At 40.2% G+C, this 60,948-nt stretch overlaps 1 protein-coding gene across 1 annotated transcript; it reads right to left on the bottom strand.

The window, feature by feature from the left end:
• Window positions 1-12,399: 12,399 nt before the first annotated feature.
• On the bottom strand, window positions 12,400-59,378 carry LOC148350104 (splicing regulator ARVCF-like). Its single transcript, XM_088355993.1, has 15 exons — window positions 59,196-59,378; window positions 55,770-55,940; window positions 45,272-45,801; window positions 42,089-42,567; window positions 37,596-37,779; window positions 35,715-35,832; window positions 30,790-30,961; window positions 27,870-27,887; window positions 20,908-21,035; window positions 20,690-20,840; window positions 18,678-18,870; window positions 17,202-17,313; window positions 15,768-15,855; window positions 15,608-15,687; window positions 12,400-12,963 (listed from the first exon to the last, which is right to left on the bottom strand). Exons 1-15 carry the CDS (start codon window positions 59,214-59,216, stop codon window positions 12,871-12,873), a joined length of 2,538 nt encoding a protein of 845 aa, XP_088212119.1. The 5' UTR covers window positions 59,217-59,378; the 3' UTR covers window positions 12,400-12,870.
• Window positions 59,379-60,948: the final 1,570 nt, after the last annotated feature.

Genomic DNA, 60,948 nt, shown 5'->3' with positions numbered 1-60,948 from the left:
GTAAATTATTCCCCTTTTACGTGGCATCACTATAAAAAAAGACAGTAAAACGCAGTCCATATCATCTCCGAATCTACGCCGTTTTTCAAAAGAGCCATGAAAATTTCGACTTAATCTTCCGCTGAGTCATTGCTGATTCACTTCTGTGTATGCCTTTAGTCGCAAAGTCATTAAACTCCCCCAAGGAACATATTGCCTCTCACAATAGTCTCTCCTTTGTCTCATCACAAAGAAATCATCTTCATATTCTGAGATAAATGACTCCAAGGGTTTGTTTGTCCTATAAATCCCCCTCGCCCACTCCTACTTTAGGAAAACCCCCAAAAACCCTCACATCCCATTCATAAGCAAACAAGAAAATGGCACCGCCGGGAGTTTTAACTCACTTAGCTCCGATATCTTTTATTCTACGATAAAGATTGCCGCCGTGCTATTTTAATGCCTTGAGAGGATTCGGGGAGGCTGGCGCTCAGTTCATCAGCTTAATTCCAGACAAATTAATTCAATGAGCTCAATTATGTGTTTGGCAAACAAGGGAGAGGAGGTTGGGGAATAGAGGAGGGGAGATACACCGTTTTAATCATGTTAATCCCTCACTTTCCAAAGGCATTCATCATCGCTGATTTTCAAATTAAAACGCATGGCTAATTAAAACAGCGTTGGGAGAAACACAATGATTTAGAAAAAATCGGAGAGAGGTTTAAATAATGTAGAAAAGGATAATGGATTATTTTCAAAGCTATTTCATTTATCACAAAATGTTTGTTTTACGTTTTGAGGAGAAGGGGTCCGCCAAAAGCTTTTATTTTTTAGGAAATATTAAAATAAATTTGATTAATATTCACACATGCTGTCAGGAACCAGGACAGGAAACGGGAATGAGAACCCAATCGCGTAACCAGGGTTGGGTAGGGTTACTTGAACTGGATTACTTTCAATGACTTTTGGATTACTCCAATACCAAATATGCTAATAAAAGACAAAAGAAAGTAAATATGAATAAAATGATGACTCACAACACGTGGTAAGCTTTCTCTCCTGGCTTTGATCTCCGGCAAAACTAACATAAAATGCGACAGAAACAAAATGAAAGCAGCTTGCCAACATCATTTTTGCCGTTCCATGTGTTCAGTTACTCCCTGAGCCTGCACAAAATTTAGTAATCTTATTCATATTTAGTTTATTTTGTCTTTTATTAGCATATTTGGTATTGGAGTAATCCAAAAGTAATTGAAAGTAATCCAGTTAAAGTAACCCTCCCCAACCCTGCGCGTAACGCTACTCACAGTTTATTGGGGAGAGGAAGAATGAGCGCACACTCGATCCGGGGATCGATGGTCGTGGAAGTAGATAGAAATCAGAACTTGATTAATATTCACACATGCTGTCAAGAACCAGGACAGGAAACAGGAATGAGAACCCAATCGCGTATCGTTACTCACAGTTTATTGGGGAGAGGAAGAATGAGCGCACACTTGATGGTCGTGAAAGTAGATAGAAATCAGAACTAAGGAGTGGTCAAAATCAAACAGATCGGCCAAAATAAAACAGGATCAAAACACGGGCAAAAACTGAGATTCACAGGACTTGGCATATCACACAGTCTAGCAGGAGTTTCGCAGACGCTTTGACACCAGGCAACTCGCAAGACCGCGTTTAAGTAGTCCGGCAGCAATCTGTCAACGCGTTTCAGCTGGTGTCCATGGGCGGGGCCAATTGGGCGCCCTGGCAACCGTGACAGAACCTGGCGCCACAAAGCTGGGACATATTGGGCGCCATGGCAACCATGACACATGCTTTAATGAGTTACACTACAAAACAAATTGGAAATTTAAACAAATTTGTTGTACATGGTGGTGGACCCAAACGCAGGAAAGCAAGAATTATTTCAAGGTGCTCCAAACAGTTAAATAAACGGATCATATATAAAGTAACAAACAAATATCGTCCCCCTTTGAATCCATACTCAGTCATATGTCTTTTTGGGTATGTCTATATCAGCTTAGCACATCATTTCTTACAAAACAGATGAGGTTCTTTAAGGTTTGATAGCAATCATTCAACAGGGTTGAGGTCTGGACTTTGGTTTAGCTATTCTAACACCTTTACATTGTAAGTTTTCAACAATTCTATTGTAGATTTGCGTAAGGTTTAAGGTTGTTGTCCTGTTGGAAGGTGAATCTGCGCCCCTTTCTCAGGTCTCTTGCCAGAATGTCCCTTTATTTGGCTTCGTCCCTCTTCCCATCAACTCTAACGATCTTGCCAGTTCCTGCTCAAGAAAATCAACAGCATAGCGTGATGCTGCCACCACCAAGTTTGACAGTGGGGATGGTGTTTTCAGGGTGATGTGCAGTGTTGCTCTTAAGCCAAACGTCATGTTTATGTAATGTTGGTCTCATCCAATGTGCGGGCAATCGCGCACTGCCCGCACATTCTCAGCGCACAAGAAAATCTAGCCAGCGCACAAAAATGAGGGCTCAAAATTGCTAATTAAGAAGCGAATGAAGTCAAAGTTACAGTGCATGAAGGTAAGAATACACGGGTTCCCCTGACGCTGTGTTCTAAATGCGGTATGTTGAAGTCGAGTCAGAGTAGAACGAAGTTGGGTAAAGTTAGTTGAGTTGGTCGAGAACCGGCTTCTTCGGCTCGGCTCACTCAAAGGAACCGGCTCTTTCGGGTCCTAAGCGGTTCTTCAGGTTGTTTTTCCTTCTTGCATCCCAACATGACCAAATATTATGTAAAATGATGTACAACATCACTTAAAGGAAGGTGGAATAGAACAAAATACCAAAATGAAAAAGTAGTGAAAAGCTGAGAAAAAAAGAAGGAAAAAATTAGAAAAAAGCCAGAAAAAAAGAAAAGAAAGTCGCATTTTATGTTAGTTTTGCCGGAGATCAAAGAAATCAAAGCCAGGAGAGAAAGCTTACCACGTGTTGTGAGTCATCATTTTATTCATATTTAGTTTCTTTTGTCTTTTATTAGGGCGGCAGTAGGAGGTAGAGCGCTCGTCTTGGGCTCAAGAGATCCCAGTTCGAATCCCGGCTCGTCCGAGTTACATGTCGAAGTGTCCTTGGGTAAGACACTGAACCCCTAATAACCCCAATAAGCAGGTTAGCGCCTTACATGGTCCTCATAATAGATAGATAGATACTTTATTCATCCCCGTAGGGAAATTCACACTTCCAGCAGTATCCTTTTGTTGTTTAATATGATGGCCTCGGGGTGCTGTGTTGTAGTTTAGCAACAGCGGAGTGGATGACGTCACACGTTAGGCCAAAGGTTCGACGTCCCTGCAGCGGATGGAAATCTTTGTGCCCAGGGTTACACCACCTCGTGTTCGCGTAGACAGTGAGTCCACATCCTCTCCGCTTCCCGCAGGCTTTTGTGTCTCTGTCTAACAGCGCTGAAGCCGGGTAGCTCCACGTTAGCGTCCGGGATGCTAGACGCGAGCCACGTTTCCGTAAAAACACAGCACACTGCACTCCGTTTACGCTTTGATATTTTTCACCAGCACAGCCAGTTCGTCGGTCTTATTTGGTAGAGAGTTCACATTTACCATGATTACGGACGGTACCGAAGACTTATAACGCCGCTAGCCGCTTAGCCTTAGCTCTGGCTCTGCATCCACGATAGGGCCCCCTCATCACGCCGGCATGAGAATTCTTCAGGGCAAGGAGTTGATTCCTCGAATAAACGCATTTTTGTGCGTTAAAACCCATAACCATAGGATAGAAAGTAATCCAAAGTGTAGTTGTCGAACGGGACGAAAAACACCGAAGATAGAAGCAGACACTTAAAACAATAAATCACAAAAAGTGCCAAATAACACGGAGCTGCTGGAAAGGCTGCCCCTCTCGCCTATACCTATAATGCTGTCTGTTCTCCGGTGTCTCCTTTCACAGACTTCTGAGCCTATCAGAGAGCAGGTGCAATCAAACTGAGACTAAAAACAACACAGATGCACTCTGTTTGTCATTATTAGTCATTTAAGTCGACATGGGATCATTCAGAAGTCAATACTTTCGCTAGGAACCATAAAAATAAAGACAGTGTCAGATTTGAGCAAAGCTTTCCTTTTTTTTCTCTTTTTATTGATTTATTTTTTTACAAATTCCTTATTTAGAGTGGCGCCAGAAATTGATTTACCCTTTTTGACATGTTGCCAGGCAGTAACTGCCAAAACACGTTAGCAGCTTTAACAAACAAAACATGCTGCTGTTCTGACCAGGGTTGGGTAGGGTTACTTTAACTGGATTACTTTTAATTACTTTTGGATTACTCCAATACCAAATATGCTAATAAAAGACAAAAGAAACTAAACGTGAATAAAATTACTAAATTTTGTGCAGGCTTGGGGAGTAACGGAATACATGGAACGGCGCCAGGTTCTGTCACGATTGCCATGGCGCCCAATTGGCCCCGCCCACTGACACCAGCTGAAACGCGTTGACAGATTGCTGCCGGACTACTTAAACGCGGTCTTGCGAGTTGCCTGATGTCAGAGCGTCTGAGAAACTCCTGCTAGACTGTGTGATATGCCAAGTCCTGTGAATCTCAGTTTTTGCCCGTGTTTTGATCCTGTTTTATTTTGGCCGATCTGTTTGATTTTGACCACTCCTTAGTTCTGATTTCTATCTACTTCCGTGACCATCGATCCCCGGATCGAGTGTGCGCTCATTCTTTCTTTCCCCAATAAACTGTGAGTAACGTTACGCGATTGGGTTCTCATTCCTGTTTCCTGTCCTGGTTCGTGACAGCATGTGTGAATATTAATCAAATTTATTTTAATATTTCCTTACAAATAAAAGCTTTTTGCGGACCCATTCTCCTCAAAACGTAAAGAAACCCATTTTGTGATAAATGAAATAGCTTTAAAAATAATCCATTATCTTTTTCTTCATGATTTAAACCTCTCTCCGATTTTTTAAAACTGTAGCGAAAATCATTGTTTCTGTGGCATTTTATGTTCGTTTTGCCGGAGATCAAAGAGATCAAAGCTAGGAGAGAAGGCTTACCACATGTTGTGAGTCATCATTGTATTCATGTTTAGTTTCTTTTGTCTTTTATTAGCATATTTGGTATTGGAGTCATCCAAAAGTAATTGAAAGTAATCCAGTTAAAGTAACCCTACCTAACCCTGAATGTGGTGTACCCCAGGGTTCTATATTAAGCCCAGTTATTTTGATCATGGAGAGTTGCTGCACTAAAGTGATATCATCAAGATATTAAAAACAAATGAATAATAATGAGACCTGTACTTAGGAAACAACAATTTCCACAGTTGGGTCGGGTTACTTTAACTGGATTACTTTCAATTACTTTTGGATTACTCCAATACCAAATATGCTAATAAAAGACAAAAGAAACTCAATATGAATAAAATGACTCAATTTTGTGCAGGCTTGGGGAGTAACTGTTTGGATTTATTTTCATTTGGTTTCTGTCGGATTTTATGTTAGTTTTGCCGGAGATCAAAGAGATCAAAGCCAGGAGAGAAGGCTTACCACGTGTGGTGAGTCATCATTTTATTCATATTGAGTTTCTTTTGTCTTTTATTAGCATATTTGGTATTGGAGTCATCCAAAAGTCATTGAAAGTAACCCTGGTATGTCCTGGTTCTGACCCAATTCCTTTCCATTGTCTTTAAATGATAATCGAAAGACTCTTAAGAAAAAGGAGACGGCTAAAAATGAGAAACTCTGCATGAATTTTATTTTCACTCAACATCGCGATGCAAAAAAAAAAGGGACGGGCGACTACAAAGAAGACATTTAGGACCACGGACCGACTCCTTGGACGTCCGAGGCCGTCGATGGCACCGGATACGTCAACATGGCTCTCCGATAGAATAAATATCACAATATAAATGTGTTCATTTAAGCGTATTAACAGTCCTTTACACATTTACACATCTTGTTTTGCTAATGGTCAGGGTTGGGTAGGGTTACTTTTACTGGATTACTTTCAATTACTTTTGGATTACTCCAATACCAAATATGCTAATAAAAAACAAAATAAACTAAATATAAAGCTGTTTGGATTTTCATTTTGTTTCTGTGGCATTTTATGTTCGTTTTTCCGGAGATCAAAGAGATCAAAGCCAGGAGAGAAAGCTTACCACGTGTTGTGAGTCATCATTTTATTCATATTTGGTTTCTTTTGTCTTTTATTCGCATATTTGCTATTGGAGTAATTGAAAGTAATCCAGTTAAAGTAACCCTACCCAACCCTGGTTCTGGAGTATTATTTTTGTGGTATTTCAACAGAAGAATTTCTGTAATATATCTGTAGTATTTTTCTCGTGATATTTCTGTAGTAATACATTTGTATTTTAGTATGACTGTAGTGGTATATTTGTAGTATTTCTGCAGAAGTATTTCCATAAACAAATTTTTGTAGTATTTATGGAGTATTTTTGTAGTATTACTGTTGTTTTATTTTTGTATTACTTCTGCAGAAGTATTTTTGTAGTAATTTTATAATAGTATTTGTGTAATATTACTGTAGTTCTATTGAGCAGTCGTTCTGGGTAAGGTTACTTTAACTCGATTACTTTCAATCACTTTTGGATTACTCCAATACCAAATATGCTAGGGTTAGGATTAGCAAGCTGTTTGGATTTATTTTCATTTTATTTCTGTCGCATTTTATGTTCGTTTTGCCGGAGATCAAAAAGATCAAAGCCAGGAGAGAAAGCTTACCACGTGTTGTGAGTCATCATTTTATTCATATTTAGAATATATAGTATAGTATAGTCATGTGTTGAGATTTATATTTTTTTGTACTAAAAAGTTATTGTGTATGCTTCATAGTTTTTGGAATTAGTAACAATTTGACAGTTTTTACTAAGGATCCTTAAAGTACTCTAAACATTTATTTATTGTTTCCCATTTTTTGTTTTTCGTATGGAACATTTTCAACTGGACCAAAATGTGATTTTATTATTTTTTTTTCTACTAAAAATTTCCCTTATTCATGTGGTTTGCTAGTTAAGTTTGTGGAGTTAGAGCGCTCGTCTTGGGATCAAGAGGTCACAGGTTTGATTCCCGGCTCCTTCATGTTCAGGGTTGGGTAGGGTTACTTTAACTGGATTACCTTCAATGACTTTTGGATGACTCCAATACCAAATATGCTAATAAAAGACCAAAGAAACTAAATAGGAATAAAATGATGACTCACAACACGTGGTAAGCTTTCTCTCCTGGCTTTGATCTCTTTGATCTCCGGCAAAACTAACATAAAATACGACAGAAACCAAATGAAAAGAAATCCAAACAGCTTGCCAACATCATTTTTTGCCGTTCCATGTATTCCGTTACTCCCCAAGCCTGCACAAAATGGAGTCATTTTATTCATATTTAGTTTCATTTGTCTTTTATTAGCATATTTGGTATTGGAGTAATCCAAAAGTAATTGAAAGTAATCCAGTTAAAGTAACCCTACACAACCCTGCTAATGGCACACAGTTTGTTTCGGCAGTAACACTTAGAAACTCTTCCGTTTTTGAAAGGAGGCTACGGTTTGGCCGGGAAATATTTGGACAGTGAAGTTTTGTTATTTTAGCTGTTCACATAAACGAGAAACAATTATGAAATACAATAGTAACAATAATATGGGCTTAAAGCAGTGTCTGAAATAACGTTTTGGGTCTTTGTTGGGTCTAAAAACGACCATTTACATGTGGGAGAGCTATAAAAATTGGCTAACGCTCGAAAATACACCAGGCATGGGACTTGTTGAGTTTTCTTAACAATTGCAATTAGAGAAAGAAAGAAGGTCAGAGGAGCAAACTTTCAGCTCGCTAGCTCAACTCTTTCTCACTCCCACCCCCTCCTTCTGCGCTATTTTTTATTGAAGTCACAAGGGTGGAAAAGTAATGAGACAAAGAGTATTTACTATCCCCCTGGAACAGTACACTTTGAAACAAAGACAGGAAAACTAGGTGACGTCAAAAAGGGCCACCACTGATTAGAAATACACACTTTTGAGCAAATACTTTTAAGCCTACTGTACAAACTTACACACCGTCTCCGCCTGGGTGGCCGACAACTTTTTCAAGAAAAAAAAAAATCTTTGGTTTTTATTTTTTTATTCTTTCGAATCAAACGTTTGCTTTATTCCGATTTCGAAATCTTCTTTCGGTTTGGAAATTTGGGAATTTCGGTTCGTTTGGCAATTTGCATACTCGGCAGCCAATCAGAAGCCTGCATCGACTAACTTCGTGCTTCCGGACTTTCCCGAGCGTTATAAGGTCATGCATTTGCATATCATTTTCCAAAGTAGACGTACAGAGAACACAAGAAAAATGGAGAAGTGGTTAGGAATCGAGCCAAAACCTCAGCCCCAGAAGAAAGATTCAAAAGAAGCTCACAAAATTGATGACGCTACAAAACGTAAACGTACATTAAAAGTAACGTGGAAAGAGGAGTTCATTGCATGAATGAAGATGAGTAATACAAGTACATAGGTGTTGTTCTGTTATATATTCTGATTATCAATCCTTAATCCTTTGCAACAGTGTTTTTTTTTTTTTTTGCGATGAGTCGTTTTATTGTGTTTCAAGTTGTGAAAAATGGGGCAGGCAACTTTATGTGTCCGGTAACTTTTTGTCATGAGTTTCAGACACTGCTTAAAGTGCTTCATCTTAGCTTCAATTTGAGACTTTCTACATCCAAATAGGAATAAGGGTTTAGGAATTATTCAAAGAAGCTCTCAATGGCGGTGAAACTCAAGACTTTGAGACTCAAAGGAGAAATATGGAAGAGAGATAGCTGATATGCTACTAATAGTCTGTAGTTTGCAATAGTCGGTGGTCTGTGCAGCTCTTTGAGACTCCTTGTCATTAAGGGCCATACAAATAAACGTGACTAGAGGTTTTTGAGTTTTTCCTTGCCCTCATGTAGGTTTTAGATCAGGGGATGGTGTCATTACAGTCTGTAGTTTGCAATAGTCGGTGGTCTGTGCAGCTCTTTGAGACTCCTTGTGATTAAGGGCCATACAAATAAACATGACTAGAGGTTTTTGAGTTTTTCCTTGCCCTCATGTAGGTTTTAGATCAGGGGATGGTGTCATTACAGTCTGTAGTTTGCAATAGTCGGTGGTCTGTGCAGCTCTTTGAGACTCTTTGTGATTAAGGGCCATACAAATAAACATGACTAGAGGTTTTTGAGTTTTTCCTTGCCCTCGTGTAGGTTTTAGATCAGGGGATGGTGTCATAATAGTCTGTAGTTTGCAATTGTCTTGGTCCGTGCAGCCCTTCGAGACTTCTTGTGATCAAGGGCCATACAAATAAACATGATTTGAGGTTTTTGAGTTTTTCCTTGCCCTCATGTAGGTTTTAGATCAGGGGATGTGTCATAGTAGTCTGTAGTTTGCAATAGTCTGTCCGTCACAAATAAACATGACTTGGCTCTTCACATGAGTAAATATGGGTGAAGGATCAAATTTGACTAAAGGACGCTTCTCTATTGGGTGATTGGATCTTGATTTTGGTACTTTGTGAAACCGAAGCAACACTCAGTAGACACCAGGTTCAGTCCAGTATATATAGGTCACTTTCTCAACTTCAGTTTACAGACAGGATGTCACACCACTTTACCGCTATGAAATGCTTTAAATGGAAGTTCATTAAACAATCTATGGTAACTCTTGTGATACTTTATGAAAAAAACCCACAGAATAAACTGTAAACGGGTTAAAACGGCAGCAAAGCTCTCAGAGCAGTTTGATTGGATGAGCGGTAGAGGTGGGCGGATCTCTGCACACAGCACAAGGCACTCCCTTCATTCTCTCGCTCGGTCCAGTCTACGCTGGAGGTAAATACGATATCCTTCTCGTTTGCAGTATTTTGTGACATTTTTACTCTAGATCTTTGCTTGCACCTTGTTTTGAAGTCAAAATGAGCCCAACTTGTGAAAATTCTGTGTCTGTCCAAATATTTCCGGGCCTAACCGTATAAATCATCAGCGGGACCTTTCTACGTTGAGGAAATTTTAGAAAGATATTATAAACTAGCAGCTTAATCTCAGTGTTTGAAAATTTTATGTGTGAGGTGAAATCTAATTGTCTTCGGACCCCTATCTACTGCCGATTGCATATTTCAGACTACTTCATACAATAACTACAGGAATCTGGTCAAATCTATGCATTTTATAGATAAATATTTGGCACGTCATTCCCTAGGATAGAAAAACAAAACACTACGGTTACCGGAATTTTAGACACTACACGTCGGATCGGTTTGCATAAATGTGGGTGCGTAAGAGAGGCAGTTTGAGAAATCATAATTGCTCTCACACATAACGTTATACTTTTATACATGCACATCGATAGACTTATACAGACATGGTCACACCCATGCACAAATAGTACAATACTCTCTGATGAACATTTGTATGCTCTCATGCATATGACTATACTCTCATAAACACTTCTATACTCTTACATACTACAGTACTCTCACACAAACACACTACTATGCATTTACAGGCATATTACCGTACTCACTTGCATACTACACTCCCACACACTATTATAATCTATTCCCCGCTACTATACTCCCAGTCCCACAATTATACTCTCACACACACACAACTATTCTTTCTCACTCACCATTAAAAATTAAAACTACCATTACTACAGTTTTTTTCACACCTAGTGCCATGGTCATCTCTCCTCTCAGTGATTTTATTTTAGGTACTTTTGGTAACCATGGCGATACAAACTGATCTGTGTGTATATGTTGTACAGTTTGAGTTCCTCCCAGTATAGTAGTACCTGTGAGAGAGTATAGTGGTATATGTGAGAGAGTATAATAGTACCTGTGTGACAGAAGAGTAACGTGTGTTTAAGAGTATACTTATATGTGTAAAAGTATAACAGTGTGTATGAGAGTATAGTAGTACGTCTGAAATTGTAGTAGTGTGTATGAGAGTATAATAGTATGTTTGAAAGTAAAGTTGTGTATATGAGAGTAGAATAGTATGTCTGAGAATATAGTCGTGTGTTTGAGAGTATAATAGTATGTCTGAAAGTATAGTAGTGTGTATGAGGGTATAATAGTATGTTTGAAAGTAAGGTTGTGTGTATGAGAGTATAATTGTATGTCTGAAAGTATAGTCATGTGTATGAGAGTATACTAGTATGTCTGAAAGTATAGTAGTGTGTATGAGAGTATACTAGTATGCCTGAAAGTATAGTAGTGTGTATGAGAGTATAATAGTGTATCTGAAAGTATAGTTGTGTGTCTGAGAGTACAGTAGTGCGTATAAGAGAGTATAGTATGTGTGAGAGTATAGTCATTTGCACGAGTAGAGTATATGTGAGAAGTTTAGTCATGTATGAGAGTATAGTACTATTTATGAGAGTATAGTAGTATCTGTGCATGGGTATGACTGTGTCTCTACAAGACTATAATTGTGCTTGTGTTTGAAAGCGAAGTTGTGTATATGAGAGTAGAATAGTATATTTGAAAGTAAGGTTGTGCATATGAGAGTATAATTGTATGTCTGAAAGTATAGTCGTGTGAATGAATGTAGAATAGTATGTCTGAAAGTATAGTAGTGTGTATGAGAGGATTATAGTATGTCTGAATGTATAGTCATGTATATGAGAGTACAGTAGTATAGTATGAGCGAAAGTATAGTCATGTGCAAGAGCTGAGTGTGTGCGAGAGTAGAGTCATGTATGAGAGTATAGTACTATTTATGAGAGTATAGTACTACCTGTGCATTGGTATGACTGTGTCTCTACAAGACTATAATCGTGCATGTGTTTGAAAGCGAAGTTGTGTATATGAGAGTAGACTAGTATGTTTGAAAGTAAGGTTGTGTGTATGAGAGTATAATTGTATGTCTGAAAGTATAGTCGCGTGAATGAATGTAGAATAGTATGTCTGAAAGTATAGTAGTGTGTATGAGAGAATTATAGTATGTCCGAATGTATAGTTGTGTATATGAGAGTACAGTAGTATAGTATGTGTGAGAGTATAGTCATGTACAAGAGTTGAGTATGAGAGTATAGTACTATTTATGAGAGTATAGTAGTATCTGTGCATTGGTATGACTGTGTCTCTGCAAGACTATAATTGTGTAAGTGTTTGAAAGCGAAGTTGTGTATATGAGAGTAGAATAGTATGTTTGAAAGTAAGGTTGTGCGTATGAGAGTATAATTGTATGTCTGAAAGTATAGTCGTGTGAATGAATGTAGAATAGTATGTCTGTAAGTATAGTAGTGTGTATGAGAGGATTATAGTATGTCCGAATGTATAGTCGTGTATATGAGAGTACAATAGTATAGCGTGCGAGAGTATAGTCATGTACAAAAGTTAAGTATGTGCGAGAGTAGAGTCATGTATTAGAGTATAGTACTATTTATGAGAGTATAGTAGTATCTGTGCATGGGTATGACTGTGTCTCTTGGAGACTATAAGTGTGCATGTGTTTGAAAGCGAAGTTGTGTATATGAGAGTAGAATATAGTCATGTGTTTGAGACTAGAATAGTATGTATGAAAGTAAGGTTGTGTGTATGAGAGTAAAATTGTATGTATGAAAGTATAGTCATGTGAATGAGAGTATAATAGTATGTCTGAAAGTATAGTAGTGTGTATGAGAGGATTATAGTATGTCCGAATGTATAGTTGTGTATATGAGAGTACAGTAGTATAGTATGTGTGAGAGTATAGTCATGTACAAGAGTCGAGTATGAGAGTATAGTACTATTTATGAGAGTATAGTAGTATCTGTGCGTGGGTATGACTGTGTCTCTGCAAGACTATAAATGTGCATGTGTGAGAGTATGACATTTTATATGAGAGCGAGTATGATTTTTTTCTCAAACGGACTCTCATAAGTGCTGCTAAATGTCCCCGTTCACACCCAGGAGTCCAGCGGCGGAGGTTTGTTATCCACCAGGCCAACGGCCGGCCTGCCAGCTCGGATGAAGTGTTTCCTCTCGCTTATCGCCTGCACCGGGAGGGGAAAGGACAGGGGGAGGACAGATATGGAAACATTATTGGACGCGGCGTAAACAAGCGTGCTTGGTGTCGACTGATATGCAAATTCGACAGCGGCGGTGCCTAGATTTGGAATTTTTCAACACATAATGCTAGAATTTCCAGTCAGGTTTTTCCATTAAAATGCATTTAAATACCTTCTCTACCCTCATTTTTCATGAGGGGGGTATTTGATATTATAGAAGATTCTTCAAAATAATATTAAGAAACAAACAGAGGATCAATTATACTTTTAAATAGTAGATAATGTTCCGCTCGATATCTTCTGCCTGTTTAGTCAATCGGCCTGTTTGAGAGGGACCACATCTCATTTGATTGTGATTTTGTTGGTTTTATTTCCTTTTTTGCACACAATAATGGGTCCCAAGAAAGTTAGGGTTTTAGTTGGGGGGTTAGGGTCAGGCTCAGGGCTAGGGCTAGGGTTGAGGAGTTAAGGTTAAGGGGTCAGGGTCAGGGTGAGGGTTTGGGGTAGGTTTAGGGTTCTAATTAAGTTTAGGGGGGTAAGGGAGTTAGGGTCAGGCCAAGGCTTTGGGATAGGTTTATGGTCCTGCTGAGGGTTAGGGGGCTTAATGTCAGGCCTATGGTTTGAGGTAGGTTTAGGGTTCTGCTTAAGGTTAGGGGGTTTAGGGTTAGGGATTTAGGGTCAGGCCTAGGGTTTAGGATAGGTTCATGGTTCTGCTGAGGGTTAGGGGGCTTTGCGTCAGGCCTATGGTTTGAGGTAGGTTTAGGGTTCTGCTTAGGGTTAGGGGGCTTAGTGTCAGGCCTATGGTTTGAGGTAGGTTTAGGGTTCTGCTTAAGGTTAGGGGGTTTAGGGTTAGGGAGTTAGGGTCAGGCCTAGGGTTTAGGATAGGTTTATGGTTCTGCTGAGGGTTAGGGGGCTTAGTGTCAGGCCTATGGTTTGAGGTAGGTTTAGGGTTCTGCTTAGGGTTAGGGGGCTTAGTGTCAGGCCTATGGTTTGAGGTAGTTTTAGGGTTTTGCTTAAGGTTAGGGGGGTTAGGGAGTTAGGGTCAGGCCTAGGGTTTAGGATAGGTTTATGGTTCTGCTGAGGGTTAGGGGGCTTTGCGTCAGGCCTATGGTTTTAGGTAGGTTTATGGTTCTGCTTAGGGTTAGGGGGCTTAGTGTCAGGCCTATGGTTTGAGGTAGGTTTAGGGTTCTGCTTAGAGTTAGGGGATTAGGGTCAAGCTTTGTGTTAGAGCTATGGTTGTGGGGTTTCGGTTAAAAGTTAGGGTTTTAGGGTTAGGAGGTGTTAGGGTCAGGCCTAGAGTTTGGGGTATGTTTAGGCATTTGCTTAGGGTTCAGGGGATTAGGGTCAGGACTAGGGTATGATTTAAGGTTCTGGTTAGGGGGTTGTGGTCAGGTTTAAGGGTAGGGCTATGGTTTGGGCGGTTGGGTTAAGGATTAAGGTTAAGGGGTTAGCGTCAGGTGTAAAGTTTAGGGTAGGTTTGGGGTTCTGGTTAGGGTTAGTGGGTTAGGGTCAGGGTTAGTGTTACGGCTTTGGTTCGGGTGCTAAGATTAAGGGTTACAGCTCAACTTTCATGGAAAATCAAAATATATTATAATGAGGAACTTAGAATCTCTCTACCAAATACTGATAGCTGATTAAAGATTATAGCATGGTATCAATTTTCTATTGGGCAGATAACTGATGTCTATTTTGGGCGATAACTATACGACTCATAATTATCGTGCAACCCTACTAATTCATATACAGACGCTGCCCTACTTAAGAACGTAAGTTGCTTCAGTGCTATATTTTGTATGTTTTAGGCTTGTATAGGTAACCTGGATTATTTTGTACTTGTTTCATAAAATAATATGTTCTATAAAGATAAATTTGAGTTTAACATACTTTTGGAAGATGCGCTTCAAGAGGTCCTGGCCGAAAAAAGCGATCCGACCATTTTCTCAACCGCATCAAGCTTTCTTATTCCACTTTCATTTCAGATGAAACGGCTCGCCTCTTCTTCACACTTTACACCAACCATATTAAATGAATGCTCGAGATTTTAAACAATAAAAACGTCAAAGTTCTTAGCGCGCTGGAGATACGGGGTAGTATGTTTACACTCGAACTAGAAAGAGGAAGCGGATTTCTTCTTCGGGTGGGATGCTGGGTGAGCTTTCACAGCGCCACTCGCCGGTAGTGGCAAAAAGAAGCATTACGGTACTTCAAAATCTAACTTCAAAGCAATATCTAGATATTTTTCGACATCCCCAAAAAAATGTTCCTATCTACCGTTTTACGTAAGTCGAATGGTCGTTTAGGGTTAGGGACTTAGGGTCAGGCCTAGGGTTTGGTATAGGTTTATGGTTCTGCTTAGAGTTAGGGGGCTTAGTGTAAGGCCTATGGTTTGAGGTAGGTTTCGGGTTCTGCTTAAGGTTAGGGGGTTTAGGGTTAGGGAGTTAGGGTCAGGCCTAGGGTTTGGGATAAGTAAGTAGGGCAGTGTCTGCAACTCTTTTAACATAGATGCTATTTAGCATTAGCATCAAGGTAATCAAACAAAATCGTGAGCTATTTCTTCAATGCTCCGCCTCTCGGGTCACCACTGTACATGAAAGTTTGGAATGCTAAATAAAAAAAACAGGGTTTTTACCGCGATAGGGTCTCTTTCAACAACCGGTCCGATAACATCTTCCACTCTGTCGTTTGGCTCTAAACTACCGGAAAAGACTTCTGGAAAAGCAAATGTCGAGAAATTCTTATAAACAGTTTTTAATTTACAATAATTAAAATTCTAAAAAAAAAATTCTGACCTTGCGATTTGTCCATGAGAGGCAAAGTGATGTCGTCGCCGCTTTGTTTGACGCTCTTGGATTTTTTCGGCACCCCTGTTGCTGTCGGCTTTGGAAACAGGGAAGGAAAATAATTAAAAAAATATAAATCACCGCCATATTTAATCGTGTGGAACGCGCACCCCTAGTTTTTGTATTAAAATCAGTTACATTTTGTTTAGCATTTTCACAATTCAAACTTTGCAGTTGGATGCAACAGGAACCGAGCCCGGGTCACGAGGCGGGTTAGGGTTAGGACCAGAACGGAAACAGAACCCACTGGCGTAACATTTCTTACAGTTTTATTGGGAAGAAGGGATTGGATTGCACAAATGATCCGGTGGTCGCGGGGAGCAGGTTGCTTTGAACGCGGAAGTGGGACTTCAGTGGCGAGCGATGGCGGTGTCGGGAACGGATAATGGGTCAGTAGCCAGGATGGAAGAGCAAAAACGTAATCGGGATCGGAAACAAGTCGAAAGCCAGGAGAGGAGAGTAGACGTGGTTGAAATAAAAAACAGATCGTTATTCGGGGCGGGAGAACAGACGCGGTTGAGATCAAAACAGGTCGTAATTCGGGATGGGAGAGCAGACGTGGTCTAGCTCAAAACAGATCGTAACGTGAGACTAACAGGAGCAAAAAACAGGACAGGCGAAAAAGGGCTTGCCGTGTAAAAACGGAGATTCGCAGACGGACCGACTAAAGGGGATTGAGTTTTAAATACTGACAGGGAGCCAATCTGTCAGCAAGCTGCAGCTGGCGCCACACGGGCGGGGCCAATTGGGCGTCATGGCAACCGTGACACACGGGCGGGGCCAATTGGGCGCCATGGCAACCGTGACAGGGGGAGCACTGAATCCTAATTACTGGACCACCAGTGGTATCCATAACTTATGAAAAAGCAGTTCTTTCATCATCATACTATTTTTATTCACGTACTAGAGATAAATGTTAATTTGGTTGTGCAGTTCACAAACACTGACAATAAATTCAATTCTTCTATTCCATTCTGAGCGTTTCAAGTTGATCTTGTAAACAAAATACTCAAATTTACAATGTTTTTTGCAAGTCCAAATCATCATTAGCTACTCAAAAAACCCTTATTTTCTCCATTCTTTAACATTTGTCCCTGGTACCATAGATAAAAATAACATGATAATATTGAATGCCTTTTCATTTGTCATCTATTTCTCAGGTGGCCCAGTGCTTAGAATTCGACGCTGTCACTCCCGCAACCCAGGTTCGATTCCCTTTGCATTTAATGATTTGCGGATGTCGTCAATGATGTTATTCGATTGATCAGACATTGCACAAATATACTGCAGTAATACTCATGTATAAGAAATGTTGATGTATTTTTTTCGGTTAATAAAATGTGTTTCACACGAATGAATACGGTAACAATTGAGAAAATATACCTTAAAATGGCTTTTGTTCCAGCCTGCCTTGTTGAGGGTGTTCCTTAGGTCTTTGTAGGCCCAGATGGTCTGAAGGACGTGGGAGGCGGCCCTGGTTTCACGTGTTGATTGGCTGAAATAAAACAATTGTAGTATTATATATATATACATATATATAGGGTCGCGGGGGTGCTGGAGCCCATCCCAGCTGTCTTCAGGGCAGTGAGCAGGGGACACCCCTCAAACTGGTTGCCAGCCAGTCGCAGGGCACACAGGGACAGACAACTCACTCGGTCATTCACACCTAGGGACAATTTGGACCGGCCAATTCACCTGAAATGCATGTTTTTGGAATGTGGGAGGAAACCCACGCAAGCACGGGGAGAACATACAAACTCCGCACAGGAAGTCTGGAGCTGGATTTGAACCCACGACAGGTTCCCATGACATGAACTGTGCCACACAAGCGCTAACCACTGCGCCGCCGCGCTGCCCCCAGCATTGAATTCATTATTCTAAAATGAAGGCCTTAGTTAGCATTAAACTGTCTCAAATCCAATTTTTGAAAGTCTAAAAAATGTGAACACATTAATAAGATTTATATTTGTCTGACCTAAAAAAGATTTACTGACTTTTATCAATTGTATTTTTCACCGATTGGTGGCAACATGGCGTAACCACAATAAGGAAAGTATCAAAACAGTGATGTGCTTTCAGTCGGGCCTTTCAGAATAGATGCATGCCTTGGGTCTACATATATATATATATATATATATATATATATATATATATATATATATATATATATATATATATATATATATATATATATATATATATATATATATATGTATATGTTCTATAGATAGCTGTAAATATTTCTTATTTTATTGTTTTTTATAGTTTTGTTTTACTCATTATTTTAAAATTTTTATATACTGTATATATTTTCAAGTTATAATTCTGGTGAAATTTGAGGAGGACAGAACTATTTCTAAATACAGGACTCCCTGTACTGAGTAATGGTAGTAAAAAAATGAATTAGAATCCTTTGTCTCCCTATTGCTCTCTGTCAGAGGCACGGGGCTTGTGTGCCTCATGCATCTGCAGAAACTGCACAGTAATGCATTACATACTAATTGTACTCATAAAATTTTGAAATTCGGTGATTTTTTGGTGAACAAAAATCCCAAAATTATAAAGATAAATGAGAGAGAACTAACATTGATAAATATAATTTATTTAAATGGTTTAAATTCTTAATGATTACATTAACAATTCACGTTTGAGAGCCGGCTCCCTTTAATGAGTTGAGCCGAAAAAGCCGGTTCTCTAAAAAGACACGGACTTCCTTTCACTACACAACTCGAACTCGTTTGACTTGGTGATAGTCGGTGTTTATTAAAATGCATAATAAACGTACTTTGTACGGCAAAAACATACAGATTGACAGGTATACTATAACGATTATGCACGACACAGAAGTAGACATTTCACCTTGACCTGCTGATGGCCACCAGTTTCTGGACGGCGTGCCCGTGTATGAGCGCCCTGGCGTTTTCCTGGCTGTCGCTCACAATCTCGTGAATGGTGTTCAGAAGCGATACCAGCGTGTCCCCGTCCAGATTTTTGGCAGGTCGCTGCTGGCCGCACGGCAGGTTGGCCACCAGGTCCCGAAGAGCGTAGCTGCCTGCACGCCAGGGGGAGAACTTCCGTCAATTCCAGACCACAGGGGCGCCCCTGAATAGCCGCATGCTCAAGTTTAGGTAAGGAATTGAACTGAATTTTAAGCCCCAGGCTTAAACTGCTATAGAAGTGAAGTCCTTCACATCCATTCATCCATTATCTGCACCGCTTATCCTCAGTAGGGTTGCGGGGGTGCTGGAGCCCATCCCAGCTATCTTCGGGGCAGTGGGCAGGGGACACCCTGAACCGGTTGCCAACCAGTCGCAGGGCACACAGGGACGGACAACTCCTTCCATCCATCCATTATTTGCACCACTTATCCTCAGTAGGGTTGCGGGGGTGCTGGAGCCCATCCCAGCTATCTTCAGGGCAGTGGGCAGGGGACACCCTGAACCGGTTGCCAACCAGTTGCAGGGCACACAGGGACGGACAACTCCTTCCTTCCATCCATTATTTGCACCACTTATCCTCAGTAGGGTTGCGGGGGTGCTGGAGCCCATCCCAGCTATCTTCGGGGAAGTGGGCAGGGGACACCCTGAACTGGTTTCCAGTTCACAGAGACAGACAACTCATTCACTCATTCATACGTAGGGACAATTTGGACCGGCCAATTAACCTGTTTTTGGAATGTGCCTGGAGAAAATCCACGCAAGCATGGGGAGAACATGCAAACTCCACACAGGAGGTTCACTCTCATGACTTCAGAACTGGGCCGCACACGCGCTGACCACTGTGCCGCCGTGCTGCGACACACAACTCACCAGGGACAATTCAGCCCGGCCATTGAACCTGAGCTGCATGTTTTTGTAGCAGGAAACGGGAGTTCCCAGAAGAAACCTACACAAGCACGGGGAGAACATGCAAACTCCTGTACACATGCAAGTGTCAGCCGGATAATAACCGTGTACCCGTCCCTTGGTAGAAACTAGTGTCTGCATGTGTAAGGATTTTTTTAACGTAGTAGTAGCAATACTTGGTCTCTTCTCGATCACTTTGACATGAGTGCAAGGGATGGGAGAGCTTAAGATCAGTTGCATGTGTACAGGCTGTTTTGATTGTACAGGATTCCAAATATTAGTCAGTACAGTACATTGAGTTTTGAGAACGTTTTTGTCCATTATCTGCACCGCTTATCCTCATTAGGGTAGCGGGGGTGCTGGAGCCCATCCCAGCTGTCTTCAGGGCAGTGGGCAGGGGACACCTTAAACTGGTTGCCAGCCAGTCGCAGGGCACATATGGACGGACAATTTTCTCACTCATTCGCACCTAGGGACAATTTGAACCGGCCAATTAACATGACATGCATGTTTTTGGAATGTGGGAGGAAACCCAGGCAAGCACGGGGAGAACATGCAAACTCCACACAGGAAGTTCGATCTCATGACCTCAGGACTGTGCCGCACACGCGCTAACCACTGTGCCGCTGTGCTCCCATTTATATGTTATTAACCAAATAATTATTATTGACTACTGCGCAGACAAATGTCTTGATCGCGGCTCAATGTGTGCTTTTCTGTACTCGACGTTTCCCCGCTGATTTTGCCAAAATTGCGATCTCACTCTATAGGGACAGTGCATGACACTAATTAGATGACGAAGCATTTGGCTTCCGAAGGGAGTCATAGTACCCTTGCTTCATTTAACTTTTTCACTTTGACATTCAGAGCACTTGGCAGAATTTGCGATGATTTGTTGTAATTAAACAGTTGGATTCTCCTGGTCTGCACCAGTTCTTAGGTAGCTACTATAACAGGACCGTGTGCTGGGGAAATATGCGTTGAGTTTGCGGTAAATGGGGACAGGTGTGCAGGTTTTCCAGCTACCTATTAAGTCTTTATTCCGTCTGTCCATGGCCAGGTTCCGGAGAGCGATGGCCACGGCTCGCACCACCTTGTCGGCGTCGGAACGCAGAAGCTCCACCAGAACGGGAAGTCCTTTCTCTTTCCTCACCGTGGCTCGGATGTAACTGGACCACTACGAAAACAGTCCTTCGGTTTCCGTTTCAAGCAGCTTTGTTGTCGAGAAACCAAAACCCACTCACGGTCCAGTGTCCGGCTGCCAGGTTTTGCAGGGCCCCGGCGGCCGCCTCCAAAGTGTTGGGGTTTTGACTGCAGCCTAGCAGGGACAGGTAAAGCCTTACCACCTCGGGCTGGTACAGCATCTTTAAACCTGCGTCAGAAACAAATGTGAAGTGTTGAAACATTTTCAATTTTGGTGGGAACCCTGCTAACGTTCTTTTTTTTACACCTATCTCTTTTTTTATTTAATTTTTTCCACTCTGCATACAGCTTATGTACCGTAAATTCCGGACTATAAGCCGCTACTTTTCTCCCAAACGTTCAACCCTGCGGCTTATTCAGTGATGCGGCCAATTAATGTCATTTTTCTTACAGCCGCCAGCGGCGCTCGAGTACAAAAGGTAAGATTTAGACCGGTGGAATACATGCGCCGAGGAAGACTGCAACTTCTTGGCTTGTGCATAAATTCAATTAGCGTAGACATATCCTCATCATGCAAATTGCAAAAAGAAAGGCACATGACTCAACTTTCAAGCTAAATGCAATCGAGCAGTCCGATATAGAAGGAGACAGAGCTACTGCACGTAAACTTTACTTTGCGAGCGTGTTGCTAGCGTGTTTTTGAAAAAAGGAGCGTGGGACGACGTCTATATGACAAAGTCTCTTTCCCATACTGAAGGAAGACGACTTTGATGACGTCAGTTGTAAGGAGGAAGATGAGGACGGTTTACCGTGATTACTACAAGTACGGTATGTTTTTTTCACAGAGCCTTTTACTGTGTTGCGAGCGTGTTTCTAGTAGCGTTTTGCTACCCTTCACAGGCACGGTTTGGGATGAAAGTTATAATATTATTATTAAAGCTTTGAAAACTCTCTCGGTGTACCGTCTTTCTTTGTAAATATGTGTAACCATGTATAATATGTATTTGCTACTGTATATTTTTGCAATATATTTATTTTAGAAACTTATTCTGATGTTTTGCACGAGCAAATGAGAAAGAAGGGGCGGGGCAAACGCGGGCTGACGGGAAGTGGAGTAAAGGTGAGACGTGTTTGTGGACGCGGCCGACAATAGTGGATATATATTTTTCCCACCCTTACCTTTGGAAATATACACTTTTTTCCTTGGATTGCTTTCAACGGGCACCCGGACTCTGCAGGTCTGTATCAAATCTTAAGTACCGGTATCATTTTCCGTTCATTTTGCCGGTTGTGATTTGTGGACTGTGTCGGGTATGGGTTAATTTTGTGTTTGTGTTGCATTTTCTCAACGTGGGCGCATGCGGCTAATATACAGGTGCGGCTTGTGTATGTACAAAATCGGTTTTCCTCCCGAAATGTGGTGGGTGCGGCTTATAATCAGGTGCGCTCTAATGTCCAGAATTCACGGTAGTTTCCTCGGGCAGGATTTTAGTGTGAAATGCTAACAAATGCTGCCAGAAGTCAACTTGCAGGTGAAAGTAGGAAATAAGACTTTTCAAATACGTTTTTTTTTGCTGTTCCTTAAAGGTTTCCCTAATTCGAGCAAACTTTTGTGTACATTTTCGACTTCTTTCTCCATATCCCACGTGTGCCTATCTTCAGGGTTGGGTAGGGTTACTTTAACTGGATTACTTTCAATTACTTTTGGATGACTCCAATACCAAATATGCTCATAAAAGACAAAAGAAACTAAATATGGATCAAATGACTCAATTTTGTGCAGGCTTGGGGACAATTTAGCCCGGCCATTGAACCTGACATGCATGTTTTTGAAATGTGGGAGGAAACAAGAGTGCCCAGAGGAAACCCACACAAGCATGGGGAGAACATGCAAACTCCACACAATGAGGCTACGGTAGCTGAACTTGAACCCTGAACCTCTGCAGTGTGGGGCTGATGTTGGCAAGCTGTTTGGATTTATTTTCATTTTGTTTCTGTTGTATTTTATGTTAGTTTGGCCGGAGATCAAAGAGATCAAAGCCAGGAGAGAAAGCTTACCACGTGTTGTGAGTCATCATTTTATTCATATTTAGTTTATTTCGTCTTTTATTAGCATATTTGGTATTGGAGTCATCCAAAAGTAATTGAAAGTGTCGTGTTTTATTATGTTTTTCCTGAGTAGAATTTGTAGAGCCAGACCTGACACTACCAATTATTGCCTGTCAATCAATTTTTGGGGGTGGCAGTATCTTAGGAGGTAGAGTCTCAGGACTGAAAGTTAGAAGGTTCGATTCCCGGCTCCTCTAGGCATGAGCAGGCCATCTTTTTTTACACCTATCTCTTTTTTTATTTAATTTTTTCCACTCTGCATACAGCTTATGTCGTTTCCCCGGGCAGGATTTGAGTATGAAATGCTAACAAATGCTGCCAGAAGTCAACTTGCAGGTGAAAGTAGGAAATAAGACCTGCCATTTCTGTCGAATTTCTCAATTAGGGTTTAGTTGTCACGAAACGGACTGGGAAGCAGGAAGTCGGAACTCATATGCGGAGACGATCTGTCACTTGAATTGAGAAAGTAAAGTTGTCCAACACACAAACGAACCAAAAACAAAACAAAACAGGTTCAAAGGCAATCAAAATGACAAACTAGGCATTACTCAGATCAAACAGGCATGAACAGGTCTTCAACAAGGTAAAGCAATGGTCTGGCAACCGGCAGTCCCAAACGGAGCGTTATAGTACTCCACAAGCAATCGGTCCAATGCGTCTCAGCCGGTGTCAAGGGGCGGGGCCAGCTGGGCGCCATGACAACCGTGCAGGACATGACATTAGTGTCTTGCTCCTTTGGGCAATGTAAAAGCACAAGAGCTTAGGGTGGTCTTCAGTTGCTTGAAAAGGGCTAAGAAATTAAATTAATGCAGTTATTTTTTTTTGTTTTTTTACTTTCACGCCTGAAGGCTTTATACACACACGCCGCAAAGCATTGTGGGACTTGTAGTACAGAGCGTAAACTCGCTAAAAAAGCCTTATGTGTATTAGTCCATTCCTCTGTGACCTTTCCTTTTTATTTTCTACCCCCATATTTAAAACACGGCAGTCGTATCCATTCGTATATAGTGTAAGTCCATTCTGGCAACCCACGTAGGAGCACAACATGTGGATTTTATGCAAGGGGTGTCAAACTCATTTTCACTCGGGGGCCACACGATAGAACAAACATTCTGTCGGGGGCCGGACTAGTAGATTAAAGAGAAAGAAAAAGAAAGAGAAAGAAATAAAAGAAAGAGGGAGGGAAAAGGAGAGAGAGCGGGAGAAAGAAAGAAAGAGAGAGAGAGAGAGAGAGAGAGCGTGAGAAACAAAAGATAAAAAGTCACGAGAGAGGGGGAAAAGAAAGGTAGAGGAAGAAAGAAATCCAAAGAGAAATAGAAAGACAGAAGGAGAGAAAAGAGAAAAGAAAGCGCGATGGGTAGGAAGAGAGAAAGAGAAAAGAGAGAAGGAAAAAAGGAAGTTAGAGCAAAAGAAGTTAAAAAGACACAGAGAGAGAAAGAAACAAAGAGCAACAAAGGAAGAGAAAAAGATAGACACAGAGAGTGAAAGAGAGAGAGAGAGAGAGAGAGAGAGAGAGAGAGAGAAATAAATACAAGTAGAGCGTCTTTGTTCGAGGCACCTTTCTTTGGCAACATCAAGTTGACATATTTCAACCTGCAGCTTGTTTTTCTCTTGCGCTTCTCTGTGTGTTGTCTCGCGGGCCGAATTCAACCCCTTAGCGGGCCTGATTTGACCTGCGGGCCGCCTCTTTGACACCTGTGCTTTATGCTAGCCAGCATGTGAATAAATATACATTACCCCCTCCCCTATTACATATTATATTTTCAACGACAGTAAACTCCGCCCGGAAATCACGATGTATCGGTCCTTCAGTAATGCGAGAGTCCTGGAGCGGGGGCAGGTGCTGAGGCCTGCTCCGGCATTTTAAGCGGTTTCTCCGATGTGCCGTGCATACAAAGCGAAACGCAGAGCCGTGATCTCATTTGTGAGGAATTGTATCCGATTACATGCAGTGCCATGCTAAAGTATTGCGCCATCTACAGGAACTTTGAGGTATTGCAACTTGTGAGACTCAATTGTGGAAAAAAACCAAATCGATCCAATATATTTACAAATTGTACTTGAAAAGTGGGCGTGGCCTTCTTTGTGTTATTACTTTGTACAATTTCCTTTTCTGTGATCATAGTCTTTTCGAGTATGTCTATAAATTTTGCACCTCTGGAAACAGTGTTTGCCCATTCTTCTTTGCAAAACAGCTCAAGTTCCCTACATTTTTATGGTAGATAGATAGGGAAATTCACACTTCCAGCAGTATCCTTTTGTTGTTTATTAACAGATGAACAGGATGGCCTCGGGGTGCTGTGTTGTAGTTAGCAACGGGAGTTCACACACTAGTCCAAAAGTTCGACGTCCCTGCAGCGGATGGAAATCTTTGTGCCCAGGGTTACACCACCTCGTGTTCACGTAGATAGCGAGTCGGGCTCCTCTCCGCTTCCCGCAGGCTTTTGTGTCTCTGTCCCTAACAGCGCTGAAGCCGGGTAGCTCCAGATAGCTACCGGGTAGATGGTGATCGATGATGCTCAGTTTTTTTTCAGATCTTTCAACAAATGCTCAGTAGGATTGAGATCTGGGCTTTATTTTGTTAGCTTGAAACAATTCCATTCTAGATTTTGCTTTAAGTTTCTGGAAGGTGAACCTGCACCCCATTCCCAGGTCTCTTACAGACTCCCGACAGATTTTCTATAAGAATCGCCCTTTATTTCGCTCTATCAACTAACAACATTCCCAATTTGTGCTGAAGAAAGGTTACTCTAGAGCACCCGTGTCAAACTCATTTAAGCTAGGGGGCCACACGATAGAACAAACATTCTCTCGGGGGCCGGTTTAGTAGATTGGAGAGAAAGAAAAAAGAGAGAAAGAAATAGAGGGTGGGACAAAAAAGAGAAAGAGAGACAGAGAGAGAGAGAGCGTGAGAAACAAGAGATAAAAACAGAAATAGTGAAAGAGGGGGGAAGAAAGAGAAAGAATGAAATCCAAAGAGAAATAGAAAGAGAGAAAAAGAGGAGAGAAGAGAGGAGGGAAAGAGAGAAATTGGAAATCAACAGAGAGAGAGAGAAAGAGACTAAAGGAAAAAATGAAGAGAGAGCAAAAGAAGGTAAAAAGACATAGAGAGAAAGAGACAAAAACAAACAAAGACAAAAAGAGACAGAGGGAGTGAAAGAGAAAAAGAGAGAGAGAGAAAAATGGAGGAAGAGAGAGAGAGAAAGAGAGATTATAGAGAGAGAAACACAAGTGCAGCGTTTTGTGAGAGGCACCTGGCTTCAAGTGGACCTATTTCAACCTACAGCTCTCTTTCTCTTGCGCTTCTCTGAGCGTTGTCTCGTGGGCCGGATCCAATCCCCTAGCGGGCCTGATTCGGCCCGCGGGCCGCCTGTTTGACACCTGTGCTCTAGAGCACCCGTGTCAAACTCACGGCCCGCGGGCCACATCCGGCCCGGCGTGCAATTATATCCGGCCCGCGGAATCCTTTTATATACATCTACTATAATGGCCCGGGTCTATGAAACCCTGATAACTTTCAAATTATACTCGGATACTAAAAACCACAATGGCCGAGAAAATTAATTGTGGAGAAGTTTGTTTATTCTGGAATAATATTCCTGACTGTTTTCAATTCATATTTGTTTATGTTTTTGTTTTTTTTTAAAGGAAAGTTTTAGTGTATTCAATAAATGTTCAGCCCGCGACTAAAGGTGTGGTTTGAGTTCTGGCCCCCTTGAGTTTGACACCCCTGCTCTAGAGAATGATGCTACCACCACCATGTTGGACAGTGAGCATGGTGTTTTCAGTGTGATGTGCAGTGTTACTCTTACGCCAAACGTAATGCTTTGCATTGAGTCCAAAAATGTATATCTTGTACTCCTCTGACCATAGCACTTTGTTCCACATGTTTGTGTCTCCCTTGTGGCTTCTTGCAAACACCTTTTTATAATACTCTTTCAGAAAGGGCTTTCTTCTTGCCACTCTTCCATAAAGGGCAGATTAAGGCACTGGGATCATGGGTCTCTTGGTTGCTTCTATAATTAGTTTTCTCCAAAAGTTTAGAGGGACTTCCAGATCTTGGTAGGTTTTCAGTGGTTTTATGCTCTCTCCATACAGATATTATTGCTCGCGCAGTGCTCCAGGAGATGTGTAAATGTTGCAAAATCTTCTTGTATCTGATTCCTGCTTTGAACTTTCCCACTACTTGCCTGGTGTGTTCTTTGGTGTTCATAACGCTCTCTGTTCTCCAGTGTCTCCTTTCACTGACCCCTGAGCCCATCACAAAACAGGTGCATTTAAACTGAGATTTAATGCACTCTGTTTAGTGTTGTTCATTTAAGTCAACGTTGGATCACTCAGACGTCATCATGGAAAACAAGGGGCCAATATTTTTTGTAACACCTTCTTTTTCTTTTCTTTTTTCATTTTAATTATAAAATGTCGGAATAGTTTGGTTCCATTTCACGATTGTGTCTCACATGTTGTCGATTCTTAGAAAATATTTTCCTTTTTTTAGTCTTAAGTTTGAAGCCTGAAATTAGCAAAATTCTCAGAGAGGCGTAGTATTTTGGCGAGGCACTGTATCTAAGATATACAAGCAAAAGTTCTTGGCGTTCCTAGCTCGATAGAAGATTGTATTCTGCTGCTTGGAGTGTCGGTGGTCTGGATCTGCAGTACTGAATTTAACCATCAGAGGGCAAATGAGACCCCACAAAAGCAGAAAAGCAGATTTTTATCGATTCTGTTGGTATTTATTGAGGGGCCTGGACACCAAAACCTAGCTAAACTCCCTTACAGAGACTTAAAGTACAACTGTGAAAATTTTCACAAAAATCGCTCCAGCCGTTTCGGAGCCTATAAGTCACATACAAACACACGTGCACACAAATTGGGATTTATAATTTAGAGTAGTTTAGAATCGATTTTTTAACACAGATAAATGTTCATAGATTTAGAAGAAGTAATTACTGACCGTGGCCGAAGCCTTCCTCTGATGAACGTGAAGAAAAAGTAGAAAGGAAGAAGAGAATAAAAAGAAGAATAGAAGATTGTTAGAGTGCTAAAAACAAGTGTGAAATATTCCATAAAGCCGTGTTTCCTGGCAGTTTGACCCAATAGACCGCGCTTTTAAATTAAAAAAATGAAAACTGTGTAAAAATGACGGCGATGGTGGCTCCAGTATTCAATTGTCATGTGAAGCGGGTTTATCAGAGTAGTCATGGTAATTCCGGCTCTTTTTTGAGAAGCGGCTCTTTAAGGTCGTCTCTCAGAGGAGAGCCGGATTTTTTAGGCTCCCAAATGGCTCCTTAGATTTTTTTAATTTTTTTTTATGATATATTTTCAATAATAGAAGATTATGCGCCCTTTCGCTAACTGCCCTACATACAGTCATTACTTTCTATTATTCCCCAACAACTTTAGAGCTTTTTCCGTGTTTGTGCCCACAAAATTGTAAAGGAGTGAAGCTGTGCGTGGATTATTAAAGCACAATTTCTGTGTATTGTTAGTTATTGCAACATCCATTGCACTCTAGTCATCCTGCGGTCCCTTCTCAAGGTTTCTTAATTTTCCCCATGTTGAGGTTTTTGAGTTTTTCCTTGCCCTCATGTAGGTTTTAGATCAGGGGATGGTCTCAAAATAGTCTGTGGTCTGTGCAGGCCTTTGAGACTCCTTCTGATTAAGGGCCAAACAAATAAACATGACTTGACTTGAGGTTTTTGAGTTTTCCCTTGCCCTCATGTAGGCTTTAGATCAGGGGATGGTGTAATAATAGTCTCTAGTTTGCAATAGTCTGTGGTCTGTGCAGCCCTTTGAGACTCTGTAAAGTAGGCTTAAACGTATTTACTCAAGGTGTGTATTTCTAATCAGTTTGATGTTCCCTTTTGGCATCTCTTAGTCTTCCTGTCTTTGTTTGGGTTTCCAGGGGGGTGGTCTTTGGTCTTTGGTCTTTTGTCTTTGTTTGAAGACGAAGACCACCCCAAGGGGAGTGGTCTTGGCTTCTGTCTCAACATACTAGTACTTTTCCATGTCTTGTGATCTCAATAAAACACAGAGGTAGACGGGGTATGACTGAGATTGAGATCGAGATTGAGAAAGAAAGTAAGGAAAGATCTCAGCTCCCCGGTTGGAACTGCTTTAAAAACTTAAGTCTTTGTTTGGATTGTTAAAGCACAATTTCTACTCTTTAGTTTGCAATAGTCTATGGTCTATGCAGGCCTTTGAGACTCTGTAAAGTAGGCTTAAACGTATTTACTCAAGGTGTGTATTTCTAATCAGTTTGATGTTCCCTTTTGGCGTCTCTTAGTCTTCCTGTCCTTGTTTGGGTTTCCAGGGGGGTGGTCTTTGGTCTTGTGTCGTTTGTCTTTGTTTGAAGGTGTAGACCACCCCCAGGTCTCAACATATCAGTCTTATGATCTCAATAAAACACAGAGGTAGACGGGGGATGACTGAGATTGAGATCAAGATTGAAAAAGAGAGTATGGAAAGAAAAAACTTAAGTCTTTGCCTGGTGCATTTTTTTCTACGGTTAGCCAATATTTTTTAGCTCTCCCACGTCGTTTTAGACCCAACAGACTCTTTTTGATTAAGGGCCAAACAAATAAACATGACTTGACTTGACAGAATTTATGTCAGTTTACAGCAACCCATTGACACAAATAGATCATAGATAGGAAGAGCTCCAAAAACCACAAAGTATGTGCTAGCAGAAAGATTTGTTTTAGTCAACAACAACAAAAACGTCATTTGGATCGACGCTGGATTTCTTTCTTGAAGGGTACTGGAAAAATGGAAACATTGGCCTTGAAAGTGCTTGAAAAGTGCTTGAATTTGGCCAAGGTGTACGAACCCTGATATCTTAGTTTGCGATTTTGGTGAGTGAGATTTTTCGACTGATCAACCGTATGCGTGTAAATGCGCAACGGGTGTACACCTCATACTGTAGTTTTGATTCTCTTATATTCCAGTGCGCCTTATACAGCGGGACCTCGCTACTTCGCGGTTCCACGTTCGCGGCTTCAGAGCTTCGCGGTCTGTAATGGTTAAAAAATAAATTTTAAAAATTTTAAAAAAATATATTTTTCAAGGGTCGTCGCTACTTCACAGATTTTCACTTTTTGCGGGCGGTTTTGTTCCCCATTAACCGGGTCTAAAAAATAATAATTAAAAATAATAATTTTAAAAAAACTTTTTTTTTTTTTTTTTTTAAAGGCTACTTCGCGGACACAAACTTTTCCTTCTTTTTTCCGTGTTTTTTTCTACTTTTTTTTTAAATTCCTTTAAAAAAAATCTCATTGTGTTTATTTTTTCCGAGCCGTTACTTTTTTCTTTTTGTTCTCTATTTACTTTTTTCCTATGTTTCTTTCTTTTCTCTGTTTTTTTCCAAATTCTTCCTTCTTTTTTTCTCTTCCTTTTGTTTCTTTTTTTCTCAGCTTTTCACTACTTTTTCATTTTGGTATTTTTTTCTTTTTTGTTCTATTCCCCCCTTCCTTTCAGTCATTTTGTGCATAACTTTGCATAATATTTGGTCATGTTGGGATGAAAGAAGCAAAAACAACCCGAAGAGCCGTTTAGGACCCGAAAGAGCCGGTTCCTTTTAGTGAGCCGAGCCGTAGGAGCCGGTTCTCGACAAACTCTTCTAACTTTACTCAACTTCGTCCTACTTCGACTCGACTTCAAAATACCGCGTTTCGGACACAACGTCAGGGGAACCCGTGTATTTTGACCTTCATGCACTGTAACTTAATTAGTCATTTTGAGCCCTGATTTTTGTGCGCTGGCTAGATTTTCTTGTGCGCTGAGAATGGGCGAGCAGCTTCGAGGGAACACTGCATTGGACTATTTTTGGGGGGGTGCGGAAAACCCGGTAACGCAAAACCATTCCTTGCTCCTACCTTTGGGTCTTTTCCCTCCGAAGCAATCCGGCTCGTGATTCTTCTTCCGGTTCGGCGTCACCGACCTGACCAGCTGCGTGACGTGAGCCTCCTGGAGGCGCTCCACCCCCGCCACCTCCTTGTGCACGTGGTAGGAAAGGTTTCTCAGGATGCAGACGCAGTTTTCCACCGACTGGAGAGAAAAAAAAACACAAAAAAACTTTGCGAGGCAGGCTTTTAAACCACATGTGTCAAAGAGGCGGCCCGCGGGCCAGATTAGGCCCGCTAGGGGATTGAATCCGGCCCGCGAGACCACACTCAGAGAAGCGCAAGAGAAAAACGAGCTGCAGGTTGAAATATGTCAACTTGAGGTTGCCAAAGCCAGGTGCCTCCAACAAAGACGCTGAACTTGTATTTCTTTCTCTCTCTCTTTCTTTTCCACCCCTTTTCTCCCTGTCTCCGTCTCTTTCACTCTCTGTGTCTCTCTTTTTCTCTTTTTTTTGTTCCTCTTTGTCTCTTTCCCGCTGTGCCTTTTTACCTTATTTTGCTCTAACTTTCTTTTTTCCTTTTCTCTCTTTTCTCTTTCTCCCTACCCTTCGCACTTTCTTTTCTCTTTTCTCTCCTTCTGTCTTTCTATTTCTCTCTGGATTTTCTTTCTTCCTCTTCCTTTCTTTTTCCCCTCACTCAGGAATTTCATCTCTTTTGTTTCTCCCACTCTCTGTCTCTGTCTCTTTCACTCTCTGTGTCTCTCTTTTTCTCTTTTTTTTGTTGCTCTTTGTTTCTTTCTCCCTGTGTGTCTTTTTAACTTCTTTTGCTCCTTTTCTCTCTTTTCTCTTTCCCCCTACCCTTCACACTTTCTTTTCTCTTTTCTCTCCTTCTGTCTTTCTATTTCTCTCTGGATTTTCTTTCTTCCTCTTTCTTTTTCCCCATCACTCAGGAATTTTATCTCTTTTGTTTCTCACGCTCTCTCCCTCTCTCTCTTTTTCTTTCTTTGTCCCTCCCTCTTTCTCTTATTTCTTCATCTGTTTTCTTTCTTTTCTTTCTCTTTAATCTACTAGTCCGGCCCCCGACAGAATGTTTGTTCCATGGTGTGGCCCCCGAGTTCAAATGAGTTTGACACCCCTGCCTTAAACCAAACGTCTGGTTCATTTGCATCACTGCAGCCCAGGCGATTGGGCGCATGCAGCGCGCCGCCGATTGCACTTGGCAGCTTTGGCGCAGAGTCTCAATTAACTTGATGGAGTGTGACGCTTTAATGCCCCATAAAAGTAATGCTTCCTGACTCGGAGCCAATAGGATTTGATCATTTGCACCCCCCCTGCCCCTGTCTCTCCCCTCCCCCCTAGTGGCTGCATCCAAAACAACATCAGGGCGATGACACCCTATGAGCCGCTCTGACACGGACTTCCATCGACTTCCAAGACACTTGAGAGACTCAATCGTGAAAAGAAACCTAATGTACACAACATTTCGGATCAAAAAGTAGGAGTTGCAAAAGTATTGCCCCCCCTTTCAGTTCATACTTTGTCCAACCTCCTTTGCTGCGGGCACAGTCACAATTCTTTTCGGTTATGTCTATATGAGTCGAGAAACCGAAATATTCGCCCATTCTTATAAATAGCTCGAGGATGTTTACTTGAAGTTTTGCATATACGGTGGAACCTCGCTAGTTTGCGGGTTCAGAGCTTCGCGGGTCTAAAAAAATATACTTTACCTTCTCAATAAAAGCATTTATTGACTTGACGCCATTGAGCCCGAGCTTATGTCAACTGAGGACACGGTGTGGACACTCTTATTGTGAAGGGGAGGGGGAGGCCCTGACACAATGCTTAGTCATGGTAAGTTACCGCTTCGCTCACCCCCCCCTCCTTTAACTCCTCCCACCTCACCCCCTTCTTATGTGGCGCTCAGTTTATCACTTATTCTCTTAATACAATCATATTGAATGGTTCGTAGTGGTTTCGCCGCAGTCCTATTCCGTGTACATACAACATATTTTACAGTTTTTTTTTTTGTTATAACATGAATTTCACTCTCTCTCTCTCTCTCTCTCTACCCGTATTCTATATGGCAGGGGTGTCAAACTGTTTTTATCTCGGGGGCCACACGATAGAACAAACATTCTGTCAGGGGCCGGACAAGTAAATTCAAGAGAAAGAAAAAGAGGGATAAAGGAATAAGAGAAAGAGGGAAGGAAAAAGGAGAGAGGGCGGGGAAAAGGGAGAGAGGGAGAGAGCATGAGAAACAAGGGAAGTCGTGAGAGAGGGGGAAAGAAATGGAGCGGAAGAAAGAAATCCAAAGAGAAATAGAAAGATAGAAGGAGAGAAAAGAGAAAAGAAAGCGCGAAGGGTAGGAAGGGAGAAAGAGAAAAGAGAGAAAAATAAAAAAGGAAGTTAGAGCAAAATAAGTTGAAAAGATACAGAGAGAGAAAGAGTAACAAAGAAAGAGACGCAGAAAGAGACAGAGAGTTGCAGGAAAGAGGTGGAAAAGAGAGAGAGAGAGAGAGAGAGAGAGTGAGAAACAAAAGTTAAAAAGTCGTGAGAGAGAAACAAAAGATAAAAAGTCGTGAGAGAGGGTGGAAAGAAAGGGAGCGGAAGAAAAAAATCCAAAGAGAAATAGAATTACAGAAGTAGAGAAAAGAGAAAAAAAGTGCAAAGGGTAGGAAGAGAGAAAGAGAAAAGAGAGAAAAGGAAAAAAGGAAGTTGGAGTAAAATAAGTTAAAAAGATACAGAGAGAGAAAGAGACAAAGAGTAACAAAGAAAGAGAAAAAGAGAGACACAGAGAGTGAAAGAGAGAGAGACAGAGTGAGAGAAAAGGGGTGGAAAAGAGGGAGAGAGAGAGAGAAAGAGAGAAGGGGGCAAAGAGAGAAATAGAAAGTGAGAGAAAGAAGAGAAAAGAAAAAAAGGAAGAGGGAACAAAAGAAGGCAAAAAGACAGATAGAGAAAGAGGAACAAAGAAAGAGAAAGAGACAGAGAGAGAGAGAGAGAGAGAGAGAGAAAGGGAGGAAATGAGAGAAAGACATAGGGAGAGAGAAAAAAAATACAAGTACAGTGTCTTTCTTCGAGGCACCTGGCTTTGGCAACATGAAGTTGACATATTTCAACCTGCAGCTTGTTTTTCTCTTGCGCTTCTCGGAGTGTTGTCTCGCGGGCCAAATTCAATCCCTTAGTGGGCCTGATCTGGCCCGCGGGCCGCTTGTTTGACACCTGTGCTATATGGTGTACTCTATACAGGGGGTGTACTGTATACCTGTGTAGGTTTTTTTAAGCATTTTTGAAGGGGCGCCGTTACTTCGCGGATTTTCAGTTTTCGCGGGTGGTCTCGGTCCCCATTAACAGTGAAAACCGAGGGATTACTGTATGTCATAAATTTTCTTCTTCTACTCCCCTTTCAGGCATTCTGTTATGCAGTGATATTTACATGTGTATGAGAATGTAACTGCTTGAGGTGAATAAATACATCAAGACGTAATGGAATCCATACAAATTTTCTCCATGTCAAGACCAGAACGGAAACAGGACCCACTCGCGTAACGTTTCTCTCAGTTTTATTGGGAAGAAGGGAAAGGATTGAACACACGATCCGGTGGAAGTGGGAATTCCTGGCGAGCGATGTCGGGAACGGAAAAAACGGGTCAGTAGCCAGGATAGAAGAGCAAAAATGCAATCGGGATTGGAAACAAGTCGAAAGCCAGGAGAGGAGATTGGACATGGTCGAGATCAAAAACGGATCGTTATTCGAGGCGGGAGAACAGACGTGGTCGAGATCAAAACAGGTCGTAATTCGGGACGGGACAGCAGACGTGGTCGAGATCAAAACAGATCGTAACGGAAGGCAAACAGGAGCAAAAAACAGGACAAGGTGAAAAGGGCTTGCTGTGTAAAAACAGAGATTCGCAGACAGACCGGCAAAAGGGGACTGACAGGAACGAGTTTAAATACTGACAGGGAGCCAATCTGTCAACAAGTTGCAGCTGGCGCCACATGGGCGGGGCCAATTGGGCGCCATGGCAATCGTGACAAAATTTGCGTTTACCAAACCTATTGTAGTGCAAGCGAAGCCGAATCAACACTGGTACTGTCCAGTATATATATATATATATATATATATATATATATATATATAGACAATTTTTACTACAGTTTACACTCAAAGTGCCACACTAAAAAAGACTCGTTTTGGCTGTACATCACTAACCTAATCCTTTATATAGAAGCATATTAAATAATCCATGTTCACTGTTGAGAATCCACAGAACAAACTGCAAATACTTCAAAACTCCAAAAAGCACCCAGACCAATCTGATTGGGTGATGGGTAGGGAGTGTTGGAGCTATGCAAAGAACGCAAGCCATCCTTCCTGTCTCTCTCCCTGCGCCGCCTGCGCTGAAGTTAATTACGTCAGGATCTTTGCAGAATTTGGTGACGTTTATACAAACGAACTCTGCTTGCACCTTGTTTTGAAACCATTATTTATGAGGAAAAATATGAAGGTCAAGCTTAAGTAAGTGCAAGAGGGAGACAAGTTTAAAGTGGTATTTTTGTCGATATTTGGGATACAGGCTCTGGCAAGATTCTTATTTCTTAAATTTGATTAAATCATCACATGTCACACTTTCTGAAGAGTATTTTTTTGCGTGGAGTGCGAGTTTAGCGGTTTTGTTGAATCCTGTCTCAAAATATATGATGTGGAAATTTTTTACTACTATAGCTACTCCATCGCCTTGTAGTCAGGTGCGCCTTATAGTCTGGAAAATACAGTAGTAATATCAGTAATAGACCAAAGACCACCACCCTGGAAACGTAAACAAAGACAGGAAGACTAACAGACGCCAAAAGGGAACATCAAACTTATTAGAAATACACACCTTGAGTGAATACGTTTAAGCCTACTTTACAGAGTCTCAAAGGGCTGCACAGACTACAGACTTATTTTCGTGGACTGACCTTGTTGTCCGTGTCTTTGTTGATCAGCGCCGAGTGGAGAGCGTGTAGTAGGGCATCTACCAGGCCTTCGCACTCTCTCAGCCGCTGTCGGGCCTCGGCTCCATCCGAGCTGACGTTCCTATGCCGACCACGAAAATCAGAAAATATACGAACATTTTTTTTCGGGATGTCGGAAAACAGCCGGAGTTTGTTGTTAGATTTTGTATTGTGCACTTTTTTCAAGTACAGGACATTACTGAAGTACTTCTTTCCGCCACTACCCGCGTGTGGCGCTGTGAGAGGTCACCAAGCTTCCAACACGAAGAAGAAATCCGCCTTCCTCTTCCTAGTTCGTGTGTAAACATTCTATACTGTATCTCCAGCGCGCGAAGAACTGTGACATTTTTGTTGTTTAATATCTTCATGCATCTATTCAATATGGTTGGTGTAAAGCACATGTGTCGAAAAGGCTAAGGGATTGAATCCGGCCCGCGAGACAACACTCAGAGAAGCGCAAGAGAAAAACGAGTTGCAGGTTGAAATATGTCAACTTGATGTTGCCAAAGCCTCTCACAAAGACACTGTACTTGTATTTATTTATCTCTCTCTCTCTCTCTCTCTCTTTCTCTCTTCTTTCTCTCTCTCTCACTCTCTCTCTCTATCTTTTCCACCCCTCTTCTCCCTCTCTGTCTCTGTCTCTTTCACTCTCTGTGTCTCTCTTTTTTCTCTTCCTTTGTTGCTCTTTGTCTCTTTCTCTCTCTGTGTCTTTTAACCTCTTTTGCTCTAACTTCCTTTTTTCCTTTTCTCTCTTTTCTCTTTCTCTCTTCCTACCCTTCGCGCTTTCTTTTCTCTTTTCTCTCCTTCTGTCTTTCTATTTCTCTTTGGATTTCTTTTTTCCATTCCCTTTCTTATCCCCCTCTCTCACGACTTTTTATCTTTTGTTTCTCACGCTCTCTCCTTCTCTCTCTTTTTCTTTCTTTGTCCCGCCCTCTCTCCTTTTCCCTCCTTCTTTCTCTTATTTATTTATCTGTTTTTCTTTCTCTTTTTCTTTACTAGTCCGGCCCCCGACAGAATGTTTGTTCTATCGTGTGGCCCCCGAGTTAAAATGCGTTTGACACCCCTGCTGTACAGGAAGGAGGCCTACTGGATTCTAATATAGGCTTCTATGCGAGTACATATGGTAAAATGTAACTAGATCGAGGAGAGAGCCTGAGAAACAAGAGATAAAAAGTCGTAAGAGAGGGGGAAAAGAAAGGAAGAGGAAGAAAGAAATCCAAAGAGAACTAGAAAGACAGAAGGAGAGAAAAGAGAAAAGAAAGCGCGATGGGTAGGAAGAGAGAAAGAGAAAAGAGAGAAAGGGAAAAAAGGAAGTTAGAGCAAAAGAAGTTAAAAAGACACAGAGAGAGAAAGAAACAAAGAGCAACAAAGGAAGAGAAAAAGAGAGACACAGAGAGTGAAAGAGACGGACAGAGAGTGGGAGAAAAGAGTGGAAAGAGAGAGAGAGAGAGAGAGAGAGAGAGAGAGAGAGAGAGAGAGAGAGAGAGAGAGAGAGAGAGAGAGAGAGAGAGAGAGAGAGAGAGAGAGAGAGAGAGAGAGAGAGAGAGAGAGAGAAATAAATACAAGTACAGTGTCTTTGTTTGAGGCACCTGGCTTTGGCAACATCAAGTTGACATATTTCAACCTGCAGCTCGTTTTTCTCTTGCGCTTCTCTGAGTGTTGTCTCGCGGGCCGGATTCAATCCCTGATCTGGCCTGCGGGCCGCCTTTTTCGACACCTGTGAACTAGATGGTTATTCCAGAGTCCTAAATGGGTGTCAGTCATCTAAGGGTAGGTAATGCAATTACTTTTCGAACAAAGTAACTAGTAACTGTAACTAATAACTGAGGGTCTACGCCGGGTCACCTTAGACACCCGGAGGTGTTCTTGAAGACGGTGGTCCACTCGGGACTGTGGTGTTGGGCGGGGTCGCAGGTTCCTCTCCTCCATCCCGAGTGAGGGATGATGATTTCTTCATTGAGGGTTTGAAGGCCCTGGTTGATGACCATCATCTTCAGGGGTTCGTGAGATGATAGGTTCCAAAGGGTGCCTGCAGGAAAACATCCCCAGCACTGACATTTTAATGTTATTGGGTTTTTTCAGGTTAAAATGATGTCACTTTCTAAATCTCCAAGAATCTTTCTCTCTATCTCTATTGGAGGGGTAGGCAAACTACAGCCCGCAGGCCATATGGAGCCCATCGGGGATCTTAAATCGGCTCGCCAAATGAAAGTGCTCGAAATATAATTACTACTACAGGAGTACTACAAAAATATTGAAAAATGACTACAAAACTGGATATCAAATTTAGTGCTTGAAATAAGGTCCTCGAATGTCTTTTGCTTTCAGTCTGAAGAATCAGAATATACTATAAATACTGCAACAATACTACATTAGCAAAAATACTCTTACAGAAATATTACCACAGGAATACTTTAAAAATACTAAAAATTACAAAAAAAATGGATATGAAACTTGAAATAGGGGACCTCAATATACATTTTGCTTTGATTCTGAAGAAATGAAATATACTATAATTACTACAACAATACTACATTAACAAAAATACTCTTACAAAAATGTTACAACAGAAATACTAAGAAAATACTGCAAATCTGGATATCATATTTGGTACTTGAAATAGGGACCTCATGTATATAATCTTTGCTTTCATTCTGAAGAAATAAAATATACTATAAATACTACAACAATACTACATTAACAAAAATACTCTTACAAAAATGTTACAACAGAAATACTAAGAAAATACTGCAAAACTGGATATCATATTTGGTACTTGAAATAGAGACCTCATGTATTTTTTGCTTTCGTTCTGAAGAAATAATATATACTATAAATACTACAACATTACTACATTAACAAAAATACTCTCACAGAAAGATTACAACATGGATACTACAAAAATACTGCAAAACTGGATATCATATTTAGTGCTCGAAATAAGGATCTTGTATACCTTTTGCTTTCATTCTGAAGAATCAGAATATACTATAAATACTACAATAATACTACATCAACAAAAACACTCTTACAGAAATATTACAACAGGAATACTACAAAAATACTAAAAATTACTAAAAAACTGGATATGAAACTTGAAATAGGGACCTCAAATATTTTTTGCTTTGATTTTGAAGAAATGAAATAGACTTTAAATACTACTACAACAAGACTACATTAACAAAAATACTCTTACAGAAATGTTACAACAGAAATACTACAAAAGATACTGCAAAACTGGATATCATATTTAGTACTTGAAATAGGGTCCTCATGTATTTTTTTTGCTTTCTTACTGAAGAAATGAAATATACTATAAATACTTTAACAATACTACATTAACAAAAATACTCTTACAGAAAAATTACAACTGGAATACTACAAACAGGAATACGACAAAAATACTAAAAATTACTAAAGAACTGGATATGAAATTTAGTGCTTGAAAAAGGGACCTCGAATATCTTTTGCTTTCATTCTGAATAAATGAAATATAATAGGAATACTACAAGAATACTACATTAACAAAATACAAAATGTTACAACAGAAATACTACAAAAATGCTGCAAATCTGGATATCATATTTGGTACTTGAAATAGGGACCTCATGTATATATTCTTTGCTTTCATTCTGAAGAAATGAAATATTCTATAAATACTACAACAATACTACATTAACAAAAATACTCTTACAGAAATATTACAACAGAAATACTTCATAAAATACTGCAAAACTGGATATCATATTTGGTACTTGAAATAGAGACCTCATGTATTCTTTGCTTTCGTTCTGAAGAAATAATATATACTATAAATACTACAACATTACTACATTAACAAAAATACTCTCACAGAAAGATTACAACATGGATACTACAAAAATACTGCAAAACTGGATATCATATTTAGTGCTCGAAATAAGGATCTTGTATACCTTTTGCTTTCATTCTGAAGAATCAGAATATACTATAAATACTACAATAATACTACATCAACAAAAACACTCTTACAGAAATATTACAACAGGAATACTACAAAAATACTAAAAAATACTAAAAAACTGGATATGAAACTTCAAATAGGGACCTCAAATATTTTTTGCTTTGATTTTGAAGAAATGAAATAGACTTTAAATACTACTACAACAAGACTACATTAACAAAAATACTCTTACAGAAATGTTACAACAGAAATACTACAAAAGATACTGCAAAACTGGATATCATATTTAGTACTTGAAATAGGGTCCTCATGTATTTTTTTGCTTTCTTACTGAAGAAATGAAATATACTATAAATACTTTAACAATACTACATTAACAAAAATACTCTTACAGAAAAATTACAACTGGAATACTACAAACAGGAATACGACAAAAATACTAAAAATTACTAAAGAACTGGATATGAAATTTAGTGCTTGAAATAAGGACCTCGAATATCTTTTGCTTTCATTCTGAATAAATGAAATATAATAGGAATACTACAAGAATACTACATTAACAAAATACTCTTACAAAAATGTTACAACAGAAATACTACAAAAATACTGCAAATCTGGATATCATATTTGGTACTTGAAATAGGGACCTCGTGTATATATTCTTTGCTTTCATTCTGAAGAAATGAAATATTCTATAAATACTACAACAATACTACATTAACAAAAATACTCTTACAGAAATATTACAACAGAAATACTTCATAAAATACTGCAAAACTGGGTATCAAATTTAGCGCTTGAAATAGGGTCCTCATGTATTTTTTTGCTTTCTTACTGAAGAAATGAAATATACTATAAATACTTTAACAATACTACATTAACAAAAATACTCTTACAGAAAAATTACAACTGGAATACTACAAACAGGAATACGACAAAAATACTAAAAATTACTAAAGAACTGGATATGAAATTTAGTGCTTGAAATAGGGACCTCGAATATCTTTTGCTTTCATTCTGAATAAATGAAATATAATAGGAATACTACAAGAATACTACATAAACAAAATACTCTTACAAAAATGTTACAACAGAAATACTACAAAAACACTGCAAATCTGGATATCATATTCGGTACTTGAAATAGGGACCTCATGTATATATTCTTTGCTTTCATTCTGAAGAAATGAAATATTCTATAAATACTACAACAATACTACATTAACAAAAATACTCTTACAGAAATATTACAACAGAAATACTTCATAAAATACTGCAAAACTGGGTATCAAATTTAGCGCTTGAAATAGGTACCTCGTTTATGTTTTGCTTTCATTCTGAAGAAATGAAATATACTCTAAATACTAAAACAACAATACTACATTAACAAAAATACTCTTACAAAAATGTTACAACAGAAATACTACAAAGATACTGCAAAACTGGATATCAAATTTGGTACTTGAAATAGAGACTTCATGTATTCTTTGCTTTCATTCTGAAGAACTAAAATATACTCTAAATACTACAACAATACTACATAAACAAAAATACTCTTACAGAAATATTACAACAAAAATACTGAAAAATTACTGCAAAACTGGACATCAAATTTAGTACTTGAAATAGAGACTTCATGTATTCTTTGCTTTCATTCTGAAGAACTAAAATATACTCTAAATACTACAACAATACTACATAAACAAAAATACTCTTACAGAAATATTACAACAAAAATACTGAAAAATTACTGCAAAACTGGATATCAAATTTAGTACTTGAAATAGAGACCTCATGTATTCTTTGCTTTTAATCTGAAAAAGTAAAATATACCATAAATACTACAACTACCTTAACACAATATTCTTACAGAAATATTACAACAGAAATACTACAAAAATACTGAAAATTACTAAAAAACTAGATATCAAATTCAGTGCTTCAAGCAGGGACGTTGTGTATTTTTTGCTTTCATTCTGTAGAAATAAAATACACTATAAATACTACAACAATACTACATAACCAAAAACATTCCTACAGAAATATTACAACTGGAATACTACAAAAATACTGCTACAGGTACCCCCAAAAAAAAACCCCAAAAACCTCGCAAAAGAGAGAAGAAAAAAGTTCACTATGAGTCTCCGTAATTAGTATTCTTCCTTGAGCTTTGTAGCACTCGTTATCCGTCGCACTAGCTAACGCACTGGTCAAACAATACACACTGTCTCTTTAATATTAGTGCGGCCCACGTGAATTTTGGATTTATGTATTACGGGAATTATTGATTGGTTCTTTTTCGTTTGGCATTAAAAAATAATATATTGAGGACATTTGGGACCTCTGGCGCCCCCTGTTGAAATGGAGTTTGAGACCCGGTTGGAAACAAAATCACCTGTAACTAACTCTTTGACCTCCACGTTGCTGGTCTTCCTCAGCAGCCGCACCAAAGCCTGGATGCCGTGGCAATTCCGGATGGCCATTTTGTTGTGGTGGTCCTTCCCGTAGGAGATGTTCCTCAGGGCCCCGCAGGCTTTGCGGTGGACCTCGGCTTTGGGGTGGTCCAGGAGCTCCACCAGCACGGGAACCCCGTCCAGTCGCCGCACTTCCTGCTTGACGCGTTCGTTCTCGTAGCAAAGGTGCTGCAGGTAAGCGGCGGCGTTGGACTTGACCGGGTCCATGGGGTGGCCCAGCATGGAGATGACCTCCTGCAGGTTGGGGTCCCTCCAGCGGGCGTCTCGGCGGATGCTGTCCAGGCTCACCATGCTGCTGCGTTTGTGGGGGAACTGTAAGGTCTGAGCTCGGCACATGGCTTGGAGAAAGGGGTTCAGGTTGCCCTCCAGCTGGGCCATGAAGGCTTCGTCGTACCCGCTCCTGAGGAACCAGAGACACCGGAAATGTCATAGGAGGACCACGCCAATTGGTTCATATGTTTCAAGGCATAAACGGCCACTAGGGGGCCTCCAAGAGCAGTTGACTTATACATCGTTAAAAATATATACCGTAAATTCCGGACTATAAGCCGCTACTTTTTCCCCAAGCTTTCAACCCTGCGGCTTGTTCAGTGATGCGGCCAATTTATGTAATTTTTCTTTTAGACGGGTGGAATATATGCGCCGAGGAAGACTGCAACTTCTTGGCTTGTGCATGAATTAAATTAGCGTAAACATACCCTCATCATGCAAAATGCAAAAAGGCACATGACGCAGCACATGAGGAAGATAAGGACGGTTTACCGTGATTTTTACAAGTACGGTATGGTTTGTTTTTACCAGACCCGTTTACTGTGTTGCTAGCGTGTTGCTACCATTAACTGCCCTGTCACAGGCACCGTTTGGGATGAAAGTTATACTATTATTATTAAAGCTTTGAAAATTCTCTCGGTGTACCGTCTTTCTTTGTAAGTATTTGTAACCATGTATAATATGTATTTGCAACTGTATATTTTTGTCATGTATTTATTTGTATTTATTTTAAATATGTTTTGCACGGGCGAATGAAAAAGAAGGGGTGTAACAAACGCGCGGTGACGGGAAGTGGGGTAAAGGTGAGACCTGTTTGTGAACGCGGCGGACAATAGTGGATATATATTTTTCCCACCCTTACCTTTGGAAATATACACTTTTTTCCTTGGATTACTTTCAACGGACCCGGACTCTGCAGGTCTGCATCAAACCTTAAGTACCGGTATCATTTTCCGTTCATTTGGCCGGCTGTGATTTTTGGACTGTGTACTTTAATGAAGGACATTCAGTTTCAATCGCGGGACTTAAAGTCGGGTTTGGGTTGATTTTGTGTTTGTGTTACATTTTTTTAATGTGGGCGCATGCGGCTTATAAACAGGTGTGGCTTGTATACGTACAAAATCGGTTTTCCTCTTAAAATGTGGTGGGTGCGTCTTATAATCAGGTGCGCTCAATAGTCCGGAATTCACGGTATATATTTCATGTGTAAGTGGTGATTATTGATGTATGGGGTGAGTAAATCCCTTAACCACTAGGATTATAGGGGGACCATTTCCTCTGGTGTGTCTTGGGCAAGTACAGCCCGTCGGATCTCATCCCTCAGGCCAACATAGGTTTCCACTTAAATGCTAACGGCTACATGCTAAGGATTCATGCTTACGGCTAAATGCTAACAAATCCTGCTAACGGCTATATGCTAACACAATATGCTCATGGTTACATGTTAATGGCTTAATTCTAACGAGTCAAGCAAACCACTACATGCTAACGAGTTATGCTAACAGCTAAATGCAAACGGTTACACAATAACGATTCATGCTAACAGCAACATGCTAACGATTTATGCAAACAGCCACATGCTAAGGGCCACTTGCTAAGGGCTACATGCCAACGGCCATACGCTGATGATTCATGCTTACATCTACATGCTAACAAGTTATGCTAACGGTTACATGTTAAGGGCTTAATGCTAACGAGTCAAGCCAAAAGCTACACACTGAAGAGTTATGCTAACTGCTACATGCTAACAGCTATATGCTAACACGATATGCTAATGGTCACATGTTAATGGCTTAATGCTAACGAGTCAGGCCAACCGCTACAAGCTAACGAGTAATGCTAACAGCTACATGCGAACGGTTACGTGATGACAATTCATGCTAACGGCAACATGCTAACTATTTATGCAAACAGCCACGTGCTAAGGGCTACATGCCAACGGCTATATGCTGATGATTCATGCTTACATCTACATGCTAACAAGTTATGTTAACGGTTACATGCTAATGGCTTAATGCTAACAAGTCAGACCAAAGGCTACACACTAACGAGTTATGCTAACTGCTACATGCTAACGGCTAAATGCTAACAATTCATGCTTACAGCAACAAGCCAACGAGTTATGCTCAGGGCTACATGCTAACGACTAAACGTTAATAGGTCTGGCCAACAGCTACATGCTAACAAGTTATGCTAACTGCTACATGCTAACAACTAATACTAACGTGTCCTCCACTCGTTAGCATCCACCATTTGCCTATGGTTACATTTCATATGGGCCTGGAAACTTCTCTGGGTACCATGTTGACCCATTGAAATGAATGGGCCCCATGCATTCTGAATGGGAAAAACCTAAACCCATTCATTGTCAATGGGGCGAAATTCATATTTTCGAAATGTTAATACACAGTGTAATAAAAGTGTTATTACTACAAATGTGATTTTTTTTTAGACTTTCTCTGAGGTATCTGCTTAGTGCTAACGACGTGCCAACGACTACATGCTAACAACTTTATGCTAAGGTTTACATGCTAACATCTGCCGGATCCAGCCCCAACTCACAATCGCAGGGGGAATTGTCTAGTTATAGTTGTTTATGTACACGTTTTATTACTATTTTGGGTACAAACATTTCGTATGTGGCTAGTTTTAGGGGGTCGCTTATACGCAACATAGGCTTATATGGGACTATTTAAGTTACTTGAGGTTGTTTTAGTTCTGCTGGTCAAAGAATAAAAATTAAGAAGTGGGTGGAATGGTGGGTCCTGAAGTCAGACCAATTGAGAAGCAGTGCACTGTACAAGGGCTACAAGTTACCTTCGAAAGTGTATTACCTGGTCCTGGAGGGTTCCCGGAGAAGCTCCATGGTGGTGATGGGCCTGAAGTTGTGAATCCCCCCTAAGGTGGCGTAAGTCGCCGCCGGATGCTCCTTCCTCCCATCGGCCGGATTGTCCACCTGGTTCCTGAAACCGCCTCCCGTGGGACTCCCGAACCCGGCCGGGGAGTAGCTGTCCCTCAGGAAGGGCAAGGTGAAATGCGCCCCGGCTTGGAAGTTCTTCCCGGGCTGGTAACCGCGCAGGGCGCTGCTACCGCGGGACAGACTGCCGTACCTGCTGCCTACGTCCCCCCTTGGGGGTCTGAAGCCATCAGGGAGGGGATGAACCTGGTTCTGGTGTCCTGGATGGATGAGTTGAGGGTCGCTGAGCTGAAAGAGTGGTTGGGGGACGGGCTGAGAAGGTTCTAGGATTTCTTCTCCTGCAGGGAGGTTGTCTTCGACCGGGACCGGAGCCTCTGAGGGAGGGGGGTTCTCCTGCTGCGGTTCTTCTGGTGGGTGGAGAACCTCTGGATCGACTGCCTTCAGCTCCTGGAAATACACGATACGACGGAGTCACGGTCAGCTTTGGGAGAACAACGTTGTAGAGGAACGTGGATTATTAACCCATTCAATGTCGGATATTTCTCTCAAATGAGAAGAGCAAGCCACGTACCCAAAATCCATAGCCGTTTTGCTAAACCTCTTTGTTAAATCACACAAAAGAGGATTAGTTTATGGCAGTAAGACATCACTCTGGGATTTCTCGCCAATGTTCTGACGATTAGATGTTACTATCTTGAAGACAAAGCCACAGAAGTGAAGCAGTTTGGATTAAGCATTAATGGTAATAGTATTACTCAAGTTTTGAGTATATTCTACTATCTCTGATTCATAATGGAAGGTAGAGCTCTAGTTGGTGATAGGAATGAGTGGAGAAGTGTTGTGAAAGGAGAGTGGGATGTTCGGGCCGTTCTAAGGGATGGGCAGGGCACCTCTATGATGCGGCATGGGTAAACCAGTGAAAGCTGTCGGGCCCTGCTGTTGAACAGAAAGAGTGTGTTGCGTCACATGGCCGTTTTCTTGTGTCCCGTTTCATCTGGATAAACGAAAGCATGAACGACTTAGGTGCAGACCGAGGTGCCTAACTTGTTTGGGTGTTTGGGCATTTGGGTTGGCCATTATCCCCCAAAAATTTTGTGTGTGTTTTTGCTACTTTTCCCTTTTTTTCTTTGTTTTTGCATGTGTTTGTCTTGCTGTCGGTCACTCTTCTCGAGGATATGACCAGGGTAGGGCGGTAGGTAGGTAGGTAGGTAGGTAGATAGATAGATAGATAGATAGATAGAGAGAGAGAGAGAGAAAGAGAGAGAGATACAGAGGGATAGGTATATAGATGGAGAGATAGATAGATAGATAGAGAGATGATAGGTATATATATATATATATATATATATATATATAGAGAGAGAGAGAGAGAGAGAGAGAGAGAGAGAGAGAGAGAGAGAGGGGTAGAGAGATGATTAGATAGATAGATAGAGAGAGAGAGAGAGAGAGAGAGAGAGAGAAAGAGAGAGAGAGAGATAGATAGGAAGGTAGATATGTAGCTATATAGATAGATATATAGATAGATATATGGATAGATATAGATATATAGATAGATAGATAGATAGATAGATAGATAGAGATAGATAGATAGAGCGATAGATAGATAGATAGATAGATAGATAGATAGATAGATAGATAGATAGATAGATAGATAGATAGATAGATAGATAGATAGATAGATAGATAGATAGATAGATAGATAGATAGATAGATAGATAGATTTTGGAGGAAAACGGCTTTTTGTGAAAGGATTCATTTCAAGCAGAACTTTCACTTGATTTCTTATGACAGGAGAAACGCTACGCTGTCCCTTTAATGTTTTCATCTAGGGTAAAGGGGTTTGGAACACATTCGCTTATTTCCATATTTTTCTATCTCTCACCTTAGTAGAATTCAGATTTACGATCCCTACCTCAGAATTGTTGAATTTAATCAATTTCTTATTCCTAGTGTATTCATATGTGACGTTTCGGTTAATATCCAAAATATTGACCTGAATAATCCAAAATGTAACCCAAAAGTACATTTGTATATTTATTTGTAAAATAAAGCTCAAGAAATGATTCATTGAAGTGAATTCTAGAAGCAAAAAAGATCCAATTAGGATGCAATCCGAGCAATAAATCAAATTTCAAAGAATAGAACTGGAACTGCCTGAAATGAATACCGTATTTTCCGCACTATAAGGCGCACCTAAAAGCCTTCATTTTTTTCAAAAGCTGACCATGCGCCTTATAATACAGTGCGCCTTATATATGGAACAAAATTAATTCGCAAAGTCTTCCAACTAATGCAGCAGCCGCCGACTCGATTTTCCCCCGAACGCCAAGTAGTCCGCGGTGTATGCTGGGATTTATTTACCGGCGTTTCATTGGCTAACCAATGTGTCAATCATCATTTGAATGGATCACTATTGGCTAAAGTTATTAGGTCAAGGGGCGGATCCTTTTTATCATTTACAGGCTGGCATTGGCTTGAACGGCGAAACAAAGCCTGCAGTTGGCCGAAAAAGATGAATGTGAATAGCACGTTGGGTTGACGGCATAGAGAAAGCATTTTTTACTATTCTGTATTCGTAAATGTTTTATTCTCCTGGATTTACTACACTCACGGATATAAGAGGACCATGGTTGTACATTATTATTGAACACAACGACTTCGGTGAGCTACTCCGGCTATATATTTTCCCTGTGTCTTGTTTCAGACTGAACTCGATGTTTCTGTGATAAGCGGTGCAGATAATGGATGGAATGGAGTGTCTATTTTTAAATTAAACTCAATTCCAAGTGTTTATTGTCATACGCACAGTAAAGTTGCCAGCGAAAATAGAAACTAAGGAATGGTTGGCATTTCTTGAATCCCAAGACTTTAACCTTCCGAATGATGGGACGATGCATTTGAGTGACATCGTACGGACACCGCATCCGCACGTGTTCTCGACACGTATTTGCGTCTTTGCAAGCTTTGGGAATGTTAAGGGGGTAATAAGTTGGACTGAACCATCTGACTGTTTTGTCGACGTTCCCATTGTAGCGCCTTATAATCCGGTGCGTCTTATGTATGTCAAATATAGGACCAAAAACTATTTTTTCAGGGTGCGCCCTATAACCCGGTGCGCCTTATAGTGCAGAAAATACGGTACATGAAATAAAGGTTTTTAAAGTCAATTTAGGATTTGAGCGACAAAACCTGATTGTAGACTTGCATCGAATGGGGTTTATTTATCGATTCGGTTCCCCCAATTTTTGGTGGGGCAACAATTACGGCAAGTCCCTTCTCCCATCCCGAAGCGGCGACAGCTTCTCATCATTTTCCAGTCGGCCTCCGTTAATTAACGAGATCCTTTTACTGCTGAGAGTAATGAGCCAAACAAGTTGATGCCGGAAATAAAAACATCCAGGTCGGGCCGATGCGCCCGAGACGAGGGAGATGGAAGGACGGGGGCTGCTTATGAGGCAGGGGCCTCGAACTCAGCAATATGCAATCAGGGATAATGGATCGTGGCTGCAGGACTGCACATAAGTTTTTTGCTGGACAGAACGACCAAAAAAACTCATCAAGACAAAAGATTTTTTACTGTGCTTGCCACCCTTTCCAGCAATATGCGATCAGGGATAATGGATCATGGCTGCAGGACTGCACTTTAGTTTTTGGGTGGTCAGAACAACAACCAAAACTCATCAGGCCAAAGAATGATGTGCTCTGTTTGCTACCACTTACAGCAATATGCGATCAGGGATAATGGATCATAGCCGCAGGAGGGTACTTCCGATTTTTGGTGGTCAGAACAACGACAAAAAAACTCATCAGAACCAACAAAAAATTGCTCTGCTTGCCACCACTTCCAGCAATATGCAATCAGGGATAATGGATCGTGGCTGCAGGACTGCACATAAGTTTTTTGCTGGACAGACCGACCAAAAAAACTCATCAAGACAAAAGATTTTTTACTGTGCTTGCCACCCTTTCCAGCAATATGCGATCAGGGATAATGGATCATGGCTGCAGGACTGCACTTTAGTTTTTGGGTGGTCAGAACAAAAAACCAAAACTCATCAGGCCAAAGAATTATGTGCTCTGTTTGCTACCACTTACAGCAATATGCGATCAGGGATAATGGATCATAGCCGCAGGAGGGTACTTCTGATTTTTGGTGGTCAGAACAACGACAAAAATACTGGTCAGAACCAACAAAAAATTGCTCTGCTTGCCACCACTTCCAGCAATATGAGATCAGGGATAATGGATCGTGGCTTCAGGACTCGCTTTAGCTCGGGGGACTCGTGGTGGGACAAAAAAATCCCTTCATTTGTTCATTTGACCTCTGAAAAGTGATGGGTCCCGGGGACCCGCATGCTCAAAAATCTATGGGTCCCAACCAATGTTCCCTGTAGTTTTCCAGGGGTCTGAGTTCGATCTATCTATCTATCTATCTATCTATCTATCTATATAACTATCTCTCTATATATCTATCTATCTATCTATCTATCTATCTATCTATATAACTATCTCTCTATGTATCTATCTATATACCTATCATCTATCTATCTATCTATCTATATAACTATCTCTCTATCTATCTGTCTATCTATCTATCTATCTATCTCTATCCATCTATCTACCTATATAACTATCTCTCTATATATCTATCTATCTATCTATCTATCTATATAACTATCTCTCTATATATCTATCTATCTATCTATCTATATAACTATCTCTCTATATATCTATCTATCTATCTATCTATATAACTATCTCTCTATCTATCTATCTATCTATCTATCTATTTATCTATCTCTATCCATCTATCTATCTATATAACTATCTCTCTATATATCTATCTATCTATCTATCTATATAACTATCTCTCTATCTATCTATCTATCTATCTATCTATCTATCTATCTATCTATCTATCTATCTATCTATCTATCTATCTATCTATCTATCTATATAACTATCTCTCTATCTATCTATCTATCTATCTATCTATCTATCTATCTATCTATCTCTATCCATCTATCTATCTATATAACTATCTCTCTATATATCTATCTATCTATCTATCTATATAACTATCTCTCTATCTATCTATCTATCTATCTATCTATCTATCTATCTATCTATATAACTATCTCTCTATGTATCTATCTATATACCTATCATCTATCTATCTATCTATCTATCTATCTATCTATCTATCTATCTATCTATATAACTATCTCTCTATGTATCTATCTATATACCTATCATCTATCTATCTATCTATCTATCTATCTATCTATCTATCTATCTATCTATCTATCTATCTATCTATCTATCTATCTATCTATCTATCTATCTATCTCTCTATCTCTATCCATCTATCTATCTATATAACTATCTCTCTATATATCTATCTATCTATCTATCTATCTATATAACTATCTCTCTATGTATCTATCTATATACCTATCATCTATCTATCTATCTATTTATCTATCTATATAACTATCTCTCTATCTATCTATCTATATACCTATCATCTATCTATCTATCTATCTATCTATATAACTATCTCTCTATCTATCTGTCTATCTATCTATCTATCTATCTATCTATCTATCTCTATCCATCTATCTATCTATATAACTATCTCTCTATATATCTATCTATCTATCTATCTATATAACTATCTCTCTATATATATATCTATCTATCTATCTATCTATCTATATAACTATCTCTCTATATATATATCTATCTATCTATCTATCTATATAACTATCTCTCTATCTATCTATCTAGCTATCTATCTATTTATCTATCTATCTATCTATCTATCTATCTATCTATCTATCTATCTATCTATATAACTATCTCTCTATCTATCTATCTATCTATCTATCTATCTATCTATCTATCTATCTATCTATCTATCTATCTATCTATCTATCTATCTATCTATCTATCCATCTATCTATCTATATAACTATCTCTCTATATATCTATCTATCTATCTATCTATATAACTATCTCTCTATCTATCTATCTATCTATCTATCTATCTATCTATATAACTATCTCTCTATGTATCTATCTATATACCTATCATCTATCTATCTATCTATCTATCTATCTATCTATCTATCTATCTATATAACTATCTCTCTATGTATCTATCTATATACCTATCATCTATCTATCTATCTATCTATCTATCTATCTATCTATCTATCTATCTATCTATCTATCTATCTATCTCTCTATCTCTATCCATCTATCTATCTATATAACTATCTCTCTATATATCTATCTATCTATCTATCTATCTATATAACTATCTCTCTATGTATCTATCTATATACCTATCATCTATCTATCTATCTATCTATCTATCTATATAACTATCTCTCTATGTATCTATCTATATACCTATCATCTATCTATCTATCTATCTATCTATCTATCTATCTATATAACTATCTCTCTATCTATCTGTCTATCTATCTATCTATCTATCTATCTATCTCTATCCATCTATCTATCTATATAACTATCTCTCTATATATCTATCTATCTATCTATCTATCTATCTATATAACTATCTCTCTATATATCTATCTATCTATCTATCTATCTATATAACTATCTCTCTATATATCTATCTATCTATCTATCTATCTATCTATCTATCTATCTATCTATCTATCTATATAACTATCTCTCTATCTATCTATCTATCTATCTATCTATCTATTTATCTATCTCTATCCATCTATCTATCTATATAACTATCTCTCTATATATCTATCTATCTATCTATCTATATAACTATCTCTCTATCTATCTATCTATCTATCTATCTATCTATCTATCTATCTATCTATCTATATAACTATCTCTCTATCTATCTATCTATCTATCTATCTATCTATCTATCTATCTATCCATCTATCTATCTATATAACTATCTCTCTATATATCTATCTATCTATCTATCTATATAACTATCTCTCTATCTATCTATCTATCTATCTATCTATCTATCTATCTATCTATCTATCTATCTATCTATCTATATAACTATCTCTCTATGTATCTATCTATATACCTATCATCTATCTATCTATCTATCTATCTATCTATCTATCTATCTATCTATCTATCTATCTCTATCCATCTATCTATCTATATAACTATCTCTCTATATATCTATCTATATAACTATCTCTCTATCTATCTATCTATCTATCTATCTATCTATCTATCTATCTATATAACTATCTCTCTATGTATCTATCTATATACCTATCATCTATCTATCTATCTATCTATCTATCTATCTATCTATCTATCTATCTATCTATCTATCTATCTATCTATCTATCTATCTATCTATCTATCTCTATCCATCTATCTATCTATATAACTATCTCTCTATATATCTATCTATATAACTATCTCTCTATCTATCTATCTATCTATCTATCTATCTATCTATATAACTATCTCTCTATGTATCTATCTATATACCTATCATCTATCTATCTATCTATCTATCTATCTATCTATCTATCTATCTATCTATCTATATAACTATCTATCTATATACCTATCTATCTATCTATCTATCTATCTCTATCCATCTATCTATCTATATAACTATCTCTCTATATATCTATCTATATAACTATCTCTCTATCTATCTATCTATCTATCTATCTATCTATCTATCTATCTATCTATATAACTATCTCTCTATGTATCTATTTATATACCTATCATCTATCTATCTATCTATCTATCTATCTATCTATCTATCTATCTATCTATCTATCTATCTATCTATCTATCTATCTATCTATATAACTATCTATCTATCTATCTATCTATCTATCTATCTATCTATCTATCTATCTATCTATCTATCTATCTATCTATCTATCTATCTATCTATCTATCTATCTATCTATCTATCTATATAACTATCTCTCTATATATCTATCTATATATCTACATATCTACCTTCTATCTTCGATCTCTCTCCTCTTTTTATTAGGGTTCGCCCTATCGTACATAAGTCTCAACTTCTCTAAAGGGAGGGGTTCTATCTAACTGGTGGAGACCGCATTCTAACTGTTGCTACGCAGAGTTAATCAATCTTCTTTTGCACGCCTTGCTTTTCGCCCGATGATCACGGCTGGTTTCTGTTTGGACACCTCCTTTCTTCTTTCGAGGCTTTCGGTGAAAAACAACTTGAGTTATTGCATGCATAAAAGGAAAATCATTACACAGATTATTCCAGGGCAAGTTGCACCCATTGGTATGTGAGATAAAGGGACAGACTGTACTGTACTATTGCAAAGGTTGTACGGCCTACAAACCTCGTTTTGTTCTTACACTTCTTTTACATTTTTAAGCGGAAGTGAAATGTTGGCAACAAGATTCACTTGATATCATTGGAAATTATTTGAATGCAACACAAACTTTTTCCTGTCGTGTCCAGCATGGTCGCCGTGGCGACCGGCTGGCCCCGCCCCCTGGGCACGGCTGCAGTAGATCAGCTAATTTGCGTGCGTGCTACTTAAGGGTGGGTTGTGGGTTTTGCGGGTGCTGGCTCATTGCATTTTCTGTTTTGCATTTTCTGTCTGCATTTCCCGTTCTGTTTTGCTCCGTCCTGTTTTGTTTGAGTCGGAAGAAACCCGTGTTTGCACGTTTTTTTGTTAAAGCCTGTTTGTTCTGTCTTGTCCTTGAGTTTTGGACGACTTTTGTTTTGGTAAATAAAAGTTTTGATCGTCAATGCAATTGAGTTCTCCCTTCCTCCCTCCTGCCTCCGTTCTGGTCCGGTCTCCCTCGTGACATTTCCGTGTTTTTTTCTACTTTTTTTTTTAATTCCTTTAAAAAAAATCTCATTGTGTTTATTTTTTCCGAGCTGTTACTTTTTTCTTTTTGTTCTCTGTTTACTTTTTTCTTACGTTTCTTTCTTTTCTTTTTTTCTGGCTTTTTTCTAAATTTTTCCTTCTTTCTTTCTCTTCCTTTTGTTTCTTTTTTTCTCAGCTTTTCACAACTTTTTCATTTTGGTATTTTTTCTTTTTTGTTCTATTCCCCCCTTCTTTTAAGTCATTTTGTGCATAGTTTTACATAATATTTGGTCATGTTGGGATGAAAGAAGCAAAAACAACATGAAGAGCCGTTTAGGACCCTAAAGAGCCGGTTCCTTTTAGTGAGCCGAGCCGAAGAAGCCGTTTCTCGACAAACTCTTCTAACTTTACTCAACTTTGTTCTACTTCGACTCGACTTCAAAATACCGCATTTAGGACACAACGTCAGGGGAACCCGTGTATTTTTACCTTCATGCACAGTAACTTTGACTTAAGTCGCTTCTTAATTGGTCATTTTGAGCCCTGATTTTTGTGCGCTGGCTAGATTTTCTTGTGCGCTGAGAATGTGCGGGCAGTGCGCAATTGCGCACGCGTGCAGCTTAGAGGGAACACTGGTCCCAACAGAGATCTATGAGTCCCCAAAATTTAGCGTTATCAAGGTTGAAATTGTTAATCGGCGAAAAAAATATAAAATATAAATCTATAAATTCATTCAGTTTTAACCATCACAGTTAATTGGTAATACAAAGCAGTTATCACTTCAGGTTTTTAGTTCATAAACCCACAGAACCAGCTGTAAACACCCCCAAAACTCCAGCAAAGGACTCAGAGCAATTTGATTGGGTGAGCTGAAGAAATGGGCAAAGCTATACAAACAGCAAAAACGGACCACAACGCTCTTAAGTGACTGCAGGAGGGAGACATATTTGATTAAATCATCAAACACGGACAGACTTAGGAGATCATTTCTTCCTCATGCCATGAGGCTCTTTAACTCCACCCGGGGAGTAAAAGCCCACATTAAACCCCAACCCCACATTTGCATATTACCCTATTTTTATTACAGTGTGTATTTTAAGTAGCACTATTTGAATACTCTATATTAACACGTTATATTGGGTATTTTTGTATTCTATTTCTTATATTTTATTATTTTGTTTTTCAACACAAGGATATTGCTGGAAGTGTGAATTTCCCTACGGGGATGAATAAAGTATCTCTCTATCCATCTATGTATCTATCAAACATCACACAGTGAAATAGAATGTGCTGAAGAGAGCCGGTTAAGGAAGATTTGTTGAACGTTGTCCTAAAATATGGATATGGTGTGGCTCTCTCCAAAAAAAATTGAAAAAATTATTAATTGTTTTGCTTTTATGATTCTTCGGGTCGAAAGGCTTCTCGAGCCCTGCTTTACAGGCAAAATAAATCGCTGAATTGTAATTTTTTTGTCATTATCACTTCAGGAATTCAATTCAGCGGCTAGTTTTCGTATATCATCCGATGAATCGATTCAGCAGCAGATTAATCGTCGGATTAATCGCGCACCTCGACGTCGGTCTGCAGAGGCGTGTCGGCCTCAGCGGAGCTCTCGTTGATGGACGTCACGGCCGAGGCGACGGATGTGTCGTCGTTGTTGCCGGCGGAAACCGACGTCACATCCGACCGTTTGGCATCCTGCGAGGGCGACGGAGCGGCAGGCACCTCTGAGCTCTGCTCCTGAAAACGCAAAACATTTGGAAACGTTTCTTTATCTTAGACGGAAGTACAGTAATGGAGAAAAAAGAACTGCCAGGGCCGGGAAAAGTGTGCACTGCTAGTCCCCTCTGGCTGCAATATGCGATCTGGGATAATGGATCATGGCATAATGAGTGCAGTTCACTATATTAGTTGACAGAACGACCAAAATAACTCATTAGGCCAAACAAAAATGTGCTCTGTTTGCCACCACTTACAGCAATATGCGATCAGGGATAATGGATCATAGTCGCTGGAGGGTACTTATGATTTTTGGTGGTCAGAACAACGACAAAAAAACTCATCAGAACCAACAAAAATTGCTCTGCTTGCCACCACTTACAGCAGTATGCAATCAGGGATAATGGATCGTGGCTTCAGGACTGCACTTTAGCTGTTTGGTGGTCAGAAAAACAACCAAAACTCATCAGGCCAAACAAAAATTTACTTTTCTTGCCACCGCCTTCAGCAATATGCGATCAGGGATAATGGATTGCGGCTGCAGGACTGCACTTACATTTTTTTGCTGGACAGAACGACCAAAAAAACTCATCAGGCCAAACAAAAATGTACTTTGCTTGCCACCGCTTGCACCAATATGCGATCAAGGATAATGGATCGTGGCTTCAGGACTGCACTTTAGTTTTTGGGTGGTCAGAAAACCAACTGAAACTCATCAGCCAAACAAGAATTTACTTTGCTTGCCACCATTTCCAGCAATATGCGATCAGGGATAATGGATCGTGGCTGCAGGACTGCACTTTAGTTTTTGGGTGGTCAGAAAACCAACTGAAACTCATCAGCCAAAAAAGAATTTACTTTGCTTGCCACCGTTTCCAGCAATATGCGATCAGGGATAATGGATCGTGGCTGCAGGACTGCACTTTAGTTTTTTGGGTGGTCAGAATAACAACCAAAACTCATCAGGCCAAACAAAAATTTACTTTGCTTGCCACCGCCTTCAGCAATATGCGATCAGGGATAATGGATCGCGGCTGCAGGACTGCACATACGTTTTTTGCTGTGCTTGCCACCCTTTCCAGCAATATGCGATCAGGGATAATGGATCATGGCTGCAGGACTGCACTTTAGTTTTTGGGTGGTCAGAACAACAACCAGAACTCCTCAGGCCCAACAAAAATTTACTTTGCTTGCCACCGCTTGTAGTACTATGCGATCAGGGATAATGGATTGCGGCTGCTGGACTGCACTTTAGTTTTTTGGTGGTCAGAACAACAACCAAAACTCATCAGGCCAAAGAATTATGTGCTCTGTTTGCTACCACATATAGCATATGTGATCAGGGATAATGGATCATGGCCACAGGAGTACTTCCTATCTCTTTTACTCTCTCTGTCTCTCTTTTTCTCTTTCTTTGTTCCTCTTTGTCTCTTTCCCGCTGTGCCTTTTTACCTTATTTTGCTCTAACTTTCTTTTTTCCTTTTCTCTCTTTTCTCTTTCTCTCCTTATACCCTTCACGCTATCTTTTCTCTTTTCTCTCCTTCTGCCTTTCTATTTCTCTTTGGATTTCCTTCTTCCTCTCCCTTCCTTTTCCCCCTCTCTCACGCCTTTTTGTCTTTTGTTTCTCTCGCTCTCTCCCTCTCTCTCTTTTTCTTTCTTTGTCCCGCCCTCTCTCCTTTTCCCTCCCTCTTTCTCTTTTCTCTTTATCTCTTTTTTTCTTTCTCTTTAATCTACTAGTCCGGCCCCCGACAGAATGTTTGTTCTAGCGTGTGGCCCCCGAGTTAAAATGAGTTCGACACCCCTGGCCTAGGAGGGGGAGAAGGTAGGTTAATTGGACACACCTCTGCCCAGTTCAAACCCCAGTTGGGGCTATCTGGTGGTAGGAGGCGTGTACAACCCCAACATCGGCCCCTCAATTCCCTAACATATTTTTCCGAGTGTAAAATGGGAAAACTGTGCCCCCAAAAAATACCTTTTTGGAGGCTCCAACACACGACAACAACAAAAAATGACCCTGCACGAAAAAAATTGCATGGTTTTATGTGTAGTTCATCAATCATATGGACGGAGGCGCTATAGAGCGCGAGGGTACGGATAAAATGGCGAAAAGCTAATCAACTCCGTCCTTTTTTCCCTCTCTCTGCCGCTCTCGATCGCCCGGTTCGACCGGGAAAAAGAGAAGAAAATCGGAAAGCTCTGGATTGTTCGTTTCATATGTGGGGTGTGTTTGTTTTATTTGACTTTATGGAACAGGGGGGAGGGGTTGTTCTGAGTTAAAGCCTATTCAAATAATTCAGCACAGCGTGACTAAAAAGTGCAGCGACCGAATAGATCATCTGAATAGAGCGCCGGAAAAACAGGTGGGAAACCAATAATTCCAGATTTTTTAACTCCAAAAGAGACCAAAACAACAATGGCGGATCTGCCTGACGAAAAGAGAGAAACGAAGAAATAGACAGAAAAAAAGACAGTCAGGAAGAGAGAGAAAGTGAAAAAAGTGAGGTAGGTAGTGAAAAAAAGGTAGAAAAAAAAATAGGAAGGAGAGATCAAGAAAGAGAGAGAGAGAGAGAGAGAGAGAGAGAGAGAGAGAGAGAGAGAGAGAGAGAGAGAGAGAGAGAGAGAGAGAGAGAGAGAGAGAGAGAGAGAGAGAGACAGAGAAACAAACAAATAGAAAAAAGTGATGGAACAAATCAGTTTTCGAACAGGGTTCTGGAACGGATTATGGTCAAGAACCGAGGTTCCACTGTTACATGAATTTCACTCTCTCTCTCTCTCTCTCTCTCTCTCTACCCGTATTCTATATGGTGTACTGTATACAGGGAGGGGGGGTATACTGTATACCTGTATACGTTTTTTAAGCATTTTTGAAGGGGGGCCGCTACTTCGCGGATTTTCAGTTTTCGTGGGTGGTCTCGGTCCCCATTAACCGCGATAACCGAGGGATTACTGTATGCTGTTACTACGCATCCCCCCTCCACAGTAAAAGTTGCCGCTATGCCCCCCTCCCCTAAAGAGTGAAATGCTGCATGGTCACGTTTAGCGGGGGGGGGGGGGCGACATCACGTGACACCATGCAAGATTTTCGGGTGATAATATGGCTCGGCGCGCACGCGCTCGGCCACGCGCGCGCGCTTGATGAAGATGCGACCATCGTGCAAGGAGACTGCACCGAACAGAAAGCCATTGACACCCCCCCAGGAGGAGGAGGACAGGCCCGTGCACGCGCATTGTCACACGCAGAGGGACAGACAGGCAGACGCGCGCACGTGCACGTACCTCCTTGACTCGCGCGGGCATGATGGGGGACCTCCTTCCTTCCGAACGGATGCAAAAGGGGGGTTTCTCCTCCTTCTCTCTCCTCCGCTTTAATTGATGGTGGTGAGCATGCGGCGCGTGCACGCGTGCACACGCGCACACGCTCTCGTGCTGCTGCTGCTGCTGCTGCGTCTTGCTGCTGCACCGCCTCCCGTCACTCTCGCACTTTGCAGGCAAACGCAAAGGCATGCGCGCCGTTTAGTGGAGTGGTGGGTCGTTCGCGGACGAAACGGCGAGAGACGGTTGCTTGTCGGTCGGTAAAGAGTCGGCTCCCATCAGATCGCTCGATTTCTCTTTCTTTCTCTCCTGCTCCTCTTTTTTTATGTCTTTATCTCCTCCTATTGTTTTTTTCTTCTTTTTTCTTCTTTTCTCATTCCCTCTCTTTTCCCCTTGTCTCCCACTCTCTCCTTTCTCCCTTTCTCTCAGTTTTCTCTTTTTTTCTGTCTCTTTCCCTCGCTTTTATAATTCTGTTATCATTTCATATATCTCTCTCTCTCTCTTTCTCTTTCTTTTCTTTCTGTTTTACGCTTTCTCTCCTTTCCTGTCTCCTTCTCTCTTCTCACTTTTTGCCTTTCTACTGGTCTCTCTCTCTCTTTAACTTTTTTTGCCTGTTTGTCTCCTTTTCTCTACCCCCCTTTTCTGCCCTTCTCTCTCTCTCTCTCTCTCTCTCTTTCTTTCTCTCTCTTGCTCTCACGCCCCTTTCTCTTCTTTAAAATCTTTCTCTTAGAGAACTTCTCTCTTGCTTTCTCACTTTTCTCTCTCTTTCTCTATCTCTATTTGTCTCTCTTTTTATCTTTATCAGTCATTTTTCTCTCTCTTTTCCCCTCTTTCTGTCTTTCTTTCTCTGTGTCTTTTTCTCTTTCCTCCCCTTCTCTCTCCTTTTCTCTTTCCCCCTCACTCTCTTTCTCTCTCTGACACTTTTTCTCTAACTTTGCTAACTGTTCTTTCCCTTTCTTATCTCTACTTCTCTCGCTCTCTCTTCTCTACCTTTTGTTACCTCTCTCTCTCTTCTCTAGCTTCGTTACATCTCTCTCTTTCTCTCTCTTCTCTATTTTTCTTTCCTTCTCTCCCTTTCTCCCTCTCTTTCTCTATCTCTCTCTCTCTTTCTTTCTTTATCTTTATCATTTTTCTCTCTCTTTCTCATGTTTCCTTCTTTCTCTCTTTTTATCTTCCCATTCTCTGTGTCTCTTTCTCTTTCCCCACCTTTTCTCTCTTTTTCTTTGTCCCCTCCACTCCCTTTCTCTCCCTTTCTATTTTTTTTTTTGTCTTTCTCTTGCCGTCACTTTTTCTTTAACTTCTCCACGTTTCCTTTCCCTTTTCTCCTTCTCTCTCTTATCTACCTTTTATTCCCCCCTCTCTCTCTCTTCTCTACCTTTCTTTCCCTCTTTCCCATCCTCCCTCTCTCTCTCTCTTTCTCCTTTTCTCCTCCCCTTCTCTCTCTCCTCCCCTACATTTGCATAATGAATTCATTCAGATCATAATTTTCCATTATCATCGGTAACACATCCCCAAAAATCTGAAGAACCATTTAGGAACCGAAAGAGTCGGCTCTTTTTAGTGAGCCGAGCCTAAAAAGCCGGTTCCCTAAAAAGAGCCGAAATTCCCAACACTAACGCGTAAGAGGGGGCTGTTAGGGGACCCCCACCCCCCAACACTCCTGCTCCTCCCCCCTTGCAGTTCACGCGTACGCTATTAGCAAGGTGCTGAATTCCCT

The sequence above is a fragment of the Urocampus carinirostris genome, chromosome 16 (assembly GCF_059441175.1).
Source record: "Urocampus carinirostris isolate Australia breed hairy pipefish chromosome 16, RoL_Ucar_1.0, whole genome shotgun sequence".
Lineage (NCBI taxonomy): Eukaryota > Metazoa > Chordata > Actinopteri > Syngnathiformes > Syngnathidae > Urocampus > Urocampus carinirostris.
This window is presented reverse-complemented; position numbering and strand designations above follow the sequence as displayed.

What these genes read in the sequence shown, in the direction of transcription:
- LOC148350104 (XM_088355993.1), bottom strand. Translation starts at nt 59,216, where the DNA reads ATGCCCGCGCGAGTCAAGGAG. An exon ending in GTGGCCATCAGCAGGTCAAG is followed by an intron (nt 17,314 to 18,677) that starts GTGAAATGTCTA and finishes GTTTTATTTCAG; the next exon opens with CCAATCAACACGTGAAACCA. An exon ending in TTGAAAGAGACCCTATCGCG is followed by an intron (nt 12,964 to 15,607) that starts GTAAAAACCCTG and finishes CTCCCGGTGCAG; the next exon opens with GCGATAAGCGAGAGGAAACA.